Below are 72,089 nucleotides of genomic sequence, written 5' to 3'. Positions count from 1 at the left end.
GCTTGAGGGGATATTGTCTGTGTTGTGAATGCGCTCTGAAGGATGATAGCCTAGGTAGGAGGACACCCACATTCTCTGCATGCCCAGAAGTGTGTTCTAAGTCCATTAGTAAAAACCACAGGGCACAACAACATGATTGTATCAACTAATTCTAGACAATGATGCTCAGTGTTGGATCAGACCATTTTCTGCTTTGGTGTTTCAGAATAGCTTCTAAGTCTTTGCACTACTTAGACCCACTCAACCCGTGTCTCTTAACTACAAATACAGAGAGACACAAGTACAAAATATCTGGACTGGAATCATAAGACTGGGCAGTTCTTGAGAAGGACAGAGAATACTGTTAGATAAATATGTCATACTAAAATCTCTAGTGATAAAAGTTTAATTAAAATTAAATAACTACATAACTTACCCAGTACAGTTCTAGTAGACTCTAATAGGACTTGTATTTTTTCATTTGTTTCTTAACGTTGAATATACCACTAGTAAAAAAGTTATTAATGAAATTGTCCAAATTTTATATCATTATTCTCTATTTAGTAGCAATATTATAATATCTATTGCACACCGTGCAGATGTTCCTCAGCTTAGAATAAGCTTATGTCCTATAAAACCCCAAAGCTGAGATTGTCCTGAGTGCAAACGAACTTCCTCCCCTTGGTAAGGAATCTTGTGGATCATTTCCTCTCAAGAACATCTGCAATTCCAGGTACTGAAACCTACTACTACTGCCTAGGATCGCCAGGCAATGCTCTAGGGATTATTCCTGGTTGGGACATTGTAAACATTAAGAAAACATTAGAGCATTAGTGATGCATAGGATTTATGATTTTTGATATTATAAACCATAGTTAATGAGGTAAATGAGGAAGTATCTGATAAAGTTCAGACGTAAAACCTTGCTTACATATTCATTACCCTCTATAAGCAAAAACTAAAGAAAGAATATTTTGGTACTGTTATCTAATATTTAAATTTGTGCATGTACAGATAGGCATGAGAAAGCACACATTAATTTACTACTAAATTTATATGTGCACTCCTAGGCAGGAGTACACAGTAAGTTTTCTATAAGCATACACACCCTAGATTATCTTCTTCATGGGCTGTCAGAATATACCTAAAGATGTTTTGTCAGTGTTCAGATCATAAAAAGTAGAAAACTTTGATTTTAAAATTATTTGCATTATTTGAGTGTCTCATACATGTATATAATATGTTTTCATCAAATAGACCAAAAAAAAAAAATGCTCCAATTCTGAGTTTGTATTCCCACCACTTTCCTCTTCTGACACCATATGCCTTGCCTTTTAACTCACTTCACGCTTCCTGTGCGGAGTGAGAGTAAAACATTCTTCTAAAGAATGTGTTGTCTTTTTGGAATCAGATCCCTAAAGCAAACTGGTCCTTGTTTGCCAGGAACAGTCAATGCCAAATATCCCTTCAGCTAATAGGTTTCATGAGCCCCACCCCTTCTGTGCTGGGTTTTGGCTAATTTGATTTCACAAAAGTATTGAGAATGTAGTCACAGTCACTGTGAGTTAATATACACAACAGCCTTTCTGTGGCTGAGAGTACTCTTTTGCCACTAGAAAGAGCTTGTGTCTTGTATCTCTACTTGTATCTCTAATAATCATTATCAAAAATATTTTCTTCATTAGCACAGGTTTATATTAGCAGAATAATTATTTGAATGTATGAATAATATAATTTATAATAAATGTCATTTTTGGGATAAGCATAGTAAATTTAATACAGAGGTTTGCAAATGACACTTAAATATTAGAGTCTATTCTTAACACTATAATTATAGTTTGTTATATCTAATTGATAATCCCATTGAATCTTAGTCTTAGTAAAACAATATTAGGCAAATTATTAGTTTGCTCAAGTTAATCTCTCTATTTATAAAAGATGAACACCAATATTAACCATGTAGATTGAGGCTTTGGATAATTACATCATCTACATAAAACAGTTAATTATTTGTGATATGTATATGCATTTATGTAAAAAGAATAGATGTAGACATTCTACATTAGACTTGTTAGGTTTTGAGTTTGTATTAGTTTCCATTTTCATCAGTTATGATAAAGATGTGTTGCTTATGAATCAGCTTCTTTGACCACCGAGAAATCTAAAAAACTGCAGAGCTGAGAGTGAAAGAAGTCTGCGATTCATTGATGTTTGGGACTGATTTTCACAAGTCAAAAGACAGAAAAAAACATTTACATGGAGACCCACCTTTTCCTTGCATCATAACAAAGAAACCAGTGTCTGTATCTCAACAATTAAAGAGTCTAGTCATTATGCATGGTTGTTTAAATGCTGGTGCCTGTATCTGGGTATTATGATTTAAGTATGCCCCTGTGGTAAAATGGTTTATATTACCAGCGTTCATCTAATTGAATCTGACATTTCACATTCCTATGTATATAATGCATCAACTTAGACTATCTGATTAATAAAATACATCTAGTACTTGCTCTATTTCCTACTCCCCCCTTTTTTTTCTTGGAAGGCACCAAAAGGAAATTAAATACCTCAAACCTTTTCACCTTAGTGATTTTTGTAATCTATACTTTAGAGGACAGCAATTTCTCTATTTTTCTTTTAAGTGTAGCCTTAGTTTCTGAACTATGCGTATCACTTGCAGCTCACATATCTATTAAGGAATAGAATAATGGACTATAGATTAACCAAATGCACGTGGAACATACACATTTTGGAAGTTATAAGTCACAAAGTGCACGACTCTGACTTTGAACTTGAATATTTCAGGTATAATTGTAGCCTAATTGGAGGATCGTGTTGCTCTTTTATTTTCAAGCTTCAGGACTAATGAAAGATAATTATGCTATAAACCTGGAGACATTCCCTTTTAATAGTATACCAGATTTCCAACATTCAATACCTTTCTTGGGCAGGCCCATACCCTCAGAGTCCTTGACTACTTAAATCTACAGAATGTTAAAGCTTTTACCTGATGCTCATATATGTTTACGTTTACAGAAGGCTGCGTTAAAACTCTGATTTTGTAAAAATCACATCTAAGAAAGAGCACATAAGCTTGTCCAGCAGATAGTGATGAAATTCAACAGATCAAGTAATTACATTTCAGTTGAAATGAAAGAAAAAAGCTATGTACAGCCAGTCGTATCCTATGACATGTAAGCAAACCACAACACTAAAATTCTGGTCCATTTTGGACATAAAAAAAACAATAGAATGTGTATTGAATTGGTTTATTACACTGACACAGATATCAAAATATACTCTGAATTTCTAAAATAGAACTTTTGGGAAGCTTTATATGGTGATTGTGTTAAGGTAGATGAATCATGACTGGACTTGAAAGAGGACCCATATCAAGTGAAAAATCTTTTCAAAAAGGCAGATATGGCCCCTGTACATGCCCGCGTCTGGAATGTCATTCGTTGTCCCACTCTTTCTCATCTCATAGCTTTGGGTCCTATTAAAATTCTACTTTTTTGTGAATATATATATATATATATATATATATATATTTGTATACATTTATATATATGTATAATTTATATTCGTATCTCATCATCTATTATGAGACTTTTTGTTTAGATTTATTTACTTTAATTTGTGTAGGATTGTTTTGTTTGCATGTATGCATGCTTACTGAGTTTGTGCCTGCAGAGGTCAGAGGGCATCTGTTCCCCTGATAATTAAGCTATAGACCATAGAGAGCTACCATGTGGGTTCTGTAAAACAAACCCCATGTCCTATGCAAGAACAATATATTTTTATACACACTGATCATTCCCTCCAAGCAAATTGTGAGAGTTTGGTAAAAAAAAAAAAAATAAATAAACAAACTATATCATATGTAAGAAGCCTAGCACCTACAATATTCTCCTGGCAACCTTGAAATAAATGAGTACCATTCTTGAGAAGCAGTAATGTCTTAATTTTCAGACAGCTTTATGTGTCTTCATTGAATTATTATTGGCGATAGTCAGACACTACTTTAATGGCTCAGTAGAAAGGACACAATATCACTTTTGTGATTTTCTTCTAAAAATGCAGGGCTTGAATCTAATAATGAGAAAATATTATAAAAGCCCAAATTGGGGGACCTTCTACAAAACAAATAGTCTGTATCTTCAAAATGTCAAAATCATAATATATTGAAAGTATCAGTAAATAGGAACTTAGAATATTATATAGATTAGAGAATATCAGAGGTGGATGAGCACTTAATGCATTGTGTAATTTGGCTTTGGAATACACATAAACAAATTGAAAAAATATTTGTTATAAATCAGTCAGGACGCTCATGCTTCTTCCATTTTCTCATATATTCACTAGATATGCTCTGTGTCCTATGTGTGTTTGTGACCTTACTGGTTTTTGTTTATACATTATTGTTTCAATTTTTTATGGGTCTAGATTTTTTCTTTTTTTCGTGTGTGTGTGTGTGTGTGTGTGTGTGTGTGTGTGTGTCTGCATATGTAGGTATTTTTTTCTTTTTTGCTCCATTTTTTGGCTTGTTTCCTGCTTATTTGTTTTATTTTGCTTGTTTTGTTATTTGCTTCTTTGAGAGAGAGAGAGAGAGAGAGAGAGAGAGAGAGAGGAGGTGAGGAGGTGGGTTATGGGGTTATGTGGAGATGAAGGAGGACCTGGTAGAAGATAAGGTACACTTTCCTGGCAGATGAAGACTTTCATGGGACATGCCCCTTGGGCTAGTGTGCAGATGTAAGTGAGTATATACCATTTGACTCTTTCTGCTTCTGGGTTAACTCACTCATTATGATCATTTCTAGTTCAATCCATTTGCTCACAAATTTCAGGAATTCCTTGTTTTTAATAGCTTGGTAGTTAGTATTCCACAGTGTAAATGTACCACAGTTTCTTTATCCATTCTTCTACTGAGGGACACTTAGGCTGTTTCCATCATCTGGCTATTATGAATAAGGCTGCTATTGGGACTCTAGGTGAGAGAAGAATGGTAGAATGGGGAAATAGAAGGATCCAGAGGGTCCTAGAAAACTACAAGAAGAACATTATGATGGGCTGATCTGGGCCCAGGGGTCCTACTCAAACTAGGACACCAGCCAAGGACAATACATGCAGCAAACTTCGAACCCCTACACAGACCTAGCCAATGGACAGGACATTCTCCACAGTTGAGTGGAGAATAGAGTCTGACTTTCACATGAACTCTGGTGCCCCATATTAGACCACGTCCCCTGGATGGGGAGACCTGGTGGCACTCAGAGGAAGGATAGCAGGCTACCAAGAAAAGACTTGATACCCTATGAGCATATACAGGGGGAGGAGGTCCCCCTCAGTTACAGTCATAGGGGAGGGGAGTAAAGGGAAATGGGAGGGAGAGGGGAATGGGAGGATACAAGGGAGGGGATAACCACTGAGATGTAATGTGAATGAATTAATAAAATATATTAAAAAAGAAGATAAGGTACAGAAACCTGTGATCATATTATATTACATGATAAAGTTATATGAAAATATAGCCATTAAGTATGATTATATTATACAAATACATTTTTGATAAAAAAGTAATCCATTTGTTTTTGTAATATAGTTTTACCAACAACCTTGATGGAAATGTTGGTAGAAGGTTGAAGGAAAAGCAGGGAATGTCAAGGAAGGAATGAAATAAGAAATTCAAGCAGCCTTAAAAAAAGAATAATTTTTCAAATTGATTCATGAATAGAAATAAATAAAATCTTTTCTCCACAGTATCTGAAATTTATATTTGACTTTTAAATATTTGTGTGTTTTACTATTCTTCATAACCCTTTCACTAATTAATTTAAAAAATATAAGGCCTCTATGGCATTGTGATTAATGGTTTACATATTGAAAAAGCATGTAATTTACCAACATATTTTTACACATGTGGTAGTATCCTTTAATCTTTTCTTATGCAGAAAGAATTATACACCCAAATCTATTTGAAATTACACAATGAGCTTAAATTCTGAACCTAAATTCCCTTGAAAACTTAAATTTTATGATTCATAGTTAATACTTTTAATTCATAATCACCATTTTTTAAAACATCAAAATGAAGTCATCACAATAAAACAAAAATAATAGTCACAATAAAGCTTGAAAATATAACCCATGTTTTAGCTATAGGGTTAAGTTTCTAATGTCAGAATTTACATTTATAGTTCATAGTTAGACATGCAAATATTAAATTACATACTATAATTCACAAATGCTATTGCTGAAATGACTCACTATATTTGAGTTATGCAGATTAAATTTTTTCTAAAATTATAACACATACATGTGATAACTGTTTAATTCTCTTTTCTGTGCTTTGTGTGGCTTATTTCTCGTTATAATAAGTTTGTTGAGTTCTTTGTATATTGTAGATATACCCTTTTTTTTCTGATACAGGATTGATAAAGATATTTTCTTATTGTGTATGCTGGCTCTTCATGGTGTCATTTCCTGAATCAACTCTTTTTAGTTTCATGATTTCTCTTTTGTTATTTGTTGGTAATTGGTCCTTATGCCTGTGCTACATGGGTCCTGCATCTATATTCAAAAGGTTATCCGCTTCCCAAATGAGAAGATGACAGAGACAGTTTGCTACCTGAACAGTCACCCAAAACTCTCTATAACATTGCAACAACATCTTCAGCCTTCTGGACTAAAATATATGACAGACATAGGTGTGAGGCAGGAACTTCTGAGGACTTGCTTACCTGGTCTTGGCAGTTTGTCTGTCGACTCTGCCGGCATCCAAGCTTTCCCATTTTTAGGCAGAATTCTATCTGTGGTAGAAATGAGAATATTTTGCCCAGTTGCTTGTTTGCCACATTTGAAGCCATCTCTACAAGGAGGTTCATTGATTTTCATCTTCTTCTTTGAGATAGGCTGGTTTTTGTCAGGAGTTAAGTTGTCTCATTTTCAATGAATCTTTAATATAATAAAGACATATTTAACAGCCATATTATGTTTGTCTCTGAGGTTTTTGAAGACCCTATCTTCAGCAGTTCAAAACACGTACCAAGACTCACAGCCAAACATTTGGCGATACATAGGGTGTCATGTGGAAAAGTGGGGGGAAGGGTAGAAGGCCGTGGAAGTTACAGGAGCTCCACTGGACGACCAACAGAGCCAACTAAATAGGCTCTAGAGTGACTTGTTCAGACTGAAGCCCCAACCAAGGACCTTGCGTGGTTTGGAACTAGGCCTCCTACACAGGTATAGCCAATGGGCAGCTTGGTTCCATGTGGGTCCTCTAGTAACGGGGTGGGGGATATTTCAAACATGAACTCAGTTATCTTATTTTTAATCACTTCCCCCTGGCTGGGCTGCCTCACCAGGCCACAGGAGAATAGCATGCACTCAGTCCTGTCGCGACTTGACATGCTAGGGTGGGGCCCTCCTTCTCTGAGGACTAGGGGAGAGAGTAAAAGGGGAAGAGGGAGGAAAAGTGGGACAGGTCAGAGAGAATGGGTGGGGCTATAATCTGGATGTAAAATGAATCAATTAATTAATTAATTGAAAGAAAGAAGAACCAGGGAATTTTAAAAGTAACAAGGAGATATTAATTTTGCATGTACAGTGAAACTGTTGTAAGAACATCAACAGAAATTTCAGCTATTCCTCAGGACAAAAAGAATGAGGTACTATGGCCAAATTTCTAAAGATAACAAAACCTACCAAAGTGAATTTTTTATTTTCAAAACTGTTCTTCAAAATTGAAAGCTAGACCCTTTGAGAGGTGTAAAGAATATGGTAGAGCCCTTTTTCAGTAGGCTCAATTGCAAGAAAAACTAACAAGTATAGAACATTTTACAATTACAATACTGTAAATAACTTTATGAATACTTAATGTTAGTGGATATAGCATAAAATAGTTATGTGTGAGATCAATGACATAAAGAATAATGTGTAGATGGTCAAAGTATAATGATTTTTGTTTGAGATTGAGCTTAACTTGTCAGCTTAAAGCAAGTTTTCTTGTCATTTAGTAATGATAATATAGATTATACACAATATCATTATGATAATCACAAATCAAATGCATAAGATACAAAAAGGTATAAAATGGAATAAAAATACAGTTTTCAACAAGATATAAACAAAACAGAAATATCAAGATGCAAAAGAATTTTATGGAAGGTAGAAAAATAGGTAAGATATCTTAGAAGTAGTCACTATTTTAAATTTAAAATGGTTAGTGTTATAATATATATAATATAAATACAACAGATATATGTATTATGCTATAAGTATTATATTATATATAATATAACTATATACTTAATATACACTATATTTTAATATAGTATCTAAAAATATAAATAAGTATATAAACTAAAATATTAGACATAAATTTATTTTACATATAAAATGGTTAGTATTTCCAATAAGGAGATTTACAGTAGTCATGTGAATATATATATGTATATATATATATATATATACATATATATATTTATATATGTATGCACAAATTCCTATAAAAAAACAAATCAAGATACAATAAGAGGAAAAGGATCTTATTCAAAGGCTAAATTCACCCAAGAGATAAACTACTGTAAACACAGATGCTCTAAAATTCACAAAGTTAGCACTGATGAATCTGAGTGCGGAGGTAGACTGCAACTCAATAGCAATAGGAGAAAGCCAATATAAATCTCCAGTAATGACATAAAGTCCAGACACAAGATTCTCGATAATGAAGCATTTAACTCTCATGATATGAATGTACCTAATAGATTCCTAATTTCTGTGGGAACAAAGGCCTTCATGAAGGGTAAACAAAGACCCTAAATAAACTAATTTATACCCAGGAAAATTATAGAACTAAGAAAAAAAGAAGAACTAAGCTTAAGGTCTAAAATATTAAAACAAACCACAAAAAAAAAATCAGAAATAAATAAAATATCCTTAGACAAGGAGTACTGGTTGTGGGAATAAAAAAATTAAGCAAGTTTTTAGAATAGTTATCTAAATTGACAGAACTATATGTAGATAAAATATAATAGAAACTGATGATTTTATAAACTGGGCAATATATGATAACTGACACTATAAAAATAAGTATATTAACAAAGCACCTCAGACAACCCCTGATCCCCTTACTAACGGAACCGCATGAAGCCTGAGCTGCCCATTGGCTACATCTGTGTAGGGGGCCTAGGTCCAATCCATGCATGGTCCTTGGTCAGTTCTTAGGCTCAGCAAGCCATTCTGGGTCCTGTTTACTTGGCTCTGTTGGTGTTCTAGTGGAGTTCCTTCCACTTCCAGGTCCTTTTTTCCTTCCACCAACATTTCCACAAAACACTATGTGTTGCGCAATGTGTTTGGCTGTGAGTCTCAGCATCTGTTTGCATCTGCTGCAGGCTGGAGCCTCTACAAGGATAACTCTGCTAGACTCCTGTCTGCAAGCATAGCAGAATATTGGTTAGTAGTGTTAAGAGGCGGGTCTTGGGTTGGGCCAGGAATTGGTTGGACATTCCCTCAATCTCTGCTCTATCTGCTCTATTTTTATTCCTGGGCATGTTGTAGGCAGGGTACGTTTGTGGTCGAAGTTTTTGTGGTTGGGTTGGTATTCCCCTCCCTTTGCTAGGAGTCATGTCTAGTTAGATGCTGTCACTATAGTCACTGAGGCCCCTGATACTAGTAGTCTCTCCTAGAGTATTCCACATATTAACCCTGGAGTCTACTGTAATTTAGGCCTCTAACTTGTCATAGAGCTACCCTGGTCTACACTTTGTGTTTTCTCTGCTACCCTCTTCCCACTGCCCTAGATCTCCCCATGTCCGTGCTCCACCCTCATATCTCTCTGTGATCCCTCTTCTGCTTTTTCCCTCTCTTCAGCCGCTACCTCTGTCTATTCTATTTCCCCTTCTGGGTGAGATTTAACATCCTCCCTTGGATCTTCTTTGTTACTTATCTTCTGTGGGTCTGTGCATTGTAGTATGCTTATCCTATGTTATATGGCTAGAGTCACTTATAAGTGAGCACCTGCCATGTTTGTATTTCTGGATTTGTGTTACCTTAGTCAGGATGATTTTTTTCTAGATCCATCCATTTGCCTGCAAATTTCATGATTCTTGTTTCCAGGTTTTTGATCACTTCTCCCTGGAAAGACTGCCTTACCAGGCCACACGGGAAGAGGATACACACAGTCCTGATGAACTCGATGAGCTTGCCTAGATGGGCAGGGGGGCTCCCCTTCTCTGAAGACCAGGAAAGTGAGCATAAGGGATGGGGGGGAGGTGGAGGCTGGGGAGAGAGGAGGGATAGAGCTTCAACCAGGATGTAAATTGAAAGAAAGAATGAATAAATAAATGAATAAATAAATAAATTTAATACAAAGTATAACACACAAAAATTTGTACAATCTATAGTTAATAATAATTAATTAAATTACCTTTATCTGCTTATTTTAAAAAAATGCCTCTGAGTGGATGAATACTTAACATTTTTTTCCTGGGAGTATTGGATAATTTCAATAGACATATATTATACAGTGTCTGAACTGTGAGGAAAAAAATCTGAAAATAAATTTGATCCAATATGGAACTAAAAAATAATCAATAAAGAAAAGTGTGTGTGCATATTGCTTCACCAGTGATTAATACTGAATATTACTGAATAAAATAAAATGATTGGCAATCCTTCACAAATTCTTCCTTAAATGAAAATGAGTAAATGTTGCAGAATTAATTCTTGAGGCAAGCATCATACTAATAATATAACAAAGACACAAGGACAAAATTGCTGTTGACTCAGATGTAAACTTTCTTAACAAATTGCTAGCAAATCAAATTCAATGGTACATTGACTGTCTCTGTTACCCTATCCACATTTATCTCAGTGCTATGAAAATCAACATCTTGTATATATAATCAGGAATTCCACCTGGTAAGACAGATTAGAAGGAGAAAGAAAAACAACAAAACTCTTGATCATTCCAGGAAATACAGACAAGGCACTTTGTAAACTTCAATGATATTCATGACAAAAATACACAACAAAGTGTTTAGAGCAATTAGTTACCTTAATGTGATAAATGACTTGCCTGAGACTTCCAGAGATAATGGCATATTCAATGGAAAAAAATGAGAGATATTTTGATAACCTAGAACACAGGACAAGGATGTCTACTTGACACTTGTATTTCATGTAGTATCTGAACGGACTGAACTACTGAACGGACAATTAGGTAAAAACAGAAATACGGTTAACTCCAGTAAAAATAAGGGAATACCCAGAGAACAAATAATATCCTCAGTCATAATCATAAAAGCCTCTCTTCCCAACAAATATTGGTGAATGCAGAGACTCTTGGAAGCACAAAGTGCTGAGAAAAGTCATCCAGGAGTGCTCACCAACAAACTAGATGTTTATACCACCCATGGCTTTGGAAACACTGTAGAAAAGCAGACAGAAAGAAAGCTGGTCAAGCAAGAAGGGTTTTGTAGTAATATTGTCGCACATGGCACAGCTCTCACAATCACAAATGTACAGCCATTTCAGATGCATACCCTGGGCCTGCATTAGAAGGGGTCCAGCAGCACTCTGGCATTGGTCAATTAGGAAGTCATAGGGCCCTACCCATCACTGATGAGCTATTTGCTATGGACAAACTCAGTTTGGGTAACCTTCTGTCTCCATTAGGCACCAACGAATAATTCTAACCCAATGGTCATGCATTCTGCACTGGTTAAATTAAGTGCCCCCCCCCAAAAAAAACTAAACCGAAAGCCATGAATCTGGAAAGTAAGTGGTAACAATCAGTGTAAGGTTGGAGGAGGGGTGCTGATAGTGATGCTGAGGCTACAAAAGATGGTTTGGTGAAGAAATTAATCAGAGCACATTGTATGCATGTATTAAATTGTCAAGTAACAGGAGTAATAATATGTTGAACAGTAATACACAATTAGCACAGAAGCACTTAGGTGTCTATACATTCTGAAAAAATAGTCAATAAGAGAGGATAAAGTTAAATAATGATGATCTTAAACACAAACAGGTGGGAGAATAGACCCTCCACATTTCTCTGGCCACCTGACTAACTAGTGGCAGTAGCATCCATAGGCCTGTATACTCCCAGCCTAAGTTTCCTCTTACCACCTCTAATGGAGAGGGTAATGATATTGTCATTTTCTAATCCTGATTTTCATTCTGTATTCCCTACTATTTGTATTTTAGCTACATTCTAATTGTCTCCTAAATAGAAATTATTGTGGTGATCATAGCAGAGCTGTCACTTGCTTTTAGATAAGGTTATTTTAGATATTTGCAGTCCTGTTTTCCTCAGTGTATTGATGTGAATATTGTCTTATGGAGTTGCTTATCTTTCCCTTTCCATTTCCAGTCAGATGTTAGTGACTGCTGTGTGTGCACTCCTTGTATTGATAAAGAGAGCAGCAGAACTTACAGTCTGTCTAGGGATGCCATTGCACACCACTCTCAAACTCACAACACGTTTTCCTTTTATTTCTTCACTTTTATATATGCCTAATGTAATTAAGAAAAATCAAAATATTATTCATATATATATATATATATATATATATATATATATATATATATATAAAGATCTAAATAGCAAAAGCATGTGCATGATAGGTTTTAGAAGTAGTTGAAAATTGGCATAAACAGACAATTGTTTCATCAGGAGTAACCATCTGCCATAATTAGAATAGATTTTGAAGAAAACCTAAAATCCCCCCTTTTCAATTCACTAGAATCTCCTAGAATATCCCAGGCATATGTAAAGATGTATAAAAATAAAATAAAATCCTGTAACTTTTGTGTCTCTACAAATGAAATTAAATTAACTAGCTATGTGGTATTTGGTAGGTATGTCAAGGCATCCAAATTAAGCATTTCTAAATATCTGTGATTTTACCATCCAGATGCTTTAAATCACATTAAGTCACATAGCATAAAGTTTCACAGGGCAAAGTCAAGTGAAGGGCCAGCAATGACATTGAACTCAGTCTTCATATAGTATTTCCTTTCCTAATACTATTACACTTACCTTAGAAAATAGATACAGGTTATTGGTTTTTCCTCAAGGGCAAGAAAATAGGCAAAAGTAAAGGAGAAGAAGCGAATGTATTCTGTTTCAATAATCCAAAGAGGGGCATTCTATCTTGAGAGAAATTGATGGAAAAGTAGAATACTCATTGCAGAGTCTGATTTTGAAAACGATAAGAAGGAAAAGAGAATACAAATTTGAAGGAGTTTTTTTTTTTTTTTGTGGTTCAATAGGAATAATTTTAAGAGAGTCTGATAAGGTCACACTATTTTGAAACATTATATTGTGGACTTTGGAAATAAACTCTATCAGGTACTTAAACGAGACAGAAAAGGATAAAGATGTACATTCTTCAGGGTTCTTTAATGAGGAGAGTAATTGTCATTGTAGGTTACCTGTAGAGATGTAAAAGTTCTACCTGAAAAGAATCCATTTGCTAGTTGTCTCTAAGGAGGGTCAGAAGCCGTTCACTTCATTTTAAAGAATTTAATGTTAAAAGCAGGAAGCATGGATACTCATTGAGTTAGGGTAAATAACAGTTGCTAGTTACAAACTTAATTTTAATGACAAATTATACTCTATAGATTTATGTATGTGTTAAGAAAAGAAAATGAACAACTCAACTAAAAGCATAAATATGCACAGCTATACAGTTACGGAGTTGGTATGTGAGAAACCCTCTGTGCTTCCATGCTCCTGAACAAAGCTTTAAAGTCTATATTTCCATTTCTCTAAGGAAACCCATGTTGTCCTTAATCCACAAACTTAAAATAATGTCCTTATTAACACACTCTTGCTACATTCTCTGTGCACCATATGCCTGCAGGCAGCTTGGATTGTCTCATGCCATCTGGGCTGCCACATCTCAGCGTCTCTCTTCTCCTCTCTTTAAGTGGCTATGAACTATCTTTTCAAGGCAATGAACTTAGAGTATCACTGTGTGTGTTGCCAGCTGCTCAGCTGCCATACTGGTCTTTTTCCTTATGGAAGGATTATGAACTTTTAAAGCACCATTTACAACAGGCATAGATTATATCTGTTCATAGCAACGCAAAAATCGAGGGTGTGTAAGTATTTAAGCTCAATATAAAATTTAAGAGCCTAGGTTTGAGAAACCACTCACAGGAAAATACCTCAACGTGTTTCATGTGGTCAGTGCAAATTCTTAAATATTTCATGTCTTATCAGTTTATTTTTTTTTCTCACAAAAAATGCAAGGTCCGACAACCTGTCAAAAATCCACACCCCTAAAAAGTAAAACTGAAATTAGCCCCCCTATACAATGCTGTCTCAATCCAGATTCTACCAGACACTAAATATGGGAAACTTCATTAGTTAAAGAATTATCTTTTCTATGATTAAAACAGCAACAACAACAACAACAAAACAAATCCCCACAAACAGACCAAAGACAACAGAACAAACAAGTCAGATACACAATAAATAAGAATGTATATTCCATTTCTTCTGCTCTCCTGAAAGCATTCTGTAGTGGGCCAGTCCCACAGATAATAGAAGGGAACTTTTAAAGCAGAAAACATTTGTCCAAGCAACTGTGGATGATCAAGAATAGCCTACAGCCCCATCTCCGTCACTGCCCTTTAGAAAGCACAGGGTAACAACTATCAGTTTCCACCCTGCTTGTATCTTAAGGAGACCATGTTCGAACTTCTACATTTTTCTTATCATTGCTTCAAGTAGAGCGGCTTGCTCACAGGCCTACTCCTTTCTCTATCTCTGCATACCTGATACTGTATACCTTTGTTTAGAAGCTATGGCTTCTATTAAATTTAATTACTTACCCCTGTGGCTTTAAATTGAGGGAGGCTATAAAACAAAGACGGCATCTATTAAATTTAATTACTTTCCCCTGCGGCCTGCATAGGAAGGGTGGCGTCTATTAAAAACTGCTTGGTATAGGTGTGGCTGCAGAGCAAGGAGGCTTCCAAATGAAGATATACCATCAGAAGTAATAATTAATCCAGGAGAGGTGTTAGGTACAAAAGCAATCACATGATAATGCCAGTTCTGAAATGTATTAAATAATCAGACTTCTGAGAGAATTGTCATAATTTATACTCTTATGTTTTTTCAAATAAAAATTATAGGTTACATCTGTGTGGAGGATATAGGATATATTAATGTTCTGTGATGAAGGCAAACATCGCACAAGCGATCAGATAAAGAGCATGGCTTCATGGTTCTTAAAGAAGATTTTTGTCCGATTTTGATAGTAGCTGAATAAAGAAAATGGCTTACAGATTTAGCCATGTATATAGTTTGAAAGTAACAACTGAAAAATGATGTTCATAATCTGAATTGCAATGAAACCAATTATCTGTGCTGTGGTTATTCACAGGGGAATTCTCCTAAAGGTTTAGTATTTCTTAAAAGAAATTAAAAACAGCTGTAAAAATACCATAAAACAAAAATAGCAGCTGCAAAAGAGATTAACATTCCTAAATTTCATTTGAACCTGATATGTTATTTTTTCAAAGGCAACGTATATTCTTATTTTTTAAATCTATATGAGATTTTACCTTTAAAAAAAAGCAAGACTACTGAATATATGTTTTATGTAGGAGGCTTTGATATTCTCAGGAACTGTATAAGCTTCTCTACTTTTAATGTGTTTTTATTATTATTACTACATCCTTTAGACTGAACTTCAAATAGCAACTATCATTACAGAGTACACTAAGAGGCATTTAAGATTTAACAGTTACTAAGGAAACAATTTAAAATAAGGCTCTCTCTCTCTCTCTCTCTCTCTCTCTCTCTCTCTCTCATATTAAAATTATTAATTATCTTTCACACTGAACTGGGATAGCCAAAGAAGTTCTGCATTTTTCACATAGTGTCTGATTTCCAATCAGGCAAACAAACATAGGTAAAAATCCTGCTTGATATTTGTGATATATGTACCCAGATGTAGTAAGACAAAATGCAATTTATAAAGCAGATCTGGAGGTGCTGACAGTATGAAACAGTTAGTATTGCTGTGCTGTGCAAACATATGGCAACAACTTTTTTAAACTTGCACCAGATGGAGGCCTTTAATCGATCCGGGCTGTTATGCCGTATGTTATTTCTCCAGTAAAAAGAGGCCCCTCCTCTCCAATTTATAAATTAAATAAATTGCTGCATTTTTAAGTACAAGCAGAAATTATTTTGCTACATAGATTAAATTTAGGACATGCTATTTTAAAGAGGTAGCAAAATTACTTAATATAAAAATATCTGATGCCCACTTTTATGTTCTCATAGCTGTTAAACTGTTCTCTTATTTGTTTGGGTTTAATTATCATGTTCCTTTAAAGAAGGGTCATCTGCCACTGACTTTTTTGGAAGGTTTCTTTTTGTAAAGCTATATTCACAGAGACAAACACACTAAGTAAAAATTCCAGTGTTTACTTTGCATCTGCAGGGGTAAAAATCCCTGCATACTTTATAGTAAATTGTTTCCAACTTCTATGCACAATTCAAAAGTAGTTTTGTCAAGTAGATACTCCTGTGCTTTTGCTATCTAAAGAAAGTGTGCAGATATTTTAAATTAAATATGAAGAGAAATATTTAATATATGTTATGAAATTTTAAAAGATAAATATAATGGATAGTGCAGTCATAACACCAAGAAGACATACTTTATTTAATTTACACGTGTTAGGAAGGCCAATTTCAACACATACATATACATATAATTTAGAAAATATGTAAGGACTTGAGAAATAAGAATACAGCGCTTTGAAAGGGGTTACAACTATTGTTCTTCTCTTATAAATATTATTTGTAACATGGGTTTCAAATTTCAAGTAAACTAAAGATATTTGCAGACCAGAGATCAAATGAAAGCAACTGTTCTCTGGAGAAATGCACAATGCTTTCATAGCTCTAGCTTCAGCTTAAACCAGAGCTTAACACACTCACAGCTTAGACAACTTGTGAAGTGGGTGACTGCTGAAACAAAATATCAACCAGGCCTATTCTCTTTAGCATGTTTATTTATGACTGCTTTCTTCTGAAAGGAACCAGGGTATGATAATGGCTGCATGTAGACTAAATAGGCTATGTTTTCATGAGCACTAATCTCATAGAAATACTGCAGAGAAAAGGCGTATTTTTCCAATATAATACTACAAGACCAAATGACAGCCTTACCTGATGGCTGATATCTTTTATAGTACAACTGTGACATATTTTATGCATCACAAAGAATGATCAAAGATGTCTCAAGAGGCCCTCTGTCAGGGAATGTGGCCCCATAGCCCCTGTCTGCCTTTAAATCAGGCAATAATGCACCTTTAAAATCAGTCAGGCATGCTTTCAAGAGCAATGATTATTTTGGATATATTTGGGTGCTATTTGGATTTCTTTTCATTTATATAATTTTTGAAATTATATGCATGTTTCATTCCATTGTAAAATGCAAAGTGACTAAAATAAACATGAGGTTGTATATTTGTAGAAGTGTGTGGCTAACATACATTTCTTTTTGCTTTTATTGCGTTTGTGGTAAAGTGTAGTTAAATGAAAAACTCACTGCAGACAATAGCCAAGCTGTTCCCATTTGTTCCCCATTAAGATATATTAATAACATAACTTCAGCATTTTTCCTTATATAGAAAATTGTGTATTTTAGCTATTTTAAAATAAAGGTTACAGGAAGATGTGGATGTCAATATAAAAACAAATTGAAACTTTGTTGCAATTACTCAATTAATTTTAACATATAGCTGCCAATCCTACAATGTTTGGATGTTTTCCAAAAGAGCTATTTTCCAAAACACCTTCAAAGCTTTTGGTGATGAATTCTAGTTACTCAGACTTATCCATATAATTAAATTATCTCCATTTTAAAGTTCCTCTCTATGCAATGCCAAAGACTTTGTAATGATTCACTTACTTAACTTGAGATTAGCATACTATCTTTCATCAAATGCTTCACAAAGGGAGCAGATTCTTAACAACGAAGCAAAATCTCATGTGTTTGTCAAAGACCCTTGATAATGACCCAGGGCAACACATTGCCACATTCAGCCACCTTAAATTTTGTTGTGGTGATAGAACAGAAATTTTTTAAGATATGTAATGAAAGCTCCATGAGAGGGTGAGTACTTCCTTTTGGATTTTTTTTCTTATTCTTTTCATGCATTTGTTTGTGGAGTAAACACATATTTGTACATGTGTCCAAATGTGTGCAGGCTCATGTGTATGTCAGTATGTATTTATTTTTGTGGCCAGGGATTGATATAACTCTTTCTCAAATGCTTTTGTTCTCTTCTTGAGGTAGAGCCTATCAATCAAACTCAAAGCAGACCAGTATGCCCAGTCTGGATAGTCAGCTTGTTCTAGAGATTCTCTGTCTCTACCTCTGCAGCTGGAAATACAGGAGCAGCGGTGCCAAGCTCATTGATCATGTACATGAAATTGTGTAGCCAACCCTCATCCCTTTACTTATTTCATAAGCACTTTAGTTGCTGTGTAATCTCCATAGACTGCCCTTTCCCCCTTTTTTTTCTGTTTTATTTCTTTATATTTTAGATATTTATTAGTCATGAACAAGAATATTGAAGGTTTCTATCATTTGACTGCTTTTATAAATGAGGGAGTTGATAATGACAAAATGTGATGGAGGTTGATTTACATTCAGAACTTTAGACGCACCAAGATAGAAAGGCTGCAGATTTTATTGACAGAAAAAAATTCACAAGAGAATTAATTCAGCACACCATTTATAAATTGTTCAAAATGTACAAATTAAGTCTTAGTTTTGGCTTAGAATACATACTTGTGTAAGAGAGTCTAAAGGAAAAATGGGAATAATAATCACAAAATTCAAATTATTTGGATTACACCAAGGGAAGACTGTAGGATGATGGGGAGAAAGTGTTATTCTAGGAGCTCTGGTAATGTTTTAAGTTGAAAGGGAAGGCACAATTTTCATTGTTAAATTTAAAAATTAGTTTTGTTATAATAATAATATAATCCATGTGCTTATGAAACCACACATGTGAATACATATATCAAATCTCAGGAGTGTTCATGTTTTAATAACAGTAGTATGTGTTAATGTTACATTTTTATTTGTAACTGACTATTTTCTAATTATTCTTATAGAATAGAATGCCAAGAGGGAATAGAAAGGATATATTCAAATGGCTTGCTAGCTAAAATAACTTGCCCTATAAAGCCTTATAAGCATCAATGAATAGCCTCTGGGAGAGCAAGATAGAATGGTATTTATTTCTAATTCCAGCAGTGATATTGGGAGGTAGAGCAAAAAAAATGTCCAGGAAGAGATTTTAAGATGGTGGCACTTATTACTCACTGTATCTGATCTATGCACAGAGACCAGGGCCCTAACTGGGATCTAGAGACTGCAAGAAATGGAGAACACTAGATGAGTCAAGTCCCATGCTGTGCAGACCACAGGGAGGCCATGCCCTGGGTCAACAAACAGCCAATGGAGGATGGGAGCCCACTCCCAAGACTCTGGTCTGGAACCAACCTGCATACTGCAGCTGGGCTCTATAACTGGACAACGAAGCATCAGAGCTCCTGGCCTAGGGAAATCTCATGGAAAAAGGTGGATCTGTCCTCAGACAACCCCACCTGGCCTGCACCAGTCCACAGAAACCGCCAGGGACCACAGGGAAAACCTGGCAGCTGTGAACATGTTACCCAGCCCCAGCAGCTCAGTCTAAATGTGACCAGACAGGAAGGTAGCTACCAGCCACAACAGACCTTGCCTGCACAATTGGCAGATAGAACCCAGCCTGTGAAAGCTCCATAGCCCAGCAGGATCTTCCACACTCTTGGGAGAGGCCTGAGGGGTCAGGACAGAAAATTAGACAGTGGCCACAATTCAGCGGGACTGAACTGCCAAAGTTGTGCTATCAAAATAAGGCCAGGCAGAATCTTCCCTCTGCTGACCAAGTGCAGAGCCTAAAATGTAGAGCAAAGTCTCCTGGAGCAGAAACCACGTCACCTGCCTATTCCCGGGAAGAATTCTGTGTTTCCCACAGGTAAGGGCACTTGACTCACCAACTATTCACTCTCAATGACCAATGTTGGACACCAGCATCTACCTCCCAACATCAAAGACAACAAAATGACTAACGGCCAACTTATGAATGTAAACAACAAAAACCAAAGCAATTCAGCATCTCTAGATCCCAGCTATCTCAAAGAAAGTAGCCCTGAGAACTCAAACACAATTGAAATACAAAAAAAAAAAAAAAAAAAAAAAAAAAAAAAAAAAAAAAAAGATCTCAAATCCTTAGTAATGAAGATGATAGTGGAAGAAATGAATAAAACCATTAAACAAATGCAGGAAGATGCAGCAAAACAGGCTGAAGACATAAAACAGGCCTATAGAGAGGTAATGGAAGAAATTCATGAAAACACAAACAATCAGGTGAAGGAAATCAATAAAACAGTTCAAGATCTGAAGATGAAAATTGGAACAATGATAAAGGCACAGACAGAAGAAAAATGGGAGAGACATAAGACAAGAAAGCAAGCAATACAAAGGTGATCATCTCTAAGAGAATCCAAGAGATGGAGAAATGAATCTTGGGACTGAAAGATACAATTGTAGAACTTGAAGTAACCATCAAAAAAATGATAAATCTGAAAATTCCTGACAAAAATGTTTCAAGAAATTAAGGGCACCATAAAAAGACGAAACCTGAGAATAACAAGCATTGAGGAAAGAGAGGACAAAGGACTCAAAGGCTCAGAAAAATATGTTCAACAAAATCATAGAAGAAAACTCCCCCAGTTTAAATGAAGAGATGCATATAAACGTACAAGAGGCCTGCAGAACAGCAAGTAGAATAGATGAGAAAAGAAAATCTTCCCACCACATAAAAATAAAAACACAGAATATACATAACAAAGAAAATACATTAAAAGAGGCAAGGGAAAGGGACCAAGTAACATATAATGACAACCCCATCAGAATTACACCCTACTTTTCAACAGAGTCCATAAAAGCCAGAAGCACCTAGACAGAGGTCCTGCAAACCCTAAGAGAACACAGATGCCAGGCCAGATTACTATACCCAGAGAAACTGTCAATAACTATTGATGGAGAAAACAAAATAATCTATGACAAAAAACAATGCAAATAGTACCTATCCACAAATAAGGCCTTATAGAAGTTACTAGAAGGAAACCCCTAAACCAAAGTGAAAAGCTACAAGCAAAATTACAGAGGAATTAGATAACTACACCATCACAAAAGCATAACCACACACTCTACTGCAACAAAAATCAAATTCAAGGAACATAACAGTCACTGTTCATTAATATCTTTCAACATCAATGGTCTCAACTCTCCAATAAAAAGGCACAGGCTAACTGAATGGATGCATAAACAAGATACAGTATTTTTCTGCATTCAAGAACCACATCTCAGCCACAAGTATAGACATTACCTCATAGTAAAAGACTAGAAAAATGTATGCCGAGCAAACAGACACAAGAAGCAAGCTGGTGTAGTCATTTTAATATCTAATAAAATAGACTTCCAGCAAAAATAAACAAAAGAAATGAAGATGATCACTTCATACTCATCAAAGGTAAAGTCAACCATGATGACATCAATATTATAAACATTTTTGCTCCCAATACAAAGGCACTCTAATTTGTAAAACAACTATTAACAAAGCTGAAACAACACATTGATCACACACGTTAGTAGTGGGAGAATTCAACAGCCTACTTTCACAAAATGATAGGTCAGCAAAACAGAAACTAAACCTAAAAATAAGAACACAAATAACATCATAAATCAAATAAAATCTAACAGATATCTACAGAACTTTTCACCCAAACATAAAGGATTATACCTTCTTCACAGCACCCCATGGAACATTCTCCAAAATTGGTCATATAGTAAGCCACAAAGCAAGATTCAACAGATTCAAGAAGACTGAAATAATACCTTGTATCCTATCAGACCACCATGGTCAAAGGCTGGACTTCAACAACAACAGAAATAACAAAAAGCCTACACACACATTGAAAATAAACAACTCCCTACTTAAGGACACTTGGGTCAGGGAACAAAGAAAGAAAGAAATTAAGGACTTCTTGAACTTTAACAACAATAAAAGAACACCATAACCAAATTTGTGGGACACAGTGAAAGTGGTACTAAGAGGAAAATTCATAGCACTAAGTGTCTTAAGAAAGATGGTGGAGACATCCCATTTAAGCAAATTAACAACACATCTGGAAGCTCTAGAAAAAAAAAAAGAAACAGAATCACACAAGAGGAGTAGATGTCTGGAAAAAATCAAACACAAGGGTGAAATCAATAAATTAGAAAAAAAGAGAACAATTCACAGAATCAACAAATTTAGGAGCTGGTTCTCTGAGAAAATGAAGAATATAAGCAAACTGTTACCCAGACTAACTAAAAGGCAAAGAGACACTATCCAAATTAACAAAATCAGAAATGGAAAGGGAGACATAGCAACAGATGCTGAAGAAATATAAATCATAAGATCCTAATGCAAAGCCATGCATGGGACAAAATTTGAAAATCTAAGGGAAATGGACAACTTTCCTGATTGATTTCACTTCTCAAAATTGAATCAAGATCAGACAAACAAATTACATAGTACTATTTCCCCTACATAAATAGAGGTATCCTTTATAGTTGCCCAACCGAAAAAAAATTCAGGGCCAGATGGTTTCAGCACAGAATATACCAGACATTCAAAAAGGAGCTAATACCTATACTCTTCAAGCTACTCAAAAAGATAGAAATGGATGGAACATTACCAAATTCATTCTATGAGGCCATAGTCACCTTGATATCTAAACCTCACAAAGACCCAACAAAGAATGAGAATTTCAGACCAATTTCTCTTATGAACATTGAAGCCAAAATACTCGCAAACCAAATACAAAAACATATCAAAGATGTCATCCACCCTGACCAGGTAGGTTTCATTCCAGGCATGCTTGGGTTGCTTAATATATGGAAATCCACCAATGTAATCACCACAAAAACAAACTGAAAGAAAAAAAACACATGATCATCTCCTTAGATGCAGAAAAGGCATTTGACAAAATCCAAAACTCATTCTTGTTTAAAGTTTTAGAGAGACCAGGGATACAAGGGACATACCTAAACATAATAAAGACTATATACAGCAAGCCAATAACCAACATCAAATTAAATAGAGAGGTACTCAAGGAAATTCCTCTAAAATCAGGGACCAGACTAGGCTGCCCACTTTTTCCACATCTCTTCAATATAGTTCTTGAAGTTCTAGCCAGAGCAATAAGACAACAACAGGAGATCAAGGGGATCCAAATGGGAAAGGAAGAAGTCAAATTATTACTATTTGAACATGATTTGATAGTGTGTGTAAGTGACCCTCAAAATTCCACCAGAGATCTCCTACAACTAATAAAGAACTTCAGCAAATTGGATGAATACAAAGTTAACTCAAAAAACTTAGTAGCCTTCCTATACACAAATGACAATCATGCAAAGATGAAATAGGAAAACTACACCCTTCATAATATCCACAAGCAATGTAAAATATCTAGGAGTAACTCTAACCATGCAAGTGAAGGACTTGTTTGAAAAGACTTCAACTCCCTGAAGAAAGACATTAAAGATGAAATCAGAAGATGGAACTTTCTCCCTTATTCATGGATTGGGAGAATTAACAGTAATAATGGCCACCTTACCAAAAGCAATTTACAGATTCAATGCAATCTGTATCAAAATACCTACACAATCTTTAAAGATTTTGAAAGATCAATTTTTACCCTCATATGGAAAAACAAGAATATCCAAAACAATAGTGTACAATAAAAGATCCTCCATTGGAATCTCTTTACTTGATTGCTAGGCCAGCTAGTATGGAGAGTACAATACCATTCAGAAGCAATATGAGAAACAAACTGTTCCTCACCAAGCCAGAAAGAGAGAATCAATCCTTCAAAATGCAACTCTGATCGCCACACAAATAATATGGCTTACGCGCGCACACACACACACACACACACACACACACACGTGTGCATACACACACATGCATACATACATACAAACACATGAGACTACATGAAAATATATATATATATAAACAGATATTTGTGTAGTTTAATACATTTTGCAATGGATGTACATCAAAAATTTAAATTATGAGTTGCTTTAAGTACTTTCAATCAGTATTTTATTATACATTGAGTTCTATGTGAATACAAAAGTTCTTGCCTTTTTCAGTGTATGTTCTATACCTGTGTTGAGTAAATCTTACATGTGATGTTTTATAAATCCTCTCTAAATAATTTGTAAACCTATTTGCAGAAGAGCTCAGTGTTTGGAAAGAGATGTTGAAGTCATTTAATACTTTCCCATCCTTAAACATTACAAATAACAATTCACAGATTGTCTTGTCTTCCTATTATTGTGCATGTCCAATTTCCAGCCTAGTTTTATTTTAATTTTCCATTAGCTATCCAGTCTTTTTTCCACTTTTTTCTCCTCTAACTTCTCAGTCGTGAAATGCACCTTGATTCATTATTTTAAAAGATCATCTGTGAGTTATTTGTACTTTACAGGAATCCTCTTATTCTGAAGGATGTGTGTGTATGGGTTCAGTTGCACATGAGTGCAGTACTCATAGAGGCCAGAAGGAGATGCTGAATTTCTGAAGTTGGCGTTACAGGCACTTGTGAGCAGCCCTGCCCAAAATGGGTGCTAAAAACTGAATTTGGGAGAAGAAAATAAAAACAAACAAACAAACAAACCAGTCGGTGCTCTTATCTGCTGAGACATCTCTTTGGATACATAAAATACTTTGATAACTGATCTACGTAAGACGTATGTGATGACCATTTAGATTGAGCAGTCATAAAATGTCACCATACACATGTGGAAAATATTACTTTTATATGTGACAGATGACACATGTGATAGCAATATGTAGCATCATTCTCTTGGACATTAAAATTATAATGAAATGGAAAAGATTAAATTAATCATAAAATTCCCTCTTTGAAGAATCATATTTTCATAACTCTAATTTTTCATAATTTCCTATATATTTGGTTCAAAGAGAATTCTGAATAAAATTATTGAAAAGCAGCCTTTAGTGAACAAATTTTAAGACATAATTATTTATATGGAAAAGGCAAAAGAAGATGGAGTACTTCAAGGTCTTCTTCATTAGCCCATAAATATAAAGTTTGATATTTATTGTTTCTCTAAATTCATACATGTGTCGGTTCAATGTTGACAGGTGGAAATTTGATAAAGGTATTGTAAGATCTTTTCAGCTGTAGTATTGTGAAGCTTTACTTTTAAAGATAGTCTGGATCTGGATTGCATACACTCCTCAATACCAGGAATGATACAGTTGTCTTACCAGCAGATTTTAAAAGTCTTATATTCTATACATTCTTTTACATACCTCAAAATACTTTTTAAAAGTCAATTTCTCATTTAAGTAATTTTTCTGTGTAGGTGTTTTGTCTGCATATATGCTTGTGCCCTACATGAATGCATAAAACCCAAGGAGCACCAAATAGAATGTTAGATCCCTTGGGATAGGAGTTACAGATGGCTTTGAGATACTGGGAGTTAAACATGGGACTATTGGAAAAAGAACCATTCCTCTTATCTGTCGAAGCATCATTATTCCATTCCCTGCCCCAAGATCACAGAATATTTTAACATATGTTATCTCAAGCCATTCATCCAACAGTCTACAAAATAGCAGATTTCAACATACTTTTACAGTATGATGATGAAACTGATTCAATGAGTCATTTCCTTTTAATGTCTTGAAAATGTGGCCAACTGGGAAACAAAAACCACTTCTACTTCTAGTGCAATATATTTGCACTGTCTTGCTTTTTATAGGATTACCTCAATATCTTTGACAAGTAATAATTCCATTTCTTAGTGGCAAGTTGCACATTACAGTGAGAGTCAGCCCACATCTTGATGAGATCACTTTGCAATAGAATGATGTAAGAGTTAAGAATACCCTGTAGTTTGTATGTCATGTGTGCGCATGCCCATGTTTACATATATGTATGCATAGGCCAGAATTCTACAACTGATTATTCCTTGTGGTGAAGATTTGTGCATTTTGTGAGATAGAGTCTCTCAGAGAACCTGGAGATGACTCTTTTTGTTAGACTGCCTTAGTAGGAAGCTTTTCTGATTTTCTTGCTTCTGCCACCTGAGCTTCAGGATTTTGAGTATATTTCTCAGCACATGCCGTTATATGCTTCCCAGGATCTGAACTCACATCCTTCTGTTTGCTCAATAACTTTAACAACTGACTTCTCTTTGCAATATTTTGTTTCATATTTGTAAAGTGTTCTTTGCCCAAAACCTGCTATGATGTAAAAAAAAAAAGTCTCTTTTACAGGTGTCATTCTTGTGGCCTTTTAGTCTAAACTGAAACAGTCCTGCTTATAAATAGCCCTCCCACATTTGGAAAAGTACTAACACATATAGGGAAAACAATTATATGTAAATGTTTTACAAAGACATGAAATATAAGCAAAACAAAACTAAATTTGTTTTCAGATACTAGGTGCCTTTGGACATTTTAGACTGCTTTATTTTTTTGAAAGTTTTACAGTAAACATTTCTACATATAGCATGTACCCCATACAGTTGATAAACTCTAAAATTTGCAAGAAGTAATGTTTTCCTCTTCTATAATTTAGGCTCTAAATAATCTAATTAAAAAGTAATATCATTTTTTAAATATTTTCTCCACATAAAACAGAGACAGTATTGTTTTAGAATAAAAACAATATTTGAATTAAAAGAAAACAATAAAAATAGAGTAAACCTAAAATATGAAACTGTTTTGTAGATTTTCAAAACAGAGAATAATATATAGATTTTCCATAAGCTTCACTTGAATTTGTGTCAAAATTTGAAATTAGCAATTTTGACCAAATAAGAATATTTACTCTAGACAGGCAAGCATGGATCTAACAGAAGCCCTCATCTAGTCTTCAGCTCCTCCAAAGCCAATACTCCAGTATTTGTTTATTTATTTATTTATTTAAAATAGATTTTCTTTCATATATCTCAACCATAGTTTTCCCTCCCTCCACTCCTCCAAGCTACCCCATCCTCTTCCCTCTGAGATCCACTCCCACCCATTCTTTCCTTTTCAGAAAAGAGCAGGCCTCCAAAATACTAGAAAATCAGACAAAACAAGGTAAAATAAGACAAGGCAAAAGCCCTCACACGGAGGCTAGAAAAGGCAACCCAACAGAAGGAAAATGGTCTCAAGAGTAGGCAAAAGAGTAAGAGAATTACCCACTCCAGCTATTAAGAGTCCCACAAAGCACCAACCTAACACCCATAACATGTGGAGAGGGCCTGATGTAGACCCATGCAGGTCCATTCATGTCATTTTAGTCCTGTGATCCTATGTAAGCCTCCTTACTTTATTTGGTTGGCCATTTTGATGTGCATTTCTCTGATGACTAAGGATGTTGACTATTCCTTTAAGTGTTTCTGAGCCATTCAATGTTCCTCTGTGGAGAATTCTCTGTTAGATCTGAGCCCCTTTTCTTAATTGTGTTATTTGGTTTGGTGGTGTTTAATACTTGAGTCTTTTATACATTTTGGATATTAGACTTTTCTTAGATGTAGAGTTGGTGAAGATCTTTTCCCAGTCTGTAGGCTGTCACTTTGTTCTGTTGACAGTGTCTTCTGCCTTACAGAAGCTTCTCAGCCTCATGAGGTTCCCTTTATTAATTGTTGACCTTAAGGCCTCGGCTGTTGGACTTCTGTTCAGAAAGGTGTCTCCTTTGCCAATGAATACCAGGTACTTCCCCAATTTTTCTTCTAACCAATTTGGTGTCTTTGGTTTTATGTTGAGGACTTTAATCCACTGGACTTGAGTTTTCTGTATGGTAACAAATATTGGTCTAATTTCATTTTTCTACATGTAGACATCCAGTTAGACCAGTACCATTTGTTGAAGATGCTATCCATTTTCCATTGTATAGATTTGTCTTCTTTGTCAAAAATCAAGTGACCATATGTGTGTGGATTCATTTTTGAGTCTTTGATTTGATTCCATTGATTCACCAGCCTATTGCTTTATCAGTACTATGCTGTTTTAATTACTGGCTGGTGCTCTATAGTACACCTTGAGATCAGGTATGGAGAATCCTCCAGAGGATATTTTATTGTATAGGATTGTTTTAGCTATTCTAGTTTTATGTTTTTCTATATGAAGTTGAGAATTGATCTTTAATTGTCCTTAAAAGGTGTGTAGGCAGCCTAGTCTGGTCCCTGATTTTAGAGGAATTTCCTTGAGTATCTTTCCATTTAATTTGATTTTGGCTATTGGCTTGCTGTATACAGCCTTTATTATGTTTAGGTATGTGCCTTGTATCCCTGGTCTTTCTAAAACTTTAAACATGAATGGGTTTTGGATTTTGTCAAACACCTTTCTGCATCTAAGGAGATGATCATGTGGTTTTTTTCTTTCACTTTGTTTGTATGGTGGATTACATTGATGGATTTCCATATATTAAACAATCCCTGCATGCCTGGAATGAAACCTACCTGGCCATGGTGCATATGTTTTTGTATTTGGTTCACGAGTATTTTAGCATCAATGTTCATAAGAGAAATTGGTCTGAAATTCTCATTCTTTGTTGGGTCTTTGTAAGGTTTAGGTAACAAGGTACCTACCATACAATGAATTCGATAATGTTCCATCCATTTCTACCTTTTCGAGTAGCTTGAAGAGTACAGGTATTAGCTCCTTATTAAATGTCTAGTATATTCTGTGCTGAAACCATCTGTCCCTGGACTTTTTTTTTTTTTGGTTGGACAACAATAGAGGCTGCTTCTATTTGTGTAGGAGAAATAGTACTATGTAATTTGTTTTTGTTTTTGTTTGTTTGTTTGTTTGTTTTTACCTTTCTTTTTTATTTTATTTTTTATTTTTTCCTTTTTAAAAATTAATTTATTCTTGTTACATCTCAATGGTTATCCCATCCCTTGTATCCTCCCATTCTTCCCTCCCTCCCTCCCATTTTCCCCTTATTCCCCTCCCCTATGACTGTTCCTGAGGGGGATTACCTCCCTCTGTATATGTAATTTGTTTATCTGATCTTTATTCAATTTTGATAAGTGGAAGCAAGTAGGAAAATTGTCCATTTCCCTTAGATTTTCAATTTTTGTCCCATGTATGCCTGTGAGTTAGGATCTTATGATTTATATTTTTTCAGTGTCTGTTGCTATGTCTCCCTTTCCATTTCTGATTTTGTTAATTTGGATAGTGTCTTTCTGCCTTTTAGTTAGTTTGGCTAACAGTTTGTCTATTTTCTTGATTTTCTCAAAGAACCAGCTCTTGATTTTGTTGATTCTGTGAATTGTTCTTTTTGTTTCTAATTTATTGATTTCACCCCTGTGTTCATTTATTTCCAGACATCTACTCCTCTTGGGTGATTCTGTTTATTTTCTTTTTTCTAAGGTTTCCAGATGTGTTGTTAATTTGCTTAAATGGGATGTTTCCACATTCTTCTATAGGAACTTAGTGCTATGAATTTTCCTCTTAGCACTACTTTCAATGTGTCCCACAAATTTGGGTATGGTATTCTTTCATTTTCATTGAATTCCAGGAAGTTCTTAATTTTTTTCTTTATTTTTTTCCCTGACCCAGGTGTTCTTAAGTAGAGAGTTGTTTAGTTTCCATGTGTGTGTAGGCTTTTTGTTATTTCTGTTGTTGTTGAAGTGGTGGTCTGATAAGATACAAGGTATTATTTCAATCTTCTTGAATCTGTTCATACTTGCTTTGTGACCTACTATATGATCAATTTTGGAGAAGGTTCTATGGGGTGCTGTAAAGAAGGTATAGTCCTTTATATGTTTGGGTGAAAAGTTCTGTAGATATCTGTTAGACCCATGTGATTCATGGAATTGGTTAATGCTGTGATTTCTCAGCTTAGTTTTAATGTCCTGTCCTTCAGTGAGAATGGGGTGTTAAAGTCTTCTACTATTATTGTGAGGAGATCATTGAGTGGCTTAAACTTTGTTAATATTTCTTTTACAGATGTGGGTACCCTTGTATTCAGAGCATAGATGCTCAGAATTGTGATATCATATTGGTTGACCTTACCTTTGATGAATATGAAGTGTCCTTCCTCATCCCTTTTAGGTAATTATGGTTGAAACTCTGTTTTCTTAGATGTTAAAATGGCTACACCTGTTTGCTTCTTGTGACTATTTGCTTGGATTATTTTCCAGCCCTTTACCCTGAGGTAATGTCTATCCTTGTGGATGAGATGTGTTTTTTTGAATACAGAGCAATGTTGGATCTTGTTTATGTATCCATTCAGTTAGTCTGTGTGTTTTTACTGAACAATTAAGATTATAGATATTAAGAGATATTAATGACCTGTGATTTTGATGTTGTTTCCAGTAGAGAGTTTGGGTTGTTGTGTTTTTGCGATGATGTAGTTATCTATCTCCTGTGTAGATTTGTTTGTGGCTTGTCCCTTTGGGGTGGAGTTTTCCTTCTAGTAATTTCTGTAAAGCCATATTTGTGGATAGGTACTGTTTGAATTTGGTTTTGTCATGGAATATTTTGTTTTCTTCATTAATAGTTATTGATAGTTTCACTGAATAAAGTAGTCTGGCCTGGCATCTCTTGTCTCTTTGGGTTTGCAGGACCTCTGTCAAAGCCCTTCTGCCTTTTATGGTCTCTTCTGAGAAGTCATGTGTGATTCTGATAGATTTGTCACTAAATGTTACTTGGCCCCTTCCCTTGCAGCTTTTAATATTTTTTCTTTGTTCTGTATATTTTGTGTTTTGATTATTATGTGAAGGGAAGTTTTTCTTTTCTGGTCTACTCTATTTGGTGTTCTCTAGGCATCTTGTATGTTTATAAGCATCTCCTTCTTTATATTGGGGTAATTTTCTTCTATGATTTTGTTGAAGATATTTTCTGGGTTTTGGAGTCTGGCATCTTTTTCCTCAATGCCTGTTATCCTCAGGTTTCGTCTTTTCATGGTGTCCTTAATTTCTTTGCTGTTTTGTGTCAGGCATTTTTCAGATTTAGCATTTTCTTTAATAGTTGTTTCAAAATCTAGGATTATATCTTCTAGAGCTGTGATTCATTCCTCTATCTCTTGGATTCTTTCAAAAGCTCACCTCAGTGTTGTTTGCTTTTGTCTCTAAGTTTTCTCTTTCTTGTTTTTCTTCTGCCCGTGTCTTTATCATTGTATGCATTTTTATCTTCAGATATTGAATGGTTTTATTGATTTCTTTCATCTAATTCTTTGTATATACCTGAGTTCCTTCCATTGCCTCTTTATAGGCCTTCAGAGATTGAATTGTTTTATTGACTTCATTCATCTGTCTGTTTGTATTTTCCTGATTTTTTTTTCCAGCCTCCCTATAAGCCTCTTTTGCCTTCTACTTGTTTGGTGCATCTTCCTGCATTTGATTATGAATTTTATTTGTTTCCTCCATTGTAATCTTCATTACTAAGGAATTGAGGTCATTTTCTTGTATTTCAGTTGTGTTTGAATTATCTGGGTTGTTTTCTTTGGCATAGCTGGGATCTGGAGATTCCATATTGTTTTGGTTTGTTGTTGTTGTTGTTGTTGTTGTTGTTGTTGTTGTTGTCAATAATGATTTTTTACCTGGCTTTTAGTCATCTTGTAGTCTCTAATTTGGGGAGGTAGCTTCTGGTGTCAGGTGGAGGAAGTCTGAGGACAGATTCACCCATTTTCTCAAGATTTCCCCATTTTCTCAAGATTTCCCTTGGCCAGGAGCTCTGATGCTTCACTGGTCTGGGTGGCAGAGGACCAGACGCACAGTGCAGGTGTCTGTCAGCCAAAGATCCCCAGCTCCCCTGGATCATGGGTCTCCAAAGCATCCCAGGTCTCAGATTGCACTCTGAGTCTGCCCATGGTGTCCACAGCCTTCTATGTCCCAGTATGGCACCGGGACTCATCAAGAGCTGACATGGGGTGGGTGGAGGGTGTCTGAGGGCAACTCTACTTCCTGTCTCCCTAAGATTTCCCTAGGCCAGGAGCTCTGATGCTCCACTGGTCTATGGTCTCTGGTAGCATCTTGGGACCCAGACTGTGCACTGAGTTCAGTTACGATCTCAGGACCCAGGCCAGGAGCTCTGATGCTTCATCACCTGGACAATTCCAGTCTCAAACAATGAATTTGCACTGTGGAGCATGGTCACAGTTCCCAGCTTGCAGGCTGCCCTGTTCCAGGCTGTGGAGACTGGTCTGCCCACCTCAGTGTGCTGCCATATATTAGGAGTTTAGACCTGCCCATGGTCTGCACCATGCATATCTCTCTCACCCAGTGATCTCCAGTAACCGTGATAGTCCACAGCCCCTAGTATTCTTTGTGACCACTTCCCTGCAGATCAGATACTGCTCATCCTTGTTGCTGCCATCTTGGAATCCTTTAAAATGAGCATTTACTTGAAGCAAGGCAGATATTACCTCCTAAGCTATCTTCCAATAACTCCCAGTCTCTATCTGCTTCTAATAATTTCTATCTGTGCTCCTTCCCATTCAAAATTCCAAATTATACTTGCTATTGTTGTTAATTTGGGCTGACTCTTTCCATAAAGAAATGCAGAGTTCCTTCCCTGGGCTATGTGGCTCTATTCATTCTCTTCCATGTTGTCTTTCTTCCCTAAGATTCTCCCTGTCAGAATCTTTATCCAAGCCTATCCCATTTGCCTGCTCAGGTGTGTTGGCTTTTTATTGGTCAAATAGGAATACAGTTTTTATGCAAGTTTACATAGCAATCTTGGGGCACAAAGACAAAAAGCAGTAATTAGCATCAAATACATCAGACCATGGACATAGTGGAACACACCATTAATCCCAGCACTTGGCAGGCTGAGGCAGAGAGTGAGTTAGATAGAGGCTAGCCTAGTATACAAAAAGAGTCCAGGACAGCCTGGGCTCTGTGTAATAGAGAAAAAAAACATACCAATCTCCAATGTGGCTGTGGTTTTCTGCACCTGGTTCTATCTGCTGCTAAAGAAAGTCTCTCTGGTGTGGCTGAATAAAGCACCATTAAATGAGTATATCAGAATATCATTAAGAATCATTTCATTGATATTTTTCCTTAAGAGGAGTCACCAATCTCCAGGTCTCCTGATCAGTTTAGCACGTAACCACCTGCTTGCATTCTTCCTTCTCCCACCCCCTTCTCTAATGGATCACACAGTTTTCCCCTCCAAACTTCCCTTCCATGACACATTACTTTATTTTAGGATCCAACTCTGGCAGGCATTTCCTGGAATTTGGGTCAATACAACCATGGAAACAGGTAGCCTAACTGCAGATCCTTAGTCTCTTCCTCTAAATCCAATCCCCATATCTCATCTCTAGATTTGCAACAAGCTTCCTAATACACCTCCTTCCTTTCCACACCATTCCCTTGTAGCTCACACAGATATTTCCCTCCAAACTTCCTCTGCCTCATTCATTACTTTATTCTAGCCTCCAACCCAAGCAGGAATTTCCTGGGAACCCTCAAGCCATTCTAGGTAGGGAAGAAGCTAGGCTAATAGAAGATTTTTGCCTGTTCCATCATTCCTCCAATTTCAATCCCCCATTCTTAACACATACAATGTAACAGACCTTCTACTGTGGCCTTACCTCAATCTATGACCTCATTGCCAGTGTACTAAACAGATCATGTTGTAGTACCCTGATTTCCTCCCTCCTGTGCACCCCTTCAGTAATGTCTTCTAGCCTATCACCATTCCTTGGTATAAGCTTTCAATAATTGAATGAGCAGGAGAATGGGAAAGGAAAAAGGGGGTGGGACCAGGAAGACAAAGAGGAAGAGGAAGAGGAGGAGGAGGAGGAGGAGGAGGAGGAAGAAGAAGAAGAAGAAGAAGAAGAAGAAGAAGAAGAAGAAGAAGAAGAAGAAGAAGAAAGTAAAAGCCCATAAAGAGGAAATGAATGCATCTCTTAGGTAGGTAAATCTATAAAAATGCACACAAACTCTGGAAGGAAGTGAAAAAAAGTTCAAAACTTCAAAATGGAAATAGAATAAGTAAAGGAAACTTGAACCCAAGAAAAGCTAGAAATGAAAAATTTGAGAAGTTGCACAGGAACCTCAGGGCCAAGCTTCACCAACAGAATAGAAGAGATGGAAGAGATAATCTCAGGCATTGAATGCACAATAGAAGTAATGGATAAATAAAATAATTCTGATTTGAAAAAAAACCTGGCCAAAGTATCCAAGATATCTGGGACACAATGAAAAGAAAGTCTAAGAATAGTAGGAATAGAAGAAGGAAAAGAAACCTTGATCCCTCAATAGAAAAATAAGTAAAGAAATGTGGTAGAATTACAGTATAGTATTACTCAGACAGTTTTTAGAAAAATGGATGAAATTAGGAAAAAATTACTGAGTGAAGAAAACCGGGCCCAGAAAGAGAAATATATATCTGGTGATACATGCATATTAGCTGATAAGTCAATGATAATCAAGCTACAACCAGAAAACAGAGGTTAAGTATGGGGTAGAAGATTGGGGAGGACAGATAGTTATAAGAAATAGAATAGATATTTGTGGATGGACACAGGAGTAGAGCAGGAGGGTCAAGTGGGGAGTGGAAGGAGAGAGTAGGACAGGGGAAGGAATACAGTGAGAGACAGATGAAATGAAGGACCAATGAAGGGAAGTATGGAAACACAATATGGTAGAAGTTTCCAATGAGAATACCCAAATACCACAGGTTGTTAACAAGATCATATACTGCTCACCACAAACTGACATCAAGGTGCCATTGCTGAAGACAACTCCTACACAACTCATTTAATATGGAAAAGTTATAAGGTGTCTATATAGTCTTCAACCCTACATAATAGCATCTGTGGCACAAGAAGATTTCCTGCACACCACCGAAGGATAAATGTATACACCAAGCTATCTACAAATCCTTTCATTGACAGATTGTCCTGCCTGCAAGATATGCTAGGCACTGTTGGCCCAAAGCCTGTGGGAGTAACCAAGCAATTAGTGATTGGACTTAAGGCCTGCTCCACAAGATGTAACTTATATCCAACAACCTAACCAAAACCTAAGACTATATATCTCATGGACTTAAGGTAAAACAAATACTACTGTTCTTTTTTTTAAACGTACCAATAAAGTGATTCCTAATGAAATTCTGCTAAGTGACATAATCAGCCATAATCAAAGAAGCTTCCCCTTCCAGCCAATGGCAAGAAATACAGAAACCTATAGTCCTAATGGGGAAGTCTCCGTAAATCCATGCCCTCAAGGTTAAGGGAACCCTGCTCAAGAGGAGACAGAAAGAGTGTGAGAGTCAGAGGGGATGGCTCTGTAACTCTCATGTCTTCTTTTGAGGACTTTTTCTTTGATCATTTAATCCATTTCTGATGTTATGATTTTATCTATTTAATTTATTTTATTATTATCTCTTAGTAGCCTGTTGGTTTTTAAATGAGAACAGAAAGGGAGTGTATTCAGATGGGGTGGAGGTGAGGAGGATACTGCATTAGAGCAAGGTGAAGCTGTAGTCAGGGTTTAGTATATGAGAAATTTTTATTTACAATAAAAATAGTTTATTTGAATATTTAGTATTTGGCATGATCCAGATTTTTAACACAAAGCACTGATCACTCAAACCCCACATTACAATTAATCAGACATATATCTTGTTTTAATATTATAATATATCTACATTTCTCTCCTCTCTTTTGTACCTCAAAACTCTCTCATATATTCCCAACTCCTTTTCACAATTATGGCCTTTTTAAACTCAGTAATTCTTGATGCTTTCATACATGTGTATATATGTACATATGTTATCCTAAAAATAAGCTTTTAAGTATTTAATGTTATTTGTATTCTGTTTGGGGGGACTGACCATTTGGCACTGGACAACCAAGTACTGTACTATTTCCTGGCAGTACCATCCATCCAGATCCCAGATTTCCTCAAATTGCCTACAATTATTTGTTCAGGGTTGCAGACTAGTAGGCTTTCCCCATCTACTCTGACATGTTGATTTGTGTGTCAGTGGTTAGTTCTTGTTTGGGTAGACATATGGGTGAGACTTCACTAAAGAGTCAATATCAAACCAAATTCTCTGATCCTCCATGTCTCACAATACTTCATACAACCAGCCTTTTGTAATATTCTCAAAGCCTTATATGTATGAGTGGTTTTGTTTTGCTTTGTCTTGTTTTTTATGTATCAGATGTATCCTTTGGGACTGGGCTCCATTCCTATGTCTTTTGATTGGTCGTGGTTATTGTACTGCTTGTGATGGCCTGTCCCAAAAGAAGTTTCCTTGATTATAGTAAGAGGCAAAATATTTATAACCTTCTGTTAGGGATTATGTTGGTTTACTAAATATGTGGTTATATATTGTCTTCCAATCACCATGCCTTCACTAACATTGGCTCATTAACTAGGCTTCCACTAGCAGGCCTGGCTTTCCTCTTGCTGAGCATATTTCAACACCAACAAGAGAACTATCTATTACTGTTAATGTCTATGTGTCATGACTGCAATCGTAGGGTTACTGCACCACAGGCATTATTGATGTGATTCATAGGAGTCATTGCTCAGTAGTACAGTTTGTTACCACTTTTATTTGGATACTTGCATGGAGCCTTCTGGTACCAGGAAAGCTCATGCTCAGGGAAGGAGCATTTGGATTAGTTCAAGATTACAGGGCTTTTTTCTTAAGTAAATGTTTTCAGCAATAGAGACTGACCTTCAACTTCTGGATAACCAAGAGTAACAAAAATAGGCTCTATTTGCCATTTCCTTGGAGAGCCCCGATTAACAGCTCAAAAGATGGCTTCTCCTGTCTGCAATGGAGTTTTTTGTTAGGTGGTCTTTGGTATTCAGAGAGAGCACCATCTTGCCATTTCAGAAAAGGTGATTAAAACTATACTTGTAGATTAATATTTAGAATTACGAGTATCAAGTGTATTAGACTTTGTTTTTGTTTAGGTAAGTAGTTAATATTATGATTCTTGTGGCTTGTTCAGATATCCATATTTTTTTAACCTTCCATCCTCCTTTTCCTGTTTTATCTTCTTCCATTGTTTCTAAAGAGAATTCTCTTTCTCATTTCCCTTATCTGTTCATTTTTATCCTGCTAGTCCCTTACTCTCTTGTTACCTTCTATATTTACCTCCAAGCATCATAATGAGTTATTTTGGTGATTAGTTTTTAATAATATAATTGAAGTTACCTTGTCTGGATATTCCAATAATAACATATTTTATTACTCTCTATATATGTCTATTTGACTCTGTTTATTCTCTCTCTCTCTCTCTCTCTCTCTCTCTCTCTCTCTCTCTCTCTCTCCTGTTCTTTCCCTCTCCCTCTCTCTTTCTCATTCCCCACCTCTCTCTCGCCCTCTGTATGTGCATGTGCTTAAGAACATTAAAGTGGTAGAGTAGAACATTTATATTAAGGTTAATAAAATAAATTTATTCTAAATATAGGAAGTAGCACTTGAAACAACCATGGGTTCCAACACTCAAATAAAAACCTCAACACGGACTCTCCTGCTGGAACCACTCAGAACTTTAGGTCTCCTTCTTTAAACTTTCTCTGCATTTAGGTGAAGAAAAATGAGAAATGGTGACAATTAGCCAGATAATTTTATAAAAACAGAACAACTAAAGAAGCAAATTGTGCTTGAAATACACATAAATTTGAGGAGAAAATGCTCATGGGTCTTGATTAGAAACAGAATGGCCACACCCAGCAGATCAAACAGCCTTGTGGAAGCATGAAGGTGTGAAAATCTTAAAAAGAAATCAAACTCATTGTGTAAACTGTCCTTAAATTTCTATTTCAGATGAACATCAAAAAAAAAATCCTTTTTCTTTCTGGAACAGTGGTCTAAGTGGAATGATGGGCATCAGTGTTGTGGTGTTGTGTGTGTTTCTGTCCTGGTGTCACCTTCTGACTCCTCTTTGGAAGCCTTAAATGGAGATATAGATGAAGAAGCGTATGAATCATTAATATAATTTTAATGAAAAGTGAAGAATTTTATTTACTTAGAACATTAATTTTCCTAATGACTTAGAAATATCTTTAAACAAGTAGAAGGTGATATAAGAACCAGGCCTGACAAACACACACTACACATGAAACTTTTCGGGGACAGGCTCTCCTGTAGCACACGACATAAATACAACAATCTGTTGCCGCTTAAATACTTTATGCAAACCAAAATAGCAATAACCACAAGTGACATAACTAAAATTCACTTTATAGCATCCAAGTTTTAAAATGTTATTATTGAGGAACATGATAACTCCCTGTTTCTGACATGAACTGTAGAAGAGCCCAGTGGTAGACTGGGGATTGATGAAACTCAGATCTCTGATGAATGTGGAAGAAATTTTGCAAACATGTATGGTACCAAAATTCATAAATGTGCAATGTAAAAAAAAATAACTAGACTTTGATAATTGTCATTTAAAAATGGATGTTATATGCTGTACCTAGTATATGTGTACACACCATATTGAATGATATTGAAAAGCAGATTTTTCCCTTGGGGAACCAATGAGTTTTACTGGGGTTACTTACAGGAATACAGGTGAGGGGTTACTTATAGGAGCAGAAATGACTCAGAGACAGCTGTGTCACCAAAGCCCACCGCAGAACTGGGGATCTGGAGTACACTGTAAAGCCTACAGGCAACTCAACAGGTTGGAAAAGGCAGATGGTTTTATTATTTTGATTTTTCACAATTGACTCAATTGTCATTTGAAACAATATAATTCAATATAATTAGTTGTAAAAAACAGAAAATTGTCATTTTGTGAATAATTCATTCCATATTTATTCATGTGTTAGAAAAAACAAAGTTTTGCTTAATAATTCTAAGCTTTTCATGAGCAACACTATAGTGCACATACAAATGTTAGTGAAGGCATTTTTTTCAGTCACTAATTTTTTTTTTACCTTGTGTGTGGTGGGACTGTGACACCCGCTGTTTGTACTGATAATGACACAGAGGCTTTTTTAAATATTTTAAAGCTTAGGCTTTTTACCTTGCAGATTCCCAACTACTTATCTAGCTTAACCCGACTAATACTGGTAGTAAGTCCTGCCACAGGGCCAGCTCTACCTTTTTGCTCTTGCTCACATCCGTCTGTTCACCTCAGTGTCCTCCTGATGAATCTCTGGCCTTTTTCATCTCCAGAGACCCTTTCTGTGCCAGAAGTTCTGCCCTCCACTTCCTGCAAATTTATTGGCTGTCAGCTCTTTATTACTTCCAATTGCCAACTGAGGAAGGACAAATATTTCCAAAATATAAGACTGATAATTGGCCATAGAAAGAACAATACCAAGATCCTGCTGCTTGGCGAGCACTTAGCTCTCTGCTGGTTTGGCAACTGACAATGGAGTATCCAGAGACACACCTTCACCCAACATACTCCAACACCTGTGCTAAGCTGGACACAGCTCCTGACCTAATAAGGTTTTAATGGGCCTTTCTTCTAGTTGTGATTTTCTTAAAACAGAATAAGCTGCTTTGAGAAAAAATTAATTTTAATAAAATTTATTTCCTTGATAAACACCAAAGGCCATAAAAATATATTGTGACTTATTCTCCAAAAGCACTACTATTTAGTACTTTGTAAATCCAGCTATGTGCTGTTACATATAACAAGTTATTTTGATCATTTCTGACTTTTTTCTCCATAACTTCCCAAGGATAAGAGTATAAATTCTTGTATTTGACATGTCTAAATGCATACTACCATTTACTCCTGCAGCTGTTTAAACACAAGTTTTACATAGTTTCATGCTTTATTTAAGTCATGGTGTTGTTTGAAAACCTTGCAAAATAATAGCTTATTTTTGAGATCACAATGTAAGTACATCATGTCTCCCTTTCCTTTCTTCCTTTTTAATCTCCACTATACCACACATGCACTATTTTTCAAAGTAACTGCATAATTTTCTGTAATTATTGTTACATACATAATACATGTGTGTGTTTATAATTCATAAATATATAAATGCAACCTCAGTCCTTCATATGTTACTTGTATGTATATGTTTTACCAACTGGACATTTGGTTCTTCCCTGGGGAAGACTTATTCTGATGCTCTGAGCATTCCTTACTTGCCTATAGTTCCTTGTCTAGTGTTGATGCCTCCAGAGCTCTTCCTCTTCCAAGTCAGCATGTTCACAGCAACTTGCCATGATTATTGATGTAGTCTTTGAAAACCTTATTATTTCCAGTGGTAATCCAATTTTTATTTGTTTGTTTTACTTGTTTGGTTTTGGTTTTAAAGTGACTTCTGTGGAGAAAATGTTGCAGCCTCATTTTAATTATAGTTGGTTTTATAAAAGAATTTATTATTTTCTTTTTTACATATACATTTATAGTATTATGCATATGTACAATAAACTGCCTAAAGCAAGAAGACTGATGAAACAATCAGGAAGTATATAAATGTTATATCCATAATGATTTGGCTATTTGTATTTGTCAAACTCGAAGTAAACATCTTTCCTATCTTGGTGTGTCTAAAATTCTGAATGAAAATCAATATCTATCATATCTCATCTATATCAATGTAAAACATCTATCTAGAATTTCAAATTATTCTGAAAGGTAATTCCTGGTGGGAGATTCTGATGCATAGCTCTGCTTTCAGTAAGGATTTGTAAGAAACAACAAGAGAGATGCTCTTGCAGAGGACAGAAACTGAAAGTCAAATTTCTGATGCCCAACCCTCTACCACTTTAATTCTTAGCAGAAAATCATTTAAAAATTGTATTATCCTATCTTTAATCACTCTAGAAAAAAGGATCCACCCCATTTTATGAATTTACAAACAGTGAAGTGGTAGCTTTGCTCTGAATCTCTAGTCTAAGACAAAACACTAATTGATTGTAAGGCCTCTGATATACCATATCAACCAATAGGAGTAAAAGATACTGAAGAAAATATGAGGCTTGCCACTCACTGGTATTTCATTAGTTGGAACAAATCCTGAGCATTTTATAGCACACATTATCTTCCTCCCCAGATAGAAGGAGAGCAGTGCAGTAGATCCTGTATGAGGTCTTATTATGGAGATGTCAGTTTTCTTCTGAAACATAAACATATTTTTATTCATGCATTAGTGTTCTTAGTGATCAATGAGAGTGTATATCGTATACTAGGATTTGTTTTTGATCAGTAGCAAAGCAATTATTCATAAAACTGGAAACAGAGGCAAAGTTGTGAAAGAAAGGAAAAGAATTATAGGTTTCATACAGGGAAGGTAATTTTAATATAGACGAGATTGGTCCCAAGTTCTGCCATTTGGATTGATAGATTATCTAGTAAAGCTATCATTTCAATAATCTCAATGACAGTGCAGCACTAGATACTTGGTACAGTGTTATAAATTAAATTTACTGCAAATGTTATTACAGAGAATATGGAAAAAGATCTATTATTTGTGTTTGTGAAAGTAAAGATAGGGAAAAATTTAAGATTCTTTGACACAACATAACAGAAATGATCTATTAGATCTGACTATATTGCCAGTTGTCAAAAATTTCACTTTAGCTCTTACTTCTTCATTGGTATCATTGAATTATAGTGACATGATTCCACTTGTGAAAGAAAATACAATATTAATCAGCTTGAGTGATACCCATGTAAGGTTAGAGCTTTGTGGTATTTCTCAATGCTTCAAGAGATTAACTTTTAAGTGAATTGTATTGGTTTTTATTTATTTTACTTAATAGTAAAAACTTGTAACATACGATATGTGGATACTGAAAATTCCTTAATTGACAGTAATAACCATAATGAAAGCATAGGGAGTAAGTCAATTAAAGCTTACATATTTTAACTTGCATATGTATATCTTCACTTTATTCATATTTGAATAAATATTTCATTAATATCTGAAAAGGTACAGATAACATAACTAAGCATACATTCACACTAATATCTATCACCTTGTGTAAAAATCTCTACATAAAGAAAAATTAAAAATTTTGTATCTTTTTCCGGCGTATTGGTTGTGGTACATTATATCATTGTATCATATTCATCTACTTTACAGGCTTTGGTTTCAATATCATCTAAATTTATTGTAACCACCATTTCCTTTCATACATCCCTGTAGTGGTTTGAATATAAATGGCTCATGAAGTCTCATCTATTTGAACACTTAGTCATCAGGGAGTTACTCTAGTTGAGAAATATTATGAGGCGTGGCTTTGTTACAGTAGGTGTGGGCTTGTTGAAGGAAACATGTGTCTGGTGGTGGGCTTTGAGAATTCAAAAGCTCATGCCAGGCCAGTGTTTCTCTTTTCTCTCTGCTTGGGATCTGGATATAGAACTACAGCTACTTTTTCAGTACCATGGTGTCTAGGTTTCACCATGCTCCCTGCCATGATGATAAATGACTTAACCTCTGAAACTATAAGCCAGTCCCAACTAAATAATTTCTTTTATTAGAGATGTCATGATCATGATGTCTACTCATAGCAGAAGGACATTGACCAAGACAGTTTCTTACCATCACTCACCTATCACCCTTTCCTGTTAGAATCTAGAATCCCCTGGAATATATAATCTAGGCATGCCAGTAGGAGATTATCTGGTAACCGTGATTGCCTTCACTTATGTAGGAAGGCCTTCCCAATATGAATGGCACCATGGAATACTGTATTTTATACCTCGAGAAAAAAGAGCTAAATTAAGTATGCATTTATCCCTTTCTGCTTCCTAAGTCTGGAGGTGATATGTCCAACCAACTTCCTACCCCTTCATCATATCTTCTGTGCCTGTTGCCATCTCTTTCCCTGTGGTGGAATGAATCTCAAATGGCAAGCCACAATACATTCTTTCTCTCAGAGGTTGGATTTGATAGGTATTGTGTCATATCAAAAGAAAAAATTAAGAAGCACACTTTAATATATTCTAATTTTGGCTGTGTGCTTTCAATATACCTAATTATCTTTGGAGGTTCTTCCTTTTAGCTATCCTGTTGTTTGCATTCATAATACTATTATTATTCCCATGATCAAAGTGAAGTACAGCCATGAATACCTGTTTCACAGCATAACCAGAGAGAGATAGTTTTGAAATACCAAATTTAGAGGAGCAAAGAGATGAAAAGATAGATTCAGTATTAGTATCTCAATTTCCTCATCAAATTAAGCTCAGCTTAATGATTAACTAAACATTGGGCTTTATACATGGAATGGAAGCACTCTACTACTCAACCACCATTTGAGCCTTTGTACCATGCCATAATCTCCTTTCTCTATAGCTGCTTCAATGTGTGTTCATTAAATATACTACCAGAGTGTCACACTTGATTATTGACATAGCATTCTAAGAGGCCATGTACTTATAGTCTATGGTAGACATTATACCACAGAATTTTTTTCCGTAAATTAGAGAAGCCAACACAGTGATAGGTTATATCACCTGAGGTTTCCACTATCACTGTCATGCATTTCCTGAGGCAAGATGGATTTAAAAAATGTTAACAGTTTGAACTGTACACACTTATGGTTCTAGAAAATAAGAGGTGGTTCTAAGCAAGAGATTATGATTATTGAAACATAATGAAACACTGAGTGAGTTTCTCATTAAAACTTAACATGTTAACATGTCCATTGGTTTTGTAATTGTTTATGTAGCCCTTCTAGGACTAAGTGTTTAACAACAGACTTCCTGTTATCATGGCTTCTGTAATCTTCCTGCTCTGAAAAATATTACCAGGAGCCGTGAAGCTGTGAGATATATATATATATATATATATATATATATATATATATATATATATGTGTGTGTGTGTGTGTGTGTGTGTGTGTGTGTGTGTGTTTGCATACATATACATATATAGGCACACACATGCATAGATGTATAAGAAACAACAAAATCAAAGAACAGGAGGTTATCTACTTGAAGGTGTGTAGGCAGCTGGAGTGGAGGGCAGCTCAGAGGAACTTCACAGAGAAAAGAAAGGGATAAAATGATGTAATTCCATTTCACTTGAAACATTTATATCAACATTAATACAAAACATAAACAATAAATATCAATAAAACATTTCACATATTTTGTAAGAACATATATAAATTATGCATATATAGACACATACATGCACACACATAGATAAATAGGTGACAGATGTAAAGATAGCAGATATAAAAATAGATGATAGACAGACAGACAATGATAGAAAGAAAAAAGATAGATGATAGGAAGAAAGATAATCAATATACATACAATTATACAGTGAGATTTAAAGAAAGTATCTCCTTTCTCAGTTAATAGGGATGTTCTCTGTTAATTTGCTGATAACAGGACTTCAAACATATTAAGGTAAAGTAAATGAGACATATGTATAAAGAATATGCTCTCCAACTTCTATCCTATATCTAAGTATATACTTGAATATAGGACAAGCTCCAATATAAAGGAAGAATAAGTTTTCTTGTAGTTCAAGGACCCAAGCAAATGAAAAACCCAGGCTGAATTTAAGAGGGACTCAAAAAATAGAGTCCAGTGCATAAAGTTTACTCGGTGGTCAAGGATACTTAACTTCTATCGTAACTACATAGAAAAGATTAAGTTGTAAACAACACTTTTTGAGATGTAAAATGGAAATATTTCAGTAATGCATAAAAAGACCACAGTAGACTATAGCACCACCACTTTAACCCACTATAGCCTCATTTCATGGTCACTGTTTATATAAACTGAGGGAGGTGAGGATGGCAAACACATAGCAGCTTCTTCCTCTCAAGTAGTTTGCCTCCAGCTTTGAAAATGTCTTAGGTAGTCAATAGTTCATTTCAAAAATCCAATAAAGTTTGAAAAGTGTCTATGTATACAAAAATTATTATATTTTCACCACCTATAGTTAATCGTATCCCTTATGATTTGTGGGCTTTTTGGCTCCCATTGTCTTTTTTCTAATCTTTATTTCTACACAAAAGTCTGATATATGCCTCAGCATAAAATTGAACACATCAGAATTTTAACCCAAAACATAACAATTGAGGAACAACTGTATTATGTTATCAGAGTCCAAATCTTAGTTGGATCATTCAAAAGAGATTTAAAAAATTGTAGCTCTACATGCTTCCTATTTACTGGTTGATTTGTCAGATAATTCATCTACTTTTATATATCTGCTGTATGTTGCTAAAAAACTTTCTAGTTTTAAATTTTTAACATGTGAATATTATTGTTAATTTGCATTTATAATGTTAGTATGTTTACACATTCATATCTAAAGTAGTGTTCAGCAAAAGATGACTATAACTTAGTTACTTATTAGGAGTAAAAATGTTCTATAGCGTTAGTGAAATAATTTAGGGAAATAAATGTTTTCTGATTTTTAAAGACTAAAGTAAAAATTTGGCTTGTTGTACTCACCTCCGACACTTGACACAGCTCATTTGCCTAAATTTACTTTCATTTAGTGGCTCAAGTGCATGTAAATTAAATCAGTGCAATATTCCCTTGAAATTCTGTGAATCTGAAGAGCTAATGTAAGAAATTACAGAGTAAGTATTAATTTTAATGTTTTAGCAAATGATATTGAATTAGATGATCATTCATACTATAAAAACACTAAACATGTCAATGGAAAAATAATTCAAATGTTAAAGGGCACATGATTATAATAGCATTTGAAATTAAATATGAACCATATGTTTTCTACTGTTTAACACATATGAACCTTCATAAGATAATGATGATACATTTGCTGTGTGTCTTCATTATCTTTTTAGCACTGCTCTGTGTCATTCATTTCTTGCAATATTATTTGTGTATTGCTACATAAGCACAAATTTGAGCTTTCAGATCCTTTGCGAAGAGCACACATTACATCAAGAACAAAAATAATATAGTATTTGTACTTTAAAGTGTTTAACTAGAGGTTTGCACTTTTGGCCTGTAGAGCTTCAAATTTCACACCTGAGAGTTCTCTCCTTTTAAACAAGTTCCTGTATTTGAGTTCTTTCAAAGCCTGGTAGTAACTATTCTATTTTGATTCCAGTGGGTTGGAGCCTTTTAATAGCAGTATATAAGGTGAACAATGAAAGATCTGCTTTCTCAATGTGGCTCACTTCATTTAGTGTAACGTCTTTTTAAAATAACAGAAATCAGAATGTCAAAGAGGCATCACTCGTGCGGGCATATCAGCAGTTTTCATCACAGCAAAGTTGTAAAAATTCATCTATGTATTGCATCATATGAAATGGTTAGAGCACCAATATGCACAAAGAGATATTACAGTGACTCTATAAATAGAAAGTCTTGCCATTATTGACTAAGAAAATCTGCTCTAAACACTGTCTGTATTATACAGTTCTGGGTATACTACAAACTCAAGAGTTAATAAATCTCAAAGTTCTCTTTTGAAACGAATTTCCCTTTCATTTTATCTATAGTAAACAATATGTGTAGATCATATACCAAGTTAAGAGAAGGGACAGGAGGAGGACTCAGTGGGTAAGAATACTGGCTGTATAATTACGGCGGGTTTGGGTTTACTTATTGTCCTAACAATTTCCTTCTATGGAATTATAGATACATCTTCCAGAATATGCCCCAAGTTTTTTTTATTTGTCAAATCAGAAGTTTATACTCACTCTCTCAAGTAGAATTTCTTTGACGTGTTTTTTTTCTCCACTTGATTAAGACTAAATCCCAAATCCATTCTTAAAACTTTCCTTATATCCATATTTTGACAAATATATTATTAGACATTTAAATAATCTAGTTTAGCCTTCTAACTACCCTTAAATGAAACCAGCTTTTATTTAAGTGTCATTATATACACATATAAACATATATATGATTTTAACGTAACTTTAGGAAGTAATTTGTTCATCATGGTATACCAATTATGAGTAAAGGCCTAGGCATCTCTTACTGAGAACACTTAAGAACCACCTACGTAATATTCTTCTGAGCCTTTGTCTTCTAAAATATCATGATAAATAAAATTTTCTTAACAATACTGTGATTATATAATTGTCTATTGTGGTTACTCAAAAGACCAACCAATTCTTATTTGTGTAATTGCCTAGTAGTTGTGGTTGTTAACATATAACAGATTTTACTATAAATATCAGATTGTTGTATATCTATGTAGGCACAGATAAAGAAAAGGTTTACATCATGCTGACAAAAAAGAAAAGTGGACCATAATACATGTAAATAAAATTTGAATGCAAATTTGGTGTACATGTATATGTTTACACCAGAAGTCTGTAAATTATAAGAAATCTTGATGTATGTTTGTAAAGTCTAGCTCATATAAGTGAACACTTAGCTTAATATAAGTCTTCATTTCAGTGAATATCTCAATCAAGTTTTCATTGTTATATATTTTAAAGTGCATTTTTTTGATATTGCTTAGAACAGCTATCTAGAACTAAAAACATCTTAACCCCTAGACAATTAAGGTTCATTGTAAAACTAAGCTACCTGGTCTTGAAGTTCCTCAGAGACTTGAGGAGAAAACTTGATTATCTGAATATGCCGAGTGTGGAGGTTAGTAGCTTTCCAAATGAAAAGATGACAGAGACAGTTTTCTATTTGAATAGTCACCTAAACCTCTCTACAATGTTGGAGCATCTCCTTCCACCTTCTGGCTCAATATATCTGACAACATATTTGTGAGGCAGGAAGTATTGATGACTTGCTTTAGCTGTCTTGGCAGAGTTTGACCATGGACTCTGCCTCCATCCAAGCTTGTCATTTTTTGACAGAATTCTGTCTATGGTAGAAATGAGGATCTTTTGCAACATTTGAAACCACCTCCATAAGGAGGTTCTTTGATGCTCATCATCTTCATTGAAGTAGGCTGGGCATTGCCAGGAGTTAATCTGTCTCATTTTCTTTTCTTTTTTTGAAATTATTTTATTAATTTATTCATATTACATCTCAATGGTTATCCCATCCCTTGTATCCTCCCATTCCTCCATCCCTCCCATTTTCCCCTTATTCCCCTCCCCTATGACTGTGACTGAGGGGGACTTCCTCCCCCTTTATATACTCATAGGGTATCAAGTCTCTTCTTGGTAGCCTGCTATCCTTCCTCTAAGTGCCACCAGGTCTCCCCATCCAGGGGACATGGTCAAATATGAGGCACCAGAGTATGCGTGAAATTCATACCCCACTCTCCACTCAACTGTGAAGAATGTCCTGTCCATATTCTGCATGTCTCTGGTGTTTTTGAAGACCTTGTATTTCTGTAGAGTCATACCTATCTGCTGTACCTAAGATGTATATTCTTGTGATAAAAGTAGAATAGCAATTGACATGACCATGATTTAATCTACTAACATTAATTTGTATAACTTATTTCTCTTAAGCAGCTTGATATTACTTTCAAAACACTGGATGTAAACCTTGTATTATAATTAAGTTATGTGGGTACATAAACCCATATTAGAGTAGAAATATATATAAAATGTATGTGAATAATAACATTACATTTGAATTCTATACCACTGTATCTAGAACTTATTTTGCATCTATATGCAAAATTATATATCTGTGAATTTAAAATATCTTGTTAGTGACAATTGAGGCATTACGTTGAGAGGCAGATTCACTAATCTACTTTTTGTTCTCTTTTCCCTGTGCATTTCTATATTCTCCCTTCTTTCTTTTCAACCACTTTCTCCAAACAGGATGTCAATATCTAGTATGTTGAGAGGAATGCATCCTGTCCGGTCTGATCCAATGTCAGTATCTGGTCATTATGATCTGAAGGCATGTAATTTCTCACAAGTATTATACAGTCCTGAAATTATGTGTGTATAAAAGGTGTATATGATGCATGGGGCAATAAGGCTGGATTTCTGCTCTTTGTATGAGCAGGAAAAGAAGACATCTGTGAATCTTCATTCATATCATATGAAAAATGGCATATAATAGTAATTCATAATGGTTCTTTAGTCAAAAAGAATCATTGTCTATGCCTAGATCATTCATGCTTTAGACAGTTTTAGAGCTAGTCCTATATGGTGGTATTACAAATATAAGTTACCTGCTTGTTCTGCAGTTTAAATTCTTCACATCCTGATTGTAGCCCCCCCTCTCTCATTCTCTCCCAATCTCCCACCCTCTCTTAGGATTCAGAAAGGGGAGCACTTTTCTCCTAATATCTGACCTCAGCCTATGAAGTCTCATCTGTATTAGCTGTAATGTCTTCCTCTGTAGCCTGACATGGCAATCTTGCCAGGGGCAGTGATCTAAGTTCAGTGGCCAGAGTGTACACCTGATGTAGTCCCTACTCTCCAGATGTGGGAACCACAAGGAAACTATGTTACTTACATCCAAGCAGTGGGTCTAGGTCCACACAATACATGGTCCTTGGTTGATGTTTCTGAGTCTATTTTGTAGTGTAGTTATCCTATATTATGTGGCTAATGTCTGATTAAGATTATGATTATATACTATGCGTGTCTTTCTTGGTCTGGGTTACCTCACTCAGGATGATCTTTCCCAGTTACATCCATTTTCCTGCAAACTTCAAGATTCACTTGCTTTTAATAGCTGAATAGTATTACATTGTGTAGATGTATCACAGTTTCTTTATTCATTCTTCAGTTGATGGACATCTAGGTTGTATCCAGATTCTAGCTAATACAAATAAAGCTACTATGAACATTGTTCAGCAAATGTCCTTGTTGTATGGTGTAGCATCTTTTGACTATACTCCCAAGAGTAGTATGGTTGGGTCTTGAGGTAGAGTTGTTCCCAATATACTGAAAAAGAACCAGATTGATTTCCAAAGTGGTTTACAAGTTTGCAATTCCATCAGCAATGAAGGAGTGTTCCCCTTTCTCCACATCCTCACAAGCAGGTGCTGTCACCTGAGTTTTTTATCCTAGCCATTCAGATAGGAGTAAGATAGAATCTCAGAGTTATTTTAGTTGCATTTCCATGATAACTAGGGATGTTGAGCATTTCTTTAAATGTTTCTTGGCCATTAGGTATTCCCCTATAGAGAATTCTCTGTTTAGTCCTGTACCACATTTTTAGTTGGATTATTTGGTTTAGTAGAGTTTAATTTCTTCAGTTCTTTATATATTTTGATATTAGTCTTTTGTCCTATGTCAGGTTGGTGAAGATCTCTTCCCAGTCTGTAGGCAGTCGTTTTGTTCTGTTGACAGTGTCCTTCACATACCAGAAGGTTTTTAGTTTCAGAAGATCCCATTTATTGATGGTTGATCTTAGGGCCTGAGCTGTTGGGGTTCTGTTCAGGAAGTTGTCTCCTGTGCAGATGAGCTCAAGGCACTTTTCCACTTTTTCTTCTAACACATTTAATGTGCCTAGTTTTATATGGAGGTCTTTAATCCATCTGGACTTCAGTTTTGTATAGTGGTGGATATGGATCTATTTTCATATCTCTACATGTAGCCATTCAGTTAGACCAGCACCATTTGTTGAAGATGTTATCATTTTTCTATTGTATGGATTTGGCTTCTTTGTCAAGAATTGTGTCCACAGGTATGTGGGTTTATTTCTGGGTCTTCAATTCAATTCCGTTGATCAACCAGCCCATTTCTATGCCAGTACCATGCTGGTTTTATTACTGTTTCTCTATAGTATAGCTTGAGATCCCAGATGGAGATTCCTCCAGAAGATCTTTTATTGTACAGGATCATTGAAGCTATTCTGGGTTTTCTGTTTTTCCATATGAAGTTGAGAATTGATCTTTCAAGCTCAGTAAAGAATTGTGTGGGTATTTTGATGGGAATTGCATTGAATATGTAGATTGCTCTTGGTAAGATGGCCATTTTACCTATGTTGATTCCCCATCCATGAGCATGGGAGATCTTTCCATCTTCTGAAATCTTCAAATTCTTTTTTCAGAGATTTGAAGGTTTTTTTCAAACAAACCTTTCACTTTCTTGGTTAGAGTTACACCAAGATACATTATATGATTTGTAGGTATTGTGAAGGGTGTTGTTTCCCTAACTTCTTTCTCAGTCTCTTTGTCACGTGTATACAGTAGGGCTACTGATTTTTTTTTTTGAGTGGGATTTGTATCCATCCACTTGGCTGAAAGTGTTTATCAGCTTTAGGAATTCCTTGATAGAAATTTTGGGGTCACTTATGTAAGCTATCATATCATCTGCAAATAGCAAAATTTAACTTCTTTTCTGATTTGTATCCCTTGCTCTCCTTTAGTTGTCTTATTGCTCTAGCTAGGACTTCAGGTACTATATTGAAAATATACAGAGAGAGTAGATAGCCTTGTCTTGCCCCTGATGTCAGTGGAATTGATTTAAGTTTCTCTCCATTTAGTTTTATGTTCTCTATTGGCTGGCTGTATATTGCCACTATTATGCTTAGGTATGGGCCTTGTATCCCTGCTCTCTCCAGGACTTTTAATATGAATGGGTGTTGGATTTTGTTGAATGGTTTTTCAGCATCTAAGGAGATGATCATGTGTTTTTTCTTTCAGTTTGTTGATATGCTGAATTACATTAATGGATGAAGCCTACGTGGTCATGGTGAATGACAGTTTTGATGTGTTCTTGAATTTGATTTGTGAGTTTTTTAGTGTATTTTTGCATCAATATTCATAAGAGAAATTGGTCTGAACTTCTCTGTCTTTGTTGATTCTTTCTGTGGTTTAGGTATCAAGGTGACTGTGACCTCATAGAATGAGTTTGCTACTGTTCCTTCTGTGTCTATTTTACAGAATAGTTTAAAGAGAATTAGTGTAAGCTCTTCTCTGAAGGTTTGGTAGAATTCTGCACTGAATCTATCTGGTCCTGGGCATTTTTTTGTTGAGAGACATTTGATGACTACCTCTATTTCCTCAGGTGTGACAGGACTATTCAATTTGTCTACCTGATCTTGATTCAATTTTGGTAGTTGGTAGCTATCAAGAAAATTTTCCATTTCTTTTAGGTTTTCAAATTTTGTGGCATATAGGCTTTTGAAGTGGGACCTGATGATTTTATAGATTTCCTCAGTGTCTGTTATTATATCTCTCTTTTCAATTCTGATTTTGTTGATTTGAATACTCGCTATCTGCTGTTTATTTAGTTTGGCTAAAGGTTTGTAAATCTTGTTGATTTTCTCAAAGAACCAGCTCTTGGTTTCATTGATTCTATGAATTGTTTCTTTGTTTCCAATTTATTGATCTTTGCTCTGAGTTTGATGACTTCCAGCTGTCTACTCCTCTTAAGAGTGTCTGCTTTCTTTTCTTTTAGAACTTTCAAGTGTGCTGTTAAGTTACTAGTTTGGGATCTCTCCAGTTTCTTTATAAAGGCTCTTAGTACTATGAGCTTTCCTCTTAGCACTGAAATCATTGTGTTTCATAGGTTTGGGTATGTTGTGTCTTCTATTTCATTGAATTCTAGGAAGTTTTTAATTTTTCTTTTCATCCCTTACTCAGATGTCACTGAGTAGGGAGTTGTTCAGTTTCCATGAGTTTGTAGGCTTTTAGTTGTTTCTTTGGCGGTTGAGTTCCATCTTTAATCCACGGTGGTTTGATAAGATGCAAGGGATTATTTTTATTTTCTTGTATCTGTTGAGGTTTGCTTAGTGGCCAAGTATGTGCTCAATTTTGGAGAATGTTCCATGAGTTGTTGAAAATAAGGTGTAATCTTTTTTGTTTGGGTGAAATGTTCTGTAGATATCAGTTAGATCTATTTGTTTCATGATGTCTATTAGTTTCCTTCTTTCTCCATTTAGTTTCTGTCTTGATGATCTGTCTATTGGTGAGAGTGGGTGTTGAAGTCTCCCACTATTAATGTGTGGGGTTAGATGTGTGGCTTAAGTTTTAGTATTTTTTTTTTTTACAAATGTGGGTGCTTTTGTATTTGGGGCATAGATATTCAAAATCGAGAAATCAGCTTTGCATATTTTTCCTTTGATGAGGATGTAGTGACCTTCCCCATCTCTTTTGATTAGTTTTGGTTGAAAGTTTATTTTTTCAGATACCAGAATATCTATTCCAGCATAGTTCTTAGGTCTTCTTGCTTGGAAAACAGTTTTCCAACCTTTTACTCTTTATTGCTAAGGTGTATTTCTTGTATGCAGCAGTATGATGGATTCTGTTTTCACATCCATCTGTCAGACTGTGTCTTTTTAATGGGGAGTTGAGGCCTCTGATATTAAGGACATTAATGACCGGTGTTTGTTAGTTCCTTTTGTTTTGATGTTGTTGGTGGTAGAGTATGTGTGTTTCTGTGTTTTGAATTTGTCGATGTCGAGTTATTTTTTTCCCTGTGTTTTCCTGGTGTTGTTAGCCTTCTTGTGCTGGAGTTTTCCTTCTAGTACCTTCTGTAGGGCAGAATTTATGGTTAGGTACTGTTTAATCTTGGTTTTGTCATAGAATATCTTTTTTTCACCATTTGATTGAAATTTACCTGGGTATAGTAGTCTGGGTTGGCATCTGTGGTCTGTTAATGTTTGCATGTTTTTCTGGGTCTTCGAGCTTGAAGTCTTCTCCTTCTTCTATTCCTATTATTCTTAGATTTGGTGTTTTTATAGTTTCCTGGATTTCTTGGGCGTTTCATGTCAAGAACTTTGTGATTTTAACATTTTATTTGACTGATGTATCAATAACTTCAATTGTATCTTCCACACTTGAGATTCTCTCTTCCATTTCTTGTATTTGGTTGGTGTGGCTTATGTCCTTAGTTCCTGTTCCCTTCTCTGTATTTTCCAACTCTAAGATTGCCTCAGCTTATGGTTTATTTGTTGTTTATAGTCCCTCTTTAGGGTTTGAATCATTTTATTCATTTCTTTCTCCTGTTTGATTGATTTTTCCTGTAATTCTTTATAGGATTTACTCAAATCCTTCATCTCTTTGGATGATTTTTCCTGCAGGTCGTTGTAGGATTCCTACATCTGATTGAGTATAATTTCCTGTGTTTCTTTGAAGTTTATTTTCCTCTTTTAATGCTTCTATCATTTTTATCACCTCAGATTTAAAATCTTCTTTTTGCATTTCATGGGTGTTCATATCTCCACGACTTTCTGCATTAGGATCACTTGTTTCCCGTGTTTTTATACACCTCTCAGTCTTGTTTCTAATCTTTTTGCACTGTCCTCTAGTCATCTTGTTGTCTCTGGTGTTAGCAGGCCTAGGGGTTCCTCCAATGATGTTGCTATCTGTGTCCCAGTTTGGACAGGCAGATTGAGAGCAAGTAACGAGAACTCCAAGCCAAAGGTTGTTTGCTAAGGCTTCCCAGGGGCCTCCTTAGGATTTTTGACAGTGGGTGTTATAGCCTATACCCAGCTCGGCTCAGCTGGGTAAACTGACTCTATTACACTTGAGTTAGGCAGACAAGGATTGATCTGCTATATTTCTAAGCACAAAGTTGCTCAGGAGCCCTACAGTCCTTTTTGAGATGGCAGGGCTCTGTCTACCTGCTGTGTTACATACAGATGGTTCTCTGTGCCCATCTGGGTAAGGCCAAGGGAGAGAGATTAGATCTTCAAGCTTCTCACAAAACAGCAGGGAATGTGGGCTGTGGCCTGCACAAATATCTAGTCTGTGACCTGTGTGGATCTGGTAGGCTACTGGTAGGCTTGGTGAGACCAGGGCTGGAGACTGCTAGCAGGATTGCAGTTAATGAGTTTTGTGGTGCAAGCTGGCTTCTGTTCATTTGGCTTGCCTTGTGTCTTAGCTGTATCTAAGTGGTATGCTTCAGGCAGGTGTGCATATAAAGAACAAGGCATGAAATTGCTCATAAGATATGGCTAATGTGGATTGTGGCTGGAACCTGGATTCAGCTCCGCCAGCCACAAGGTTTGTTCCCAGCTAGTAAGCAGTGGGGTGTTGTATTAGATCGGGTCTCCAAGCTGATCATAACTTCCATAGGCTCTCTTGGGATGGCAGGGCTATATTTATCTGCTCGGTGACCCAACCAGTCTAGGTCTACCAGCACCTGGGGGTCTGAGATAGCTCAGGGCTCAGAGGTACTTGGATGTCCCACACTCTTTCTTGGAAGGCAGCTAATGTTGATTGTGTCCTGTGCTGGGACTAAGCTCTGCCTCTTTGCTCACTATCTGGTATCCAACAAGCAGAAGACAGGGGCTGGGAGAGGAGTAATGAGAGTCTGGAACTGCATGTGTATCCCACAGTCTTTCTGTTTGTGGTCCCTCATGCAGTAGCAGGCAGTAAGGTCCAGGAGCTACAGGGATTTCCTACAGTCCTTCTAAAATTGTGGCTAATGTGAGCTGCTCTCAAGGATTTTCCCTTGGTTTGGCTGGGGTGGCCAGGCGTCAGACCCACCTGTGCTCCACATAATTTAGATCCCTCTCACCTGAGTATCAGAAGCACTAGTGTGTCGTAATTTGGTCTTTAGGTCACTGTGCAATCCTGTATTTCCTCCTAATCAGATGCAGTGGGTGATTGGTGCCACCTTCTTGGACATCCTTGTATACCCTTTTTAAAAGTCCAAAAGCTTCACGTGGAGTATCCTTGTAAGTCTGGTCACATTAACAGTCCTAATGCTGCAATCTTTTAGTGCAATTACTTATATTCTGTTGACACCCAAGCATAAAATTATTTTTGTTGGTACTTCATAACCATAATTTTGCTACTGTTAGGACTCATAATCTAAGTAGCTGCATTTTTTGATGGTGTTAGGTGACCCCCATGAAAAGGTCATTCAAACTTCAATAAGGCCACAACCCACAGCTTGAGAATCGCTGTTCTAGATAAATCTAACTTCTTTTTACATCAGCCTCTTTTATGTGTTTGTGCATCTCTATATCTGCTGCTGTCTATTTATCACCTAAGCCAGAAATAAAAAAGAAATGGAAAAATCATTTTTGCATCACTACAAAAACTAAATTGTCCACAAATCAGCAGCGCATTTTAATTTTAAAGACTTTAAAAATCTGTCACTTCTTTTTTTTTTTTCAGGAATTTCTGACTGTACAGGTGTCTGCCACCATTTCTACAGCTTGTTGTTTAAACACAGTTGTATACTCTTAGTTTGGGCCCAATAAATGTATGTTTTCTTTGCCCTCTCACCTACCACAGAGTTGCATTTACATTTGTTTATTTCCTTTTTTACCAATTGCACACATTTTGACCTCAAGGACTATCTGAGAGATCTGGTAGGGGCAAAGCATTTAGAAATTGTGTAAACACCTGGAACAACACAGAATGCTTTTCTGTACTCTTTCTTTCACAGTAGGTGTATTCAGCAGTACAAAACCTGAACAAAACTGGGCATGTTTGTATTGTACCATGGGAAGTGTAATCCAGAGTGGTGTGTCCCTTCTAGGACTTTTATGCTTATAATTACAAGTGTAATTATACACCTCCTGATAACTATTGCTCCAGCATCTAGCAAAAGGCATTAGCTGGGAAGTAGATCAATAAAGGAATTAACAGTTGGAATGGAAGATGGAAAGCAACAAGTAATGGAAAATTAATATGATAAAAACATTATATATTTTTATGAAAATGTGACAGTAAAATATGTATATAATTAATACACTAATCTATTTGAAGAATCACTTTACATTACATACAATAAGTTGTATAAATTATAAAAACAATAACTTACTTGCTTTTTCTTTATTCAAACAGTAAAACATAGTGCTGTTCACATAATATTGATCAAAATTACTGTCAACTATTCTGCTAAGTTCCATACCCAGATCAGCCTCTTTTAAATCTACTGGCAAAGCAAAAATACAATTGAAAACCAAAGGAAAATGAGAACAAATAGTGCCTTGATTTTTGGATAGGATGGTACAGCAAGAAGGGCAAGCCTGTTTCTTCTGTAGAAAGGGTAGATGCAGACCATGAATTCTTATAATCAGAGAAGTGGTGTCACAGATAGTGACTGTTAAAAGGTACTCAGAACCAAAGACACATCTCTACAGAATGGTAAAGGATGTGAATTAACCCTGTTTTTACCCTGTGGACATATTTCCTTTCAGTCTGTAGTTTCCAAGTTAATATCAATCTCCTACTTAGCACATTAAATAAAAAGTTTGCATTTGCAGGTTTGGTGCTCTAATGAGAAAATCATGCACTTCATAAAGCCCAGATTACACAATTTTACCACAAGAGTAAACCAAGGACATTCTCAGGAGAAGTAGCATAGGTATTACAACCCATAAATAATGGAGTAAGTTTCTGCCTCATGCTGACAAGCACTAGGAAGTTTCTAAGAGACCCTGGTAGTGCAATGTTTAACGTAGAGGGATGTGATGTGCAGTGAAGGGGGATGCTCATCTTTTCCTTGTGAATGGAGATGTTTAAATGTGCTACACTTTGTTAAGCACTATAAGTCATAGACTGTAAAGGGAGATCCACTCAAGTCCTCAGAGAATCTACCTTAAGACCACAGGCCCTTGATTTGAACCAAGTCAATATTCTGTTGTAACTATTTTAGTATTATGCAAAATATAAACAATAGGTACAGATTAGATAATGATGTCGTACCAATTAATTTGTAGATTTAAAGAAGAAACATGAACAGAACAGATTAGATTCAAAGATATGTATGTATCAATGTATGCAGTATCAATTAATTATAAATGAGGCTAGGATTTTGAAAAAAGAGCAAAGAAGGACATGTAAGCAAGTTTGGGATGAGTAAAGGGAATGTCCATTTATAATTATTACAATGTCAAATATTAACAAAATAATACTTGAAATGTGTATCTCAAATAATATTTCTGTGTTATTAAGAAAAATGTGGGTTGGCAGCTGGGAACAGATGACAGTGAACCCCACTGGCAGAATCTATTCGGCGGTGACTGGTGGGAATTTCTGCTGGAGAGGGGACTCAGCATGCAGTTTCGGTCCTGAGACCCTAGCTGAACTCAGCAATGTGGTTTGAACCCCTAGGTTCTGACAGAGCCCAGCATGCAGTTTGGGCCCTGAGACCCTAGCTGAGCTTGGCATGTGGTGTGGGCCCTGAGACCATGACTGAGTTCAGTGTGCGATTTGGGCCCTAGGACCCTATTGATCTCAGCACACAGTTTGGTCCCAGAGACCCTAGCTGAACTCAGAGTGCAGGTTGGGCCCAGGGACCCTGAGTGAACTCAGGACATGGATTGGGCCCAAGACCCTGGCTGGACTCAGTGCTAACTAGACTCAGCATGTGGGTTGAGCCCCAGACACATTTGGGTCCAGAGATAAGAACTGGATTCAACGTGTGGGTTGGGTCCCTAGATGCTAACTGTACTCAGTGCACATGCAGTTTGGACCCCCTGATGCTAACTGGACATAGCAAGTGGTCTGGGTCCCAAAACTCTAGTGGGAAGCACAGACCACTGGAGCATCAGAGCTCCAGGACCAGGGAAATCTCAGAGAGACAGGGAGTACAATGGCCATAAAACCCCCTCCACCCGACCCGTGCCAGTCTCTGGGGAGCCCCAGTGCCACACTAGAGTGGAGAAGGCTGTGGACACTTTGGCCTGACTCAGTGCACATACTGAGACTATGGATGATTCCACAACCCAAAGTACAGTTGACCTGAGGATCACTAGATGTGAGAGACGCACACTATGGGTCTGACCTCCTGCCATCCAGACCAGTGAGTCATCAGAGCTCCTGGCCTAGAGAAATTATGAGAAAACAGGTAAATCTATCCTCAGACTCCCTCTACCCAAAATTAGAAGCTACCTCCCAAAAACACAGTTTGAAAGACAACTCAAGGCCAGCTTAAAATCATACACACACACACACACACACACACACACACACACACACACACACACTAAACAAAACAATATGGCATCTCCTGATCCTAGCTATACTGTAAGACCTGTAGCATAAAGAAAGCATCCCAGAGAACTCAAACACAACTGAAATACAAGAAAGTGACCTCAAATCCTTAGTAATGAGGATGAAAGTGTTGGAAAAAAATAAAATTCATAATCAAATGCAAAAAGATAGGTAGAAGACATAAAAGAGGCCTATAGGGAGGCAGTGGAAAAAAATCAGGAAAATACAAACAACCAGATGAAGGAAATTAGTAAAACTGTTCAAGCTCTGAAGGACTATAAAGAGGCAAGGGGAAAAACTCAGGAATATACAAGTAGATGAAAGAAATCAATAAAACAGTTCAAGATCTGAAGATAAAAATGGATACAATGATAAAGACACAGACGGAAGAAAAACATGATCAAGAGAGCTCAGAACAGAAGGCAGGCAAGTTGAGCATTTCTAACAGAATACAAGACATGGAGGAATGAATGTTAGGTCTAGAATATACAATCATATCTTGAAGCAACCATTAAAGAAAAATGCTAAATCTGTAAAATCCTGCCACAAACCAAGCAAGAAATCAAGGCCACATTAAAAGATGAAGCCTGACGATAATAGATTTTGAGGAAAAAGAAGGCACCAGGCTCCAAGGCCCAGAAAAATATTTTCAATAAAATCATAGAAAATTTCCCCGATTTAAAGAAGGAAATGCTTATAAACATAAAAGAGGCATACAGAACACCAAATGGAATAAACCATAAAAGAAAAACTTCCTTTCACATAATAAACAAAACACAAAATATACAGAACTAAGAAAAATATTATAAGATGCAAGAGAAAGGGGCCAAATAACATTTAATGGTAAACCTATCAGAATCACACCTGACTTCTCAGCAGAGATCATAAAAACCAGAAGGGCCTGGACAGAGGTCCTGCAAACCCTAAGAGACCAGAAATGCCAGTACAGACTATTATACCCAGTGAAACTATCAATAACCATTGATGTAGAAAACAAAATATTCCATGACAAAAACATATTCAAACAGTACCTATCCACAAATCCAGCTTTACAGAAGTTACTAGAAAGAGAACTCCACCCCAAAGTGACAAGCTACACAGGAACTAGATAACTACACCATTGCAAAAACACAAGAACACAAACTCTCTACTGGAACCAACATCAAAATTAAGACTCTTAACAGTCACTGATGATTAATATCTCTCAACATCAACGGTCTCAATTCTCCAATAAAAAGACACAGACTAACTGATTGGATGCATAAACAATATCCAACATCCTTCTGCATTCAAGAAACACATCTTACCCATAAGGATAGACGCTACCTCAGGATAAAAGGCAGGAAAATATTCCAAAGAAACAGTCACAAGAGGAAAGCTGGTGTAGCCATTTTAATATCTAACAAAATAGACTTTCAACCAAAATTAATCAAAAGGGACAAGGGAGGACACTTCATACTCACCAAAGGTAAAGTCAGCCACGATGACATCACAATTCTGAACATTTTTAAAAGAACTATTAACAAAGCTTAAACCACACATCGATCCCCACACAATAAAGAGGAAACTTCAACACCCCACTTTCACTGAAGGATAGGGCATCGAAACAGAAACAAAGCTGAGAAATAAAGGCATTAACAAATATCATGAATCAAATGGAGCTAACAGATATCTACAGAACTTTTCACCCAAACAGAAAGGAATATATCTTCTTCTCTGCACTCCATGGAACTTTCCCCAAAATTGATCACATAGTAGGTCACAAAACAAGCCTCAACAGATACAAGAAGACTGAAATAATACCTTGTATTATTTCAGATCACCATCTTCATAGGATACACTACAACAACAACAGAAATAACAAAAAGCCTACAGACACATGGAAACTAAACAACTCTACTTAATGACACTTAGGTCAGGGAAGAAATAAGAAAGAAATTGAAGACTTCCTGAAATTCAATGAAAATGAAAGAACAACATACCCAAATTTGTGGGACACATTGAAAGTGGTGCTAAGAGGAAAATTCATAACACTAAGTGCCTTTATAAAGAAATTGGAAACATCCCACAGAAACAAATAATGACACAGCTGTAAGCCCTATGAAAAGAAGCAGAAACACACAAGAGGAGTAGCATCTGGAAATAATCAAACTCAGTGCTGAAATCAATAAATAAGAAAAAAAGATAACAATCCAAAGAATCAACAAAACCAGGAGCTGGTTCTTTGAGAAAATTAACAAGATAGACAAACCATTAAAAAAACTAACCAAAAGGCAGAGAGACAGTATCTAAATCAACAAAATCAGAAATGAAAAGGGAGACATAACAACAGACACTGAAAAAAATAAAAAGAATCATAGGATCCTACTTCAAATGCTTATATGCCACCAAATTTGAAAATGTGAGGGAAATGGATGATTTTCTTGATAAATTCTACTTGCCAAAATTGAATCAAGAACAGATAAACAAGGTAAATAGTTTTATTTCCCCTACAGAAATAGAAGCAATCATTGATAGTCTCCCAACCAAAAAAAGCCCTGGGCCAGATGGTTTCCATGCAGAATTCTTCCAGACCTTCAAGGATGGGCTAATACCAGTACTCTTCAAGCTACTCCAAAAGACAGAAATGGAGGGGACATTACCAAATTCATTTTATGAGGTCATAGTCACATTGAAACCTAAACCTCACAAAGATGCAACAAAGAAAGAGAATTTCAGACCAATATCTCTTATGAACATCGATGCAAAAATATTCAATCAAATACTCACAAAACGAATACAAGAGCACATCAAAGATATCATTCATTATGACCAGGTAGGCTTCATTCCAGGCATGCAGGGATCGTTTAATATATGAAAATCCATCAATGTAATCCACCATATAAACAAACTGAAAGTAAAAAAAAAAAAAACATGATCATCTCCTTAGAGGCAGAGAAAACATTTGATAAAATCCAACAGCCATTCTGTTCAAGGGTTTGGAAAACTCAGGGGTACAAGGCACTTACCTAAACATAATAAAGGCTATATACAGCAAGCCAATAGACAAAATCAAATTAAATGGAGAAATACTTAAGGAAATTCCTCTAAAATCAGGGATCAGACTGGGCTGCCCACTCTCTCCATATCTCTTCAATATAGTACTGGAAGTTATAGCCAGAGCAATAAGACAACAGAAGGAGATCAAAGGGATATAAATGGGAAAAGAAAAAAGTCAAATTATCCCTATTTGAAGATGATATCATAGTGTACATAAGTGACCCCCAAATTTCCACTAGAGAACTCCTACAGCTGATAAATACCTTCAACAAAATGGCTGAATACAAAATTAAGTCAAAAAACTCAGTAGTTTTCTTATATACAAATGACAAACATGCAGAGGAAGAAATTAGGAAAACTACACCCTTCACAATAGCCACAAGCAATATAAAATATCTAGGAGTAACTCTAACCAAACATGTGAAGGGTTTCTTTGAAAAAAATTTCAAATATCTGAAGAAAGTGATTGAAGATGATATCAGATGATGGAAAGATCTCCCTTGTTCTCTCAGTTGAAGAATAGAGTGGTACATTTACACTATGGAATACTACTCAGTTATTAAAAACAAGGAATTTCCAAAGTTTGTGGACAAATGGATGGAACTAGAAATGATCATGCTGAGTGAGTTAACACAGAAGCAGAAAGACTCAAATGGGATATACTCACATATACTTGGACATTAGCCAAAGGGGCATGTCCCATGAAAGTCTTCACTTACCAGAAAATTGGGATAGATGTGAGGACTTCCTATTGAGACTCTAGGTGAGAGAAGTATGGGAGAATGGGGAAATAGAAGGATCCAGATGATCCTAGAAACCTACAAGAAGAGCATTATGATGGACACATCTGAGCTAAGGTGTTCTGCTCAAACTATGGCACCAACCAAGGACAACACATGCAGTAAACAACGAAGCCCTACCCAGATCTATCCAATAGACCAGACATTCCCCACAGTTGAGTGGAGAGCAGGGACTGACTTTCACATGAGCTCTGGTGGTCCATATTTGACCACAGTCCCCTTGATGGCAAGGCCCAGTGGCACTTAGAGGAAGGATAGCAGGCTACCAAGAAGAGACTTGACACCCTATGATCCAATAGAGGAGGAGGAGGTCCCCCTCAGTTACAGACATAGGGGAGGGGAATAGGGTGAAAGCAGGAGGGAGGGAGGAAGGAACTGGAGAATACAAGGGATGGGATAACAATTGAGATGTAATATGAATAAATAAATTTTTAAAAAAGAAAAATGTGGAAAATGGATGTAAAAATATTCATAATAAAATTTTTTAAATTTAAATTTCTCTTTTTGGTAGCTAGAAACTCTGATTATTTTTGAATAGGGCATATTTTATTTATATTATAAAATTATTATAAAAGTAATTCCAAGGATAGTTAAAAAGTTATTCTAGATACTGAATGTACTTTTCTATTAAAGAACAAGTAGATATCTTTAATTAAATCATATTTACTCTTCAGAATTTACTTCTCATAAAGTAGTTGAGGATAATATTTTTATATAGTTTACCAAAAACTTTCATTGGTTTCTGTTTAACTTAAACTCTTAAACTTTGTTCTCTCTTCTTTACAGAGCATATAATTTTGAACTTTTCCCATAATCCCATGAGTACAGACTATACAACGATGTTATATCCAAGATTTTACTGAAAGATTTAAACAAGGAAGCCCTGAGAAAATTCCAGAAGACCCCTGATTTACTCAGAAGGAACTTTTGCCTGCACAAGTTCACAGTGTTTCCTCTCATATTAGGTTGGTTTAATAAGGAAAGTGTGGCTTTGGCATATTTTCTTGAACAATTGTCCAAATGTCTTGGGTTTGGCAAAGTTAACGTTCATTTTTTCATTCCCCCTTTTCTCATGATTTACAAAGCAATGCATACTTGAAGGGAAATTTAATCCATATGTCCTGATTCATTTGCACTTAACTTGCTATAATGTTGTTCGTGAAAGTCATCTCCTGTCTGAGAAATCCAGAGGAATCTTTTTAATAAGTCCCCACTTCCTCTCTCCTCTAAGAAGCTGCTTTTTTCACTTATTAGGCAAGTGGGAACTCTCAAAATGCAGACTGGAAACTTATAAATTTCAGGGGAATGAATAATTTGTCAAAATTTTCTGTCTTCTTTAGTTACAGCAGTAAAGATGCTGGCATTGGACTAAGGAAGAAGGCACACAGCTGCCCAGTTCTGAGTGATTTAAAGGTCACTCCTTAAGAACAACTTTTGCATACCTTTATGTTTAATAAATATGTTCCTACAAACATGAACCATGTAAACAAAGTGTTACACTTCTCAAAAGAAAAACTAAAGCACAGATGGATACTAGATTTATGATATACTTTTGTCAGCAGCCATTCCTTGGAGCCAAGAGGCAGCCACCAATAACAAGTTTAGCTTAGAGGATAGAGAACCAAACACTAAGGGACTAACACATTCTAAAGTCATAATTCTTGTGCTGCACAGGATTTGTTTCTGTCCCCTCAGGTAAGATGAAGCAAAGGGCAAGTTAGAAATTAAAGGACTTGTAATTTAATTGCACAGGAGATGCAAGTTCTTGAATACTAATGAAAGAACCTTTCAATTTAAAAAGTTATTTTATGTACATTGTGGAATTCTGTAGATTACACTTTACTACCAGTGCTTCTAAGTAATCTTCCAGGTATATCATACAATACTTTTGTATTGTGGTTGAATAATTCTTTGTCCCCCAGATGATTCAAGGACGCGTTAAGTGTGGTAATGTGAAGAGCAGAGCATCCTGCACAACTTTTGGGGATTGAGATGCCAGTAAAAGCTCCCTGGAAAGAGGGAAGAAAGGTACAATATAAGAATAAGATTATGAAAATCAGGTTTTTAACCAGTTCTAAAACTACAACCTGCATCTATTTAAGTTGACGTTAGATGATGTATCCCCTGGGAAAATGAGTACATATATTTGCCATTCTATGAGCCATTTCAGAACAGAAATGTTATATATTCTCCAATGAACATTTATATGCACTTATGGATATATAAATTAATTAATGCATTATTTACAAGTAATTACCACATCTGAAATCCAACACTTTGATTTTGGGAGAATTGGTGGTTGCAAGATTAAGTTCTCAGTAAAAGGCACACACATTCACAAACATACACGCTTCATTTCGCTAACCTCCATCTCCAGTAATAAGTGAGAAGTAAATACACTTGAAGCAGATTGATACTGCTGATTAACTTCATTTGACATTTAAATATGTGTTTATGAAAGGGAAAACATATTTTCCATTTGAATGTGTGTGTGTGTATATATATTGATATATATATCAATTAACTATTTTAAGAAATATAACATTGTGGCATGCAGTATGGGTTTTAAAAATGAGTCAGTTTTATCTCTAGCTCAGTCTTTTTTATGATAAAATGTTCTTTATTAAATTAAGCACATAATAATAATTCTCTCTCATATGTCTCACATTCTAAAGGATAGATTCTGTTGGATTTTTTCCAAGATATATATTATTTTATTAATTTGTTCTTGTTACATCTCAATGGTTATCCCCTCCCTTGTGTCCTCCCATTCTTCCCTCCCTCCCATTTTCCCCTTATTCCCCTCCCCTAAGACAGTTCCTGAGGGGGATTACCTCCCCCTGTATATGCTCATAGGGTATCAAGTCTCTTCTTGGTAACCTGCTGTCCTTCCTCTGAGTGCCACCAGGTCTCCCCCTCCAGGAAAAATGGTCAAATATGAGACACCAGAGTACGTGAGAAAGTCATATCCAACTCTCCATTCTACTGTGGAGAATGTTCTGTCCATTGGCTAGATCTGGGTAGGGGTTTAAAGTTTTGCGGCCTGTATTGTCCTTGGCTGGTGCCTTAGTTTGAGCGGGACCCCTGGGCCTAAATCTGCCTATCATAATGTTCTACTTGTAGGTTTCTAGGACCCTCTGGATCCTTCTACTTTGCCATTTTCCCATGCTTGTCTCATCTAAAGTCCCAATAGGATGTCCTCCCCTCTGTCCCAGTTTCCTGGTAATTGAGTGAGTTAACCCAGAAGCAGAAAGACTCAAATGGTATATACTCACTTATATCTACATATTAGCCCAAGGGGCATGTCTCATGAAAGCCTTCTAGCTCAGTCTTTTACCTAAGATTTTCCTTCATAAACTTTGTAGTCAAACCATTATTACTCACTATACATTTTTAAGTTTTTCTTTGAAAATGTTATACATTATATTTCTACCATATTCTTCCCCACCTTCAGCTATTTACAAATCCTCTGCCTTTCCATCCCATCAACCATTGTGTTTTTCTCTGTCTTATAAAAAACAAAACAAAAAAAGGTCCAAGATCCAACCCCCAAAATAGCAGAAAACAAAAACTAAAAACAAAAAGCAGAAAGAAAGAACTATAATGAAAAAAGCTATTAAAATCATATGGAACCAACTTTTTAAAAGCATCTACTCCTGGGCATGGGGCCAGTCCTGGAATATGCTTGATAAACCCATTAAAGAAGACTAACTTTTTCTCTCCTATAATTTTTCTTCTTCAAATACCTTATCTTGAAGATTATGAAATTTTAAATTTCATGAAAATTTGGCATGGAAATGAATGAGGTTATAGACAAGCACTCCTATAACTGGGCTCTGGAGGTAAAGAGGTTGGCAGTAGATCATTCCTAAAACTCAAGGTTGTATGACTATTTATTAATAAACTTAATGAACATAGATCTAAAGTTTGAAGGTTATAGACAACAATTTGATGTTTAGAACTTTTTAAATGTTACTAAAAATAGATACGATGTTTTCATTTGCTTGATACTATATTTCTGTCAGATTTATCTGACTTGACACTATTGTATTTGTTAGCTCTAATAATGTTTGTGTTACATTATATTAAGCATCTGGTGTATTAGCTATATGTCTTCTTCCTCAAGTGCCTGCATACACATCAAATTACAAAGCAGTGATTGCCTGGGATGTGTGAGGCTCTGGATTCAAACATTAGGAAGAGAAAGAAGGGTTTAGAAAGAAAGTAAGGGAAAAAGAAAATTTCAAGGAATAAATAATATTACCAAGGATAAGTAGTGGGAAATTTTCAAAGAATGAATTAAAATCTCTTAAATAATTATGAAATTCTAGAAGGTAAATGAAAATCTGACCTGAAAAAAAATTTTAAAGAGTATATAATCAATGTAGAAATTTTTAAAATGAAAGAAATAAAGCTTGAGCAGCAGGGATGGTGTGTTGCCTGGTAGCTTGTTTCCCATCCAGGGATGAGGACCTTAGTTCTTATCTTAGGACACACTTCTTTGAGTCCTGGTCTACAGCCCCAACCCTAGGATGTGGGGAATAGAAGAAAGCTGGAGCTTGCTAGAAAGCCAGCCAAACTAATACTACAAGTGTCAGGTTCAGTGACAATTTTTCAAAAGACAATGTGGGAAGTTTGAGAAAGAACATAAAGTAGATTTCTAGCCCTCACAAGTATGTGGATACCAGCACAGATGTGTACACATGAGGTCATACACACAGACACACAGACACACACACAAAGCTTGAAGATATATATAGATAATATTTATTAAAACCCAAATTCATTTAAGCCTAGCATTCATTAATATGTCATATCTAGAGGTTTTTAGGAGTTTGTTTTTCCTTATTCAAATCATAACACAAAAGCAATATTAGGACTTTAATGTTTAATACAATCTCAAATTCATGTCAGGAAAGCCTAGAAAGGTACTAAAGTGAAATCTGAAAGCTAGGTATTTGAAAGTAACAAATCTTTTGTTCACATACATTTCAAGTGTTTGGAACAGTTCAAAGTATACACTAAATAGTTGTTAACTGACAGGCCCCATTGGTTAAAGATAAAATAAAAAAGACTTCAACTAATATAACAACATTGAGCACCTAGTTATTCTTACAGGCTTCTGAAAGTAAATGTCTGTTGAACACCTAGAAGAGTCCCGATAAACAATAGATTTTATACAATATTTATGCCCTTCCTGCATAAACATTTTACTGCAGCATTACATTTGATTGGCTATAAAACGTACTACAATAGCACAAATGGTCTGCAGACATGATGATTCTTTAGAACAATACTGCCTGTAGGAAAATCTGTTGTGATTGGGTGATTTTTATGATCTTTGCTGTCCAATGCTGGCATTTTATGTCATAAGTGACTATTTGGTTCTTAAAAGTACTTGAGACATGTATTTTCCAGGCTAATTATTTTAGTGAAATTTACATGTAAATTGTCATAAATGTGTAGACTTATTTTTTAAATTTAGTGAATTTTTATTTTACTGAAAAAGACTGCACCTAAAATTATATCTTTTAGTTTTCTTTTTATTTTTTACTTTTATTACAGTTTTCCATGTACATTTATATTATTACACATATATACAATAAACTATCTACAGCAAGAAGAACCATGAAACAATCGGGAATTTATGTTATGGGTGACTGTTCAGGCAGCAAGGTGTCTCTGTCATCTTCTCATTTAGGAAGCTGCTAACCTGCACCCCTGTGTACTCAGGTAACTAATTTTATTCCTTCTCACATTTCTGATGGGGTTGAAGGTCATATATATTACTCTTACAATAATGTTAGTTGTTTAAGATGTTTTTAGGTCTTGATAGATGTTTTTAGTTGATAATGATGAGATTTAATGTATATTGTTACATATTCAAAACTTTAGATCACTAAGATAAGAAAGATGTTTTCTTCAAGACTGCCAAGTACAAGTAGCCAAAAAACTATAAATGTAACATTGATATAATTCCTGACTGTTTCATGTAGACTTATTCTATTCAACAAGATAGCTCAGTAAAACAAATCCAGAAAAATTATTTGACTGCGTTGCTTGTAGAGTGTCTTGTGTTTTCTATCTTTATCTTTCTTTACGCTCCACCTCAGGAGGTATGAGCAAGAGTTTTTGTTCTGCAATACTGTCTGGGGATAGTATTCCAGAAAGGTGGCTTTCTAAAGGGACACCAGCAAACCTCTCAGTCACACCATACACTACACTGCTTTAAGTGGCCAGAGAGAACTCCAGAAGCCATGTCTACCAGTACATACATTCATTGTCAAATACGCTATAATTGAAAAGACATTTAAAAACAGGGTTTCTCATTATATGAAATATTCATGGAGTCAAACTCAGCCAGAGTGAATAATAAATCTATTAGTTGGTTTTGATTTTTCTTTTTATTCTGAAAAACAAAAAACTAAAAGAACAAAAAACAAATGCAAGAACATAAAAACATCAAAAAAGTTTACCAATAGAGAAATTTATTTTAATTTCTAAAATTCAACCAACTCAAGCATGCCGTTCTCATTCCACAAAAGGGTTTAAACAGCGTCATTTTATTTACTTTTGATGTTGCAACTTAATTGCATTTATCCCTTCCTTCTCTTCTTGCAAACCCCTCCCCACTCTCATCCAAATCTGTATAACACCACTATGTTTCATAGGCTGGATTGCTGGTAGCTGTCATGAAGACAATGCACTATTGAGCACCCCTAATGGAAGGCAAGTGGCAGAGAGCACTGAGCACCTTATGTCCCCAGGCACAAGGCAGTGCCAAGAACACTTGGGTATCTTTCCGTTTTTACTACCCTGGCTGCTCTAACAAAGCCCATAAATTCTGTGTCTTTCCAGGGCAATGAAGAACTGGGAAACAGATTACTTTCAAGATCCATGTGTCTTTAAGCAGGGTTTGTTGGAGCAGCTGGGCAATGAATCTGGAGCTGAGCCCACCTTGGGATACTACAAAATATGGTATTATAAAAGAGCTATTTACTATTCAGTTTATAGCTGTCTGTAAATTGGACTTATTTTCTGGAGATAAAACGATTACTTTGAATTCCAAAATAGGGACGCTTACCCTGATGTGCTGTTAGATGTGGGATTTCTTTGAATTTTGGTAAGATTAGCCATGGCTTCTCCTGTATTCAATATTTATATATACATACATACGCTTTGCCCTTGAACACAGTGTATCAGTATATTAATACCAGCTAAACAGCTACTTCTGACCTGCTTGCTCACCCACTTTTTTATTAATGTAACAATAACTACATATATCTAATATAGAATGCCAAGATTTTATGGAAATGTTGTCTAATGTTGTTTCTGAAATAGACTTTGTAAATGTTTCCAAATAAAATTTTAGGTGGTTTCTTTTTCCGTCCTGTCTTTTCCTGTCCTTGCTTAGCTCACTTTCTCACATCATCCCTTACATCATTTCTCCTACATCTCTCACCCATCATCCCTTCCTCCCTTCTTTATTCATCACTCTCTCCCATCATCCCTTACATCATTTCTCCTACATCTCTCTTCTCTTCCATCATCCCTTACCTCTCTAATCCTTTCATATCTCTTTCCCATCATCCCTTCCTCCCTTCTTTATTCATCACTCTCTCCCATCATCCATTACTACATTTCTGCTTTCATCTCTCTCTCCCATCATCCCTTACCTCCTTTCTTTGGTCATATCACTCTCCCTCATCAGCTTTTACCTCCTTTCTCTTCTCTTCTGTTCCTTTTGTTAAATGCAGGAAATTATTTTCTTACTTTTGATACTTAGGTTGTTTCACTTATTTCTTAAATTATCAAATACTTTCTAAATTAGGGACATGTGAATGCACTGGGAGCAGATAAGGTAAAAGAAAGATGAGTAAAATAAAAATTAAAAAAAAATCTCAGGGCCGGGTAGCAGTGGCACGTGCCTTTAATCCCAGCACTCTGGAGGGAGAGATAGGTGGATCTCTGTGAGTTTGAGGCCACCCTGGTCTATAAGTTAGTACAGGTCAGCCAAGACTACAAAGATAAACCCTGTCTCGAAAAACCAAATAAATATATAAATAAATAAAATTTAAAATATTTTTTAAAATATTAGGATGAACTAGTCTGTTTAGTTTACAGCTAAAATAGACTTTTATAATATAAATTACCTGTTAAGTAGGCATAACATGCAGACTAGTGGTGAATCTGGATGTTAAAGGACACGGTGTTTTTCTTTTTTAGTGTGATTTACATTTAGATAAATTACATAAATTTCCCTCTCTCCCTTACCTTCATCCAGTTCTCACCCAGCTATCTCTTCTACAAACTCTCACATGAACCCTATTCCCAAGTCAATAACTCTTTTTGTTGGCTTATTACTGTTACTCATGTGTATGTGTGTATATATGTATTTATGCATGCATGTATGTATACGTACAAATATGTTCAAACACAGGATGAATCTGTTTTTGTTCTTTGTGTGTATATGGTTCTAAATCTTGCCACTCTTCATTGAACAACCAATAATGATGCTCATGTGAGGACGTGAGTTGTCTCTAGAAGTCTCATTACAAAATAAAATAACATTCATCAGAAATCTGGTCTTTAGGACCACAAATATGTAGAAAGGTCTTGTCTTACATTCTTATTTATGGCCAAGGCATTTGGTATGATTATAAATACTGTCAATAAAATGTTCACAGCCCTTTACAGCCTTAGATTATAAAAATTCATTTACAAAATAATATTCTATTTTCATTATTCACACTCCTCAAATGATTCATTAAAAGTGTCACACAATACTCGTCTTAAGGACAAATGGACTCATGTTTTGCCTCTCTACTCTCCCCTATCTGTATGTCAGAGATCTCTCTCTCCTTTTTCCCCACTAGGAGAACAAACATCACTTGACCCTGAAATTACAGGAATGATCATTTAGTCTTATTCACACTTAGTCTTCATTTGTAGATTTTCCATAACAGGCTCTTTGGTAACTTTTCAGAAGTTTCCTTCCTTGATTTAGTTGATCTACTGGGATAATTTATCCCTCTGGGACACTACAAAGAAGCCTTGAAAAAACAAAAGTCCTAAGTATTTTTTATTTTTCCTTACGTAGATCTACTGAACTTAGTGTCATTTCTTGGGTCAGGAAGTTCGGGTGAGGCTTGCAGACCAAAGGACATTAAATGATTATTAAAGACATGTGTAGTTAACATTTTAAATTTACTAACAACTGTACAAAGAGAGACAAGCAGAACATGACCACACACACACACACACACACACACACACACACACACACTTTCTCATACATTAAAATAGGCAGCGTTAAAACAAAGAATTCAATGGCATCAAACATACCATAAGCAGAAATAAAATGCACAGCAAAATTGAATGTGTGCAAAAGTTATTCATTCAATGAGGGAATTGAATAGCATCAATCAGATGTGTTTGTTTTATGAAGATAAAG

The sequence above is a fragment of the Acomys minous genome (genome assembly GCF_964271855.1).
Source record: "Acomys minous genome assembly, chromosome: 1".
Classification (NCBI taxonomy): domain Eukaryota; kingdom Metazoa; phylum Chordata; class Mammalia; order Rodentia; family Muridae; genus Acomys; species Acomys minous.
Note: the sequence above shows the minus strand (reverse complement) of the source record.